Below are 68,901 nucleotides of genomic sequence, written 5' to 3'. Positions count from 1 at the left end.
CATGTCGCTAAGTGTCCATGGGCAGCGCTGTGCTGAACACGTGCATGCACGCCCGAGCCTAGGAACCTGCCACGTGGAGGGATGGAGGAACCCAAAAATCCCAACTTCACCATAAAAATATCAATCATCTCTAAACATCCGTGCGATGCTGATCCTTCTCTCTCTGCCTGGTATTTTCTCACGCTCTGAAGCTGGCAGCAGGCACTGGGAAGCAGTGTTGGAACTTGTCCTGCCGTCCCATCAAGGCCGTTTATCTCCACCATCGAGCCCTAGAGCTGGAAGAGCTGCAAGTAGGGGCAAGGCACGCTCCTGCTTGCCGCTTTCCATTGCGTCACTTCGACACGGGCTGAGCGAACGCCGGAGGGCCAGATCCCACACACACCACCTTGCCTGGTCCTGCAAAGCACAGCGTCGTCCTGGCAGCCCGGTGCTACCCCGCTGATTGACGGGACACAGGGACGCTGATGATACCCCTGAGCATCACTGGGAATTCCCCCCTTGCCCTCCCTTCCCAGGAGGAAGCGTGTGACTGCTGTGGGCCTCTCCCAGAAGTCATCATCTCCAAGGGCTGCACACCCAGCATGACCCCAGGTGTGACCCTTGCTGTCTGATGGGGACGGGGAAGCAGCTTGGGAGCCACCTTCGGAGCAGAGGATGCCCCAGGCCTGGCTGGATGCTCCTGCTGGGACGGTGGGGACAGGAGGGGATGGTGACACTGCCAGGGCACAGCTGCCTGGGTTAGGGGATGATGAGGCACCTGCCTTTGGTGCGGACGGCACAGCCCCAAACGTGGCGTGCTCAGTGTGGGATCCTGCTCGGAGCGAGCCTGGTTAATTAACACAATTACGAGGCAGGCTGCTCCCTTGCCCCTCCCTTGCTGGCTCCTCCGTGAACCAATGGGTTTGAAAACCCGGCCAGCCTGCTCCGCACCCTCCTGCCGCCCCAGCGCTCCTGGCCCCAGCCGCCCATGGCTTTGAACACAAACAGCTGAGATTCCTCCTCCAAGCCCCGGCGAGCGCCGGCCTGCAGAACCCTTTGCCTCCTCAGGGCTCCTTGCCTGCACCAGTGCTTGGCCACCACGGCACGGCATGGCTTGGCCAGCTGTGTGGCACAGCACGGCATGGCATTGCTTGATGTGGCACGGCTTGGCATGGCACAGCGTGGCACGGCATGGCATGGTACATCACGACATGGCACATCATGGCATGGCACCACCCAGCCTCTGGGGGGGGAAGGGGAAGTGCAGCCCTGGGAAGGGGACACCTTGGGCTCACCTTCCCCATCATGGGCCAGACTGAGGTGTTTGGTGGCCAGAGCTGGTTGCCTGCCCGGGCCATGTTGCCACCAGTCGTTTGTGGAGATCACAGCACGATGGTCATTGCCACCAGGACCACAAGTCCCATGAATCTGATCCTTCCCACCTCTCACTGTCCTCAAGCCAAGGTGATGTCCCATCCTGAAGTTCCCAGGAAGCTTGTGCCTCCGTCCTGGGGCCTGGAGCCTGGTAGCTTCATGCCAGGGGGTGCCTGTCGGAGGGATCCCCCTTTTCATGGCAAACCTGACCCTGGGCAGTGACCAAGAGCATGCTCCTATCGATAGGGGAAGAGTTCAGCGAAGCATCATGCGATGCCGTGGTGGTTCCTGACGAAGCTGCACAGCCACGGGCAGCACAGCAGGAGCAGCTGCCGGTGTGTCCCCCCGGCAGGGCAGAGCTGCCATGAGCCTCATGGGACTGCTGTGCCACGCTGCAAGGGAGCTGGCATGGAGAGAGCTGGGGCTCGGCTGGGGGTCCCGGCATGAAGCAGCACTGGGAGCAGCAGAGCCGAGACAGGAAACCAACCTGGTTTCCTACGCTCTTATCACTCGAAGGGTTTCTCGTGTGTGGGTGCTCTGCTGTCTAATAAGAAGGCTGAGGTCCCCGTACGGTCTCTTTCTCCAAGGTCACACCAGCAGCGACACCAATAGGGCCTCTTTGACCTCTTATTTCACCTCCTAGTGCATGAAACTTGCCGGCAGCAAACAGCTATGAGATTGTCACTCCCTGGTCAGAGGAAGGTGGATTTGGCCCCGCGGGATCCTGTGCAGACGGAGCTGCGCTGGGCATGAGATGAGGGAAGCTCGAGGGCTGGTGGCGTGGCCAGGGGGGTTATGCCCGCAAGCCAGGAGGGTAGGAGGAGGCTCGTTTGGCTTGTGCAAAACCCACGCGGACAGAGAAAGCTTCTCTTCACTAAGCCAAACCTTAAAATGTGTTCTTTTGGGACTGATGAAACCATTTTTGGTTTGATTTCAAGTTAATTCAAAAAACTAGCAACCCCACATTTAAGGAGCGTTGCAAGGTGAGAAGCTCTTGTTAAATTGAAAGGCACACATGGCTGATGCTGAAAGCGTTAAAAGCAAACACTCAAGATATTTGTCTTTGGCCAGCCAAGTACTTGTTTTTCTAACAGAAAAAATAGTTTTATTTCAAAATCACCAGAATCCTCTAGCACCCCTGGGGCTTGGCTATCCCAGCGGGTAAGCTCTGGGGCGTGCTTTCCCACCCGTGGAAACATCTGAGCCCTTTCAAAAAAAAACCCTCTAAGCAGTAAAAAAATAGGCAAAGCTGCAAAAGGTTGTTGACTCCATTAATTTCCCGTTTTGGTCATTTCCCGGCTCGCCCCGGGTGGGAGTCTGTGTGAGCGGCATCCCATCTGCGCAGGGCAGATCGCAGGGCTCTGCGGCGAAGCGGCAGCCAGCGGGGCTGGCTCAGGGCTGCCCGGACCCAACATCCACATGCCGCTTTGGCCACCTCACCTCGGGGCTGCTGGATATGGGGAGCTGGGATTTGATGGGCAGGAAGAAGGAAAAAAAAACCCAAACAACACCAAAACTGTGCTGTTTTGATGGCAAGAACCCAAATGTCCCTCTGCACCCTGACCTCCATTGTGTGGGGAAAAAGGGAGCTACTGAGAAAACGTGATAAGGATTGCCAGCAGCACCCGGGGTTGACACCGACAGCGGGTTTGAGCCGTGCGTGCCAGTGCGTGCAGCGAGCTTGCCCGTGCTCAGCAGCAGCGGAGCGGCGAGCGCTGGGTGCCGCGGCAGCAGGCGGCTGGGGACGGCAGCGCTGAAGCCAGCAGGACTGCGGTAGGGAGAGGGGCTGGAGGAGGAGGGCTCCCAGCTGGCTGGTGCCCCAGAAGAACGCAGTGCCCAAGGAAAAGAGACCTAGTTGGAGGAGTCCGGACCGGAGAGCTGTGGGGGGAAGATGCTGCTCTGGGGAGCTGCTCCGGGGGATGTCTGCAGCCGCTCTTCCCTGTCCCCAAACTGGGGGTTGCCTGGGCAGGACAGGGTGGGAAATTCCCCCACTGGTGCCCCCTCTCACATGGGACACTGCCTCATCCCCTGTCCATGGGGTGCAGTGCCAGTGCGGGGAGGGCAGACCCACTCACAGCACCGGGGCCGGGAACCCTTGCTCCCCCCCAGGGCTGGGGAGGGGGGGGGGAATGGCATGCTGTGCTGCCGCCTGCTCCAGCATGACAAACGGCGCAATTAGGGCCGAGGCTTAACTGAGTGTGCTAATTTGACATCTGGCGATTTGATCGGGCTAAAGAAACTGTTTACATTCACCTTCCACTATGTTTGGTTTGCGATAGGAGCAGAACAGAAGGCGATGCTGCGGGTGTCCTGTTCTCAGCGGTTTTATGGGGGTTTCCTATGAGAAAAGCAGTGATAGAGCTGAGCCCTGGCAGCCGCCCATCCAGACCTTCTTTCCCTGATTTTTTTTTTCCTATGTTTAGCCTTTACCTCATCTCAAATAAAAAGAGTGATTTAAAACTCTTCGCAATAAAACAATTCAAACAGAAGTCAGTCTACAGCACTGTATAATGGGGGAGAGGGCTCGTGTTATTTGCTTAATTACAGGTTTTTGTTTGTCGAGTACTTGTGGGTGAATTGTTTGCAAATAACAGGTGAGTTTATTCATGCTCAGAGCCCTCAGCCCTGAGACTAGAGCTGGGCTGGGAGATAGGAGCCTGGAGGGTGCCCAGGGCTGTGGGTGACCTCTGGAAAGTCCCTGCTGTCTGGTCCTGGAGGGCTTGAGGGACCTGGGATCAGGGTGCTGGTTCCTTGGGGGAGCAGAGGGCTGCAGGGATGCGAGGCTGTTTTGTTGGAGCTGGGTGCCTTGTGCAGTACAGTCTTAATCACGTGCAGTCTATCCTTTTACAAATTGCAGATAAGGATTAACTACTTTATGGAGTTACCGTGTAAAATGTAGTCCATCAATGGGGGTGGATGGAGGCTGCCTTGGCTTTGGGAAGACTGGATTCAGCGCATCAATCTGGGCCACTCACTGCCAGGTGGTTCCTGACCTTCTGCCTATCTACAGGAGATAACACCTCTCTTTAGGACTTCTTACCCACTTCATGATACAGATAAGGGCATTTTGGGGTGTTGGAAGGAGAAATGGCTGCCAGGTGCTCTGCTGATGCAATGGTGACAGTGTGTGGATTCAAGCTTAGAGTGGTGTCAGATGTTCACAGAGTTGGGATGGACATGGGATCTGTGCGACCACAGCTGGTCTCAGCCCTTTTTGGGCCACCCTGCTGATAGCGATGTTCCGCTGCTGGGGCACGAGTATCTCCCTAGTGTGTCCACCTGCCCTGCATGTGTGGAGCAGGGAAGTGACACCAGGCAGGGGGACGTGTCCCCAGCCAGGAAAAACAACGTGCAGGGGCAAACACATCCCTGCAGCCACCCACCTCCCTCTCCAAGGGCTGCAGAGAGCAGAAGTCGAGGTGTCCAGATGGAATACTGCTCCCAAAGCTTCACCGGCAAGCAAAGAAATCCCAACGTTTGCAGCCTCAATACCAGGGAAAAGGCACACCTAAAGTTGTGACCGTGCTTCCAGGGCTGTGTCAGGACTCTGAAATGGAGATTGAGGCCGAAGGGATGAGGAATATGTGAAAGGGCAGCAGTCACATCTCCACCTACGCCCTGCTCATCCAGCATCTGCCCAGACCCCGTTTGGTCAAGCCCATGTGAGCCCCGCAGCGGCGTCCGATGTGGGGGCGAAGGGGTAAGAGGCAGCCGCCCGCCTGCCGTGTGCACGGCGCAGGTGTTGAACCGGGATCAGAGGGGAGGCTGAGCTGGCGCGGCGTGACTCAGGGCCAAGTCATGCAGCACCCACTTCACCCCACCGGCTCTCTTCAATTGCCGCTTCGCCTAAGTCTCTGCTTGCACATTGTGCTGGGGGTGATACGGAGCCGGCACGGAGCCACGGGTGATTCCTAGCCATGATCTGGAGTGTGGGAAAAGCGCAATCGCTGCAAACAATCAGAGGCAAAGCCGGCAGCAGCACGAAGCAAGCCAGTGAGGAATTCGAAGGCACATTCCAGCGGGGATGACAGAGGAGGGGCCGGGAGCTGGGCCGGGAGTGCAAAAAAAAACATGCTCCGATTTGTTTTGTTTTTTCTCCCTCTCTGCAGAGCTGTCACGCCCCGCTTGGCTTTCGAGTAAAGCTGCTGGGTGCTGCAAGCGGGTGGCAGGGCAGGGAGCTGGGATGCGGTGAGCCCCGGCTGGGCACAGCACTGCCCTGCTGCCACCGCGGACCCGCTGGCACCGGCGCCAAGGGCAGCTCTGCCTTCCCCTCCCACGATTCAGCCGTGCTCCCCGCGACCAGGATCAGGGCCACAAGGACCCAGCTCCACCGACCGCGTGTGGCCGTAGTCTTCTGGCACCATGGTGCTAAGGGCCATGGCCAATAACCCATGTACCAGGAGCCACCCGTGTGGCTCAGCACCCACCCACCAGCAGGTGTGGCAGCGCTGGCATGTTCTCCTCCTACCATGGCTGCTGACTTTAGGCAAGCTCCTTCCCCGCTCTGTGCCTCAGTTTCTCCCTCAATGCAATGAAAAAGCACATCTCACTGCACCTCAGAGACTGACGAGGCTTTGCTTTGGAAAGAATCAGCTCTGGGCACAGGGACACGTCCATGTGCATCCCGTGTCCACTGCAGGCAGGACTGCTGGCATGCAGGAGCCACGGTGGCCACCAGCCTGGTGTCACCACTGGCCGGGGCAGCACGTCCCCTGCACATGCTGCAAAGGGGCTGCAGCACAGACTGCCACCTTGCAGCTCCCTCCGTCCCCTCCTGCGGCTCCTCCCAGCTCTTCCTGACCCACTTTCTACATTGCACAGTTAAAGCAAAGCAAAATGGAACAGGGGGAGGGGACGCTGGCATGGTCACTGGCCCATTGTGTGGTGACCGGCAGCACAGCCCGCCGGCGGCTGCTGCGTGGCGTGGGGCAGAGCATGGTCACGGGGCAGGAGAGCAGGTGGTGCTGGGTGCTGCTCGAGCTCAGAGAGAGGACCTCAGGGTGCATGGTTTTCTCTTACCCACTGCCCTGCGTGGGACACCTTCAAAGCTGTGGCTGCCCCAGAGAGCCCTGCACGCCGGTGGTCACCAACAGCCCTGCTCATGTTGCCGGTGTCCACTTGATGTACCTCAGAAAATGGAATCTTTCACACTCACCTGGGGAGGGAAGGTATGGAGCAGAGCCAGAGGGCCAAGAGGGGACAGGAGTTTGGAGGGAGCTGTCAGCCCCTCGAACTCACAAATTCACAGCCACCTCCACATCCTTGGTGCCCATCTTCATCCCACCCCGCCAGCGTCCTGTTCCCTCACGTGTGTGTGTCTGGTGGGCAGAGGCTCCTTCAGAGGCACAAGTGAGGGATAATTGCCAGAGTGTGCGGGGTGCCCTGTGCCGTATTTGACTCATTGCTTCAGGCAGAGCAGCCATCCGGGAGCTAAAAGCATTCAATTGTTCACTGATGCTTTTCTTTGAAGCCCTCATTCATCCTCCAAGGTCTGTATTGATTGGGGACTCCAGGAAAGCATCTGCCCTTCTCTGCCTTCATCAATGACTTTCCCACATTAATCCACCTCTTCCCTTGATAACCACACTAATTACTCTCAGCTCAGTTGACTCTGGCAGGTCACTGGAGGCTGGGAAGAGCAACCTGCTCTGCGGCCTGGCTGTGCCTTAAAGCTGCAGATCTGTCCGGTCTGGGCCCCAGTGCTGGAGGGAACTGGCCATACTGGGAACATGGGTCTGACCGTGGAGCAGCACAGGAGTTTGGCAGGGGCCGTGCTGGGCATGTCTGCTGCTGAGAGAGGTGTTTGCTTGCCATTTTTGAGGCTTCTGTACCTCCCAAGGAATCATGGATGATTTTGCATGGATGGGGACCCTGGACCCTGCCCTGGTGTGGTGCACATCCACACTGCCCACCTGCATCTGCCCGGGCTTGGGGGTTCAGCGCTGTGAAAGCCTTTCCTCTGTTTTGCTGCAGGCTGATTTGGACCACAGTGGGAGGTCACACCCTTCAACCTGGGGTGGTCTAGGCGTGAAATGAGATCTTTTCCACTTTTTCACCTGGGTTTCCTTAAGCGGAAGGGAATGGGGGGCATACAGTGTTCTGACCTCCTCTCTGCTCTCAGCCATGGTCAGGCTGTGCTGTGGCTCAGGAGCAGCCCTGCAGGAAGGAGCTGTGCAGGGGGAAGCCTGCACCGGCTTTGAGAGGCTGATGGCTGCAGGGCACATGCCGAATATCTGCTGGAGGGCTTCCTTGCTCATGCTGCTCCCAGTAGGGTGAGAGCTGTCTCACTGTCGCTGCTGCATTGCAGTAGGCAGCTCCCAAAGGCTTCCAGAAGACATGGGAGGTGCAGAGGGAAATGCATGGATGATCCTGGTTAAGCGATGTGGAGCCTCCTCTCGTCGCAAATTAATGCAGGAGGGAATGGCTCATCCAGTGAACTCAGAGCAGCAGAGGTCAGAAACGTGCCAAAGTGACCTGTTTAAGGAGGTGTGAAAGCTTGAGGACAGGAATTGGCTCAACAGTTGGTAAAAGGGGAAGGACTGGGACAAACAAAACTTAGACACCTCAGGGGAGAGACAGGTTTAGCCCTGACTCATCAGGGATCAGCTTGGCAGCTGTGGGACAACCCCATACCGCTCTTCAGGGTTATGTCACATACCCACTGGCTTTCTAAGGCAGGTTGATTTCACTTTCCACAACATTTTGCTTGTTTAAAATGTAGTGAATTAAAAAATATCTCAGTCTGGCAAGGGTAAGGAGGTGTTTTATTCTGCCACGGGAGTCTGCTCATGACCCAGAAGATACCGGCTTTCTGCTTTAGGGGTCCCACAGGAAAATCTTTCTTGCATCTTCTAACTCAAAGCCTGTCTTTCTGTCTCTCTCCAACTGAGTGTATTTTGCTCGCAACTTTAATGTACATCATGGGCAACTCAGTGGCTGGCAGATGAGCATGGCCTGTGCTGCTAAGCACGGTTAGATCAGTTCCCTGGGATTTGCTTAAAGGATTTGTGCTGCTGCTTACCTCGGAGCAAAATGAGCCCTTCAGGCTGCAATAGACTCAGATTTGAGGGTAGAAAAGAGAGACAGAAAGTAAAGCTTGCAGGAGGGAAGGTGTCTGTGTGCACACCCGAGGAGTGTCCTGAAGACAATGTGGCTGCAGAGGTCTTGACGGGCAGGAATGGTCCTGTCAGGTGAGGGTGCAGCAAGCAGACAAAAAGCCTCCAAGTTCAGTAGGTGAGGTATAGCACGTCTGTATTTACTCATGGGTGATTTCGACATGGGGTCCCCTTCCCGGTCCCTGTGTGCCACCTGCTGTCCTGGGTGATGGCGGTAGCACCCCATACCTGGGTAAATACCCACGGGCGGGCTCTCACACGGGCGGATGAGCGGTGCTGGACCACCGGGTCCCACAAACACCCCACTGATCCGCTTCATTCCCCGTGGGGCTGCGGCAGCCAAGGGAGCCATGCCAGCTCGGCCTGCCCCAGCCCTTCCCAGTGAGGACAATGGCGGCTGACGGGGCCCCAGCCCAGCCACAATCGCCCCTTTGTCTCCCCGGCAAGATGGTGGTGGGGAGACCCCCTCACTCCCGGCTCTCTCTGGGCGGCTGTGGGGCTGGGAGGTGGCAGCAGGGCCTGGGGAGGGTGAGCGCTCCCCTCCACACCATCGCCTGCCATGGCGCTGCTGGCCCGTGTGCCTCCCGCCATGGCCTCGCGCGAAGCCCTCTGTCTCTGGCGCCGCTTGTGCACCCAGGCTGGGCTGGGAGCCCGGGGCCGGGCGGGCAGGATGGCCCCTGATACCCTCCTCCTCCTCGGGGCAGTGGGACGCACGTCCTTGGCCTGTTTTACCACAGGCTTCTTCCCCCATGGCAAGAGAGCGGCCTGGCCCTGCACAGCCTCCATGGAGGCCTCCACCGGCACCTGTGGGACACGGGGCAACAGGGGCACACGGGGGCTGCACTGGGGACCCTCCAGTAGCCCTGTGGGGCCGGGGGTCCCCCAGCCCACCCTGTGATTTCAGGGGTGCCGCAGGCTGAGCCCTGCCAGGCTCTGGCAGCCATTTCTGAGCCGGCGCCGCCATCTAGTGACATGCAGCCAGGCTGCCCCCGCTCCCCCAGCAGGTCCCCAGGGCGGGTGGTGGCCCCATCCCTGTCCCTGTCCCCACCAGCCCCTCAGGAGGGACACGAAAGACTGAGGGGGGCAAAGCCAGAGCCGGGTGCGGGCGTGCAGGAGCAGGTTTCCCTCCACGCTGAGTGCCTTTTGGGGTGAGGCATTGCAGAAACACCAAAGAGCAAAACCGGTGTTGGTTTATTTATTTATTTATTTATTTATTTATTGCAGAAAGCTCAATTCCTGACAGCCATTGCTCTCCCTGAGGCAAACCGGGGTGTCTCCAGACCCTGCCTGTCTCCTGTTCCCCGGGGTGCCTGGCAGCCCCATGCCCCACGCCTGGGGACCCGGCTGGGCACCCCGTCTCCCCCTGGAATACCATCTCCAAGCACGGCAGGACAAGCCCGGAGGAAGACCCCTACCCTACAGATGCCCAAAGTGAAGGTCTCGGCACCATCCACCCAGAGCCACCGTCAGCGACCACCAAACCTTGCCTGTCCTCAGCCTTGGCAGCCCGAAGCCTTCCCACCCCGCACGGCTCCTTCAACGCATTCAGGGCCATCATTATATCTTTAACCCCTCTATATTGTCCTCTTTCTGCCTCCATCTCTGAAAACTGAACAAAGGCGTTGGCCGTCCCGCTGGCTGCAGAAGGGGGCACGGGCCAGCCCATCTCTTGTTCCCCCCTCCATTTTCCTCCCGCTGGCTGCTGAGAAAAGGGATTCAGCCGTGCCCACCGCATGTGAAAAGCCCCCGCCTGCCTTGTGTTTTATGAAGGAAAATCTCCTTGGGAGAGCAGCCAAACGTTCCCAGCCTCCTGCTGGGTGTTTCAGACGGGCACGCTGGAGGATGCAAGGGCATGGCGGTCCTGCGGGTTCCGGGGGAGAGCGGGGGGGGGACAGGGACGGGAGCTGCTGGGGTCCATGAAAGCTGCTGTCAGACCATGCTGGAGGACGAGACCAGGAGGTCACTGCCTTGCTCGGGTGGCCAGAGCCTGCTCTGTCTCTGCTGCCTCGGGGGAGGGAGTTTCACCATCAGGATGGGCATGCTGAGATCCGGGTACATCGCTTGGTAAAGGATGTGGAAAGACAGGGTCTGGCTGTGTCTGCTGTAACCTGGGCATTTGCTGTGCCACCACCCGCTGGGCAGGGTCCTGTGTCCCCACCATGAGATGAGCTCAGTGGTGCACCATGCTAGGGGCAGCCCTGAGGAGGTTGGCTCTGCAAGTCCCTTTCCTGGCTGGATTATCCTCACACTTTTCCTCTCCTTTTCCTCTCTCTTTCCTCCTGGTCTTCTCCCCACACACTCCCCCAGCACCTCTCCCAGACCACACAGCCCCATGCATTAGAGACCTTTCAGACCCAGCGACTATTTCAAAGGCAGCAAAGAGGCCCCCAGGGCTCCAACCCACCAAATCAAACTCAAATTTGCAGCTTATATGCAAACATAATGTATCTGGAGGCGGGGGCTCTGCTGGCACGCAGAGCAAATAAACAGAAACACATGGCTGAGCCTGGAAGAGCAATAACCTCAGCTACAGCTGGGAGCTGGGGGTGGTGGAAGTCTCTGAACCGGCAGCACCCAAAGCGAATTAATGATACCGGACTGCAGGTCCAGTGGGCGCTGCTGGGCTGTGAGGTCCTTGGCCAGTGTCAGCAGCAGGGGGAGAAATGGGGGGGGAAATGGATATTCCTGCTCTGTAGCTGAACTGAAAACCGTAAGGACAAGGTCAGTCGGGCTGAGACCCAGAGAGTCTCTGCCATGTTTCCTTTTCTGGTTCATTCTGCAAATGTTGTGCTCCCCATGAAATTAAATCCTTCCTGTCTTTCTTGGGGGCCATTTAATATCCTTTAAAGGCTTTTTCTCTTTCTTTTTAGGCTGGGACCAATTTCTCAGGGAAAATACTGCTTCCCAAAAGCATGTTTCATATCTGAAAATGACGAAACAAAACATTTAGCATCTCCAGAATTCAACCTTTCATTGTCAAACCCTGGTGCAGAGTGTTTCAATGTTTTTATTGCATCCATCCCCCTTCCTCTTTCTGTGTGAAGCTGCTGCCTCAGTTGACCCATGGAAGCAGACAGCTTCACTCATTTTCAAACTTTTAATCTCTTATTTGTAAAATCAAGGAAACCTCTGCTCTTAAACCGTTCAGCTCCTGCTAGCGTGGCTCTCCCACTCCACCTTCCTGTTGCCTGGAGATGCTGCTCCTCTTTGCTTTATGCATTTTCTCCTCTCAAGTTTCCTGAAATGTGTTTCTGAGGTTTAAAAAAATGGTGAAAAAAGCCTCTGGACCCCCAGCATTCTCCCTGCTGCCTTTTGCTGCCCAGATGCCGTGGTGTGTGATGCCAAGGTGGGGACCCAGCTGTGCAGTGCTGGCAGGGGCCGAGCAGCTCAGAACATCCCCTGGAGAGTCCTGTCCTGCCTGCACTGTCCAGAGGGGCAATGGGAGCTGCTGATTTTTCCGCACACCCCGTTTCCAGACTCTTTTGCCCGTCCAAAGCAGACAGGGTGAAGAAGGGAAAACCTCCTCCCAGCAGTTATCTCCTTTCCTCCTTGCTGCCTCTCCTTCTCCCTCTGGAGAGCGGCGGCATGTGAAGGGCAGCTCCCAGCCCCTATGCTCTCTCACTCCGGGGTTTTCCTGCTGGAAAGTGCCAGTGTCCCCTTGGTGGATAGCATGGAGAGTTGAGATGGGTGCTTTTCCGTCAGGGAGATCTTTGACACAAACAGCCCTAACAAGCGTGCGAGCAGCCACGGTGGGGTGTGCTTTTCCTTCCTAAGCGTGCCGGGAGAGAGCAGCGCAGGCAGACACAGGCAGCTCCTCTCTGCCCAAGGAACTGCACGTGTGTCTCCTTCACGACTCTTGGTCTTGCTTCCTCCTCCTCATCACATCATGGTCTATATTTAGTCCCAGACGCTGCAAACACTTTTGCACGACTCCCGCAGAGCGCCTGGCAGCATCAGGGCTGGGATTACTTATGGTAATTCTTTGGGCTGGGAACACCCCCTCCAATATTAATAACAAATAATGAGGGCAGTTCCTGGAGCACAGGACAATTATCCCTACCACGCTGGGGGCTTCATTAAAGGTCTGCCTCCACATGAACAAGCAGGCTTTAGCCGGCGCAGCCGATGAGAACGATCCAAGGAAAACCTCCCACGGCCACCGGAGGAGGGCAGAAGGAGGCAGGGGGATCGGGGGCCCACCGAGACGCTTGGCGTCTCCTCTGATCAGCCTGTGTGTTCCAGCTTTGTGCCGGAGCTCCTGCGTGGCGCTGGGGACGTGGCTGGCCTGGCGTGGCAGGCGGGTGGCTCTCAGCTGTCACGTAGTGTATCCCCACGCACGGCTCGCAGAGGGCTTGGGCTGCAACCACTGCCCCCTCGTCCCCTGGCTCTTGGGGTACTCGGCCCTCAGCCCAGTCCTTCCTTTCCAGGGATGCCTTTTGGAAAGCGCATTTTCCCACACCACTCATTCACACCAGGGGTAGAAAAAGAGAGAGATAAGGGGTTGCACGGGAGGGCTCCCTTTCCCCTCCACATCAAAGCCCCGCGTTTATCGCCGGGTCCTGGCTGGGTGCGGGGCTGCTCGCCAGCTCCTTTTAGATAGGTTGGGAGGGGAAGGGGTCAGGGTCTGTCTCGCTCGGTGACTTGGCCGAGGTCTGCGGTTTAACCACTGAGCAGCACTGCCTGCAGCCCTGCCATAACCGCTCTGCCCCCCAGGTCCCCTTAAGTGACCAAACCTCGCCAGGCGGATGGCCAGGGACCTGCTGCTGGGGTCCCATTGCCCTGCAGTGACAAGACAGGGTGAGGAGGGTACTGTGAGTCCAGACAAGGCTGGGGTTGTAAGCAAAACTCTTTCCTCCTCATTGTTACATGGGCTTGTGGGAGGATCTGGGGGCCTCCAGCTCCAGCGGCCCCTCCATCAGCAGGGAGATGGATGGGTTTGGTGTAGAGAGGAGGCAGCAGGGGAGAGTTCAGCACATTTAGGAGGAGGATGAAGCACAGCAGGGGGTTAAAAGTCGACCTTTTTCCCCCACCCAGGTCCTCCAGGTCAGAGAGAGCTTTCCGAGGTTATCAGCTGGGGTCAGCTGCTGGGAGGAAGGCGGTGAGAGGCTGGGCATGCCTGGGGCACCAGGGGGGCCTTGCTGGTGGGCATGGGGGGTCAGCCCGGCTCAGCGAGAGCCACCCCTCCCACCTGGCTGCTGCCTGCAACGGTGCACGGGGAGACAACGGGGTGACCTTGGGATACTGTTACCATAATAGACATCCTTATGCTGCTCCCCAACAGCTGCCTGGGAAAGGGCACACACACATTCATGGATATAGAAATACCGAGGGGGGACCAAACCTCCCGGGTGGAGGAAGCAGGGCAGCAAAGGAAACGCAGGGCACTGGGCAGTCTGTGGTGCCAGTGGGTTCCCAGTGTTGTTGGTGGGGACCTGCGCCCCTTGTCCATGATGCCATACAAATGCCATAGAGGCACAACTTGCGCCTTGAGCCCTTTGCATCCTGCCCAAGTTGTTGCACCGCAGCCGATGAGCCCAGCTCCAGGGGAAGCTCTGTGGAGCCCTCTTGGCTCGGTGGGTGTGAGATGAGGCCCAGACTCTGCAGCAGTTGCCCTGTTTTGATGTTGTTAATGGGACAAGTTGAATTAATTAAGTGTGTTTGGAGAAGGCTCTGGCGTTCCTCCCCTTCCAAGGGTTTTTACTTCAAAGGAAGGCAATGGGAGCATCTCCCTCCCTCAAGCGCCTTGGTGTATCGTGTCAAGACAGCCCATCTCAGCTGACCCCAGGCCTGGGACGTGTCCTACCCTCCCACAGCCAGAGATGAACAGCCACAGTGGAGCCATGAGCTCTCCCGATGGTGTGCAGGGGGCTGGCTCGGGCCCCGTGCAGCTCACAGCCCAGGGGAAACACTCTGGAATTTTTAGGAGCATCAAAACTGTTTCTATGCAGGTGGCTACTGAATCTGAGGTCTGTCCCACAACAGGCATGTCGGAAATATGTCTGGAGATTGTCGCTTCTGCTGTGGGTGCTCCTTATCACCCACTGGACCTGCTGCCCCCCAGCTCTGCCCCAACACAGCCAACGAAACGCAGACCGTGACAGTGAGCAGCTTCTGACTCACTTTCTCCGAAGAGCTCAACCCGCTGGCTGGGACATGCGGGTCTGGAAACTTCAGGAGAACAAACTGGCTTTTTTTAAAGCCCCCAAGAGGCTGAGGAGATGTTTCACACTCCTGCTGGGTTTGTCCTCACAATGTTTTAGAGTGTTTGGTAACAAAATAAGGCTGTTAAAGTGCTCCCTTTGCATCTGTTTCCTTTGCCTGTATATCTTTCAGAGTCTCTTGCCCCAGTTTGCTGATTTTGTGACGATGGCCTTCAAAGCCCCTCCGGAGAGGACAGCAGCTGTGAGAGGAGCACTCACCTGTATTGGCAAAGAGAAAAAGGGTTTCAGAGCTGGGGGAAGCACTACTCTCTATATCAAAATAGCACTTGGGAGCATTGCCCCATGGCTATGGAGACAGCCCTGCCCCAAGGAGCCTCCAGTCTCTCTAGGCAAAGGCAGATCGTGGCTCATGCGGAGAGGCAGAGGCGTACAGCAGGGATGAGTGCCCTCAGTGTCCCCTCATGCAGCCTCCTGCACATCGGGGACGATGTGTTACCAACTCACTGCCCTCCTTGCTGCCCCAGGATGGACAAGAAGTGGCTTATCTGTGACATTCAACAGCAGCCGGTTGATGTGTGTTGGCAGGTCACTTAAAACTGCGTACAGGCAGAGATGGCTATCGGTGGATGCAGCATCCCTTTACTGGGGTCTGCACGCTGGCAGCATTGCGTAGGAGATTTGATACTAAAGGTACAGAAAAGTAAAAAGCAAAAGTAGGAACAGCGAGTGAAAGCTCTCCCCTCCCTTCCCCAGGGAGTTTGCTCCTTATCTAGCCCCACTCCCGTTTCCTTCTGGGATAAACCAGAAATGGGTGGATTTAGTTTCCTTCACTTTGCAATTGATGTGGCCAACCCAGACCTCCCCGCAGCGCTGCTGCCATGGGCAGATGGGGAAGAGCCTCCACCAAATCTTCTGTTTGGGGTGTTTTGAGAATCAGCTGTGCTCCGGGGCCATGGCTGCCACGCCGGCATGGGAACGGTCTGGAAAATTCACTTACCGGGGCCTCTTCATCTAAAGAAAAGTGGAGGCACCGGGGGTCCAATTACAATGTATTTAACATTTCTGAGCTCAGTGGGGCCTCGCTGTCTCACAACTGGGTCATGCAATCAGCCCGAAGCTGCAATGTCAAACTGGCTCAAGGATTAAGTGTGTTGTAACTGGAGCCGTGAGCCGGGTGTGCTGGGAGGGGGAGACTTTTATCCGGCTGTGATTGCAAAGTGGGAGCAGGGGTGATCTCCGCCGACCTGTGCTTTGCAAAGCACTCAGCCATGTGTGGTCGGAAGGCGTCTTGGAGAGTTGGCCGGAGAATCTGTGCGACAGCATGTCCTCACATCTACTTTGTGGGAGCTGAGCCCTTTTGCAGAGCTTTTGGTGATGTCTCTGAAGGACGGTCCAGTGCTGCCGGGTGGTCTGCCTGAGCACCAGTGGGTTAAAAGGAGATCTGTGCTTGCCAAGCCGCCCTTCAGCCCCCAAATAAATGAGTGTCACAGTCCTCCTTTGCAAGAATAGGCACAAGCACCAGGTCTGCTCAATATGGGTAAAGACTGGTACCCACTGCCCTCATACGTCCCCCTTCCCAGATCCCTGCTCACGTTTCGGGGTCTCTGGCTTCTCCTCATTGTGGTAATGTGTGTGTGGGGAGTTTCCTGCTCTGAAGCTGGCTGGGGGTGAATTGTCTGAATTGTCTGTGTAGGGATTTCTGACGTTTGACACTCCTGTAGTAGATGGAAAAAGAAACAAAACAAGCACTGAAATGTCACGTCAACCCGAGAAAAAGAGAGTGAAAAAAACCATCCCTTTGAGCTGATCAACATTTATTTTACACTTTGAAATCTTGAAAAGCTACAATAGCATCATTTCCTAGCAGGGATGGGAGGTGGTGCCTCTCCGAAGGAGGTGAAAGGCGGTGACCTGCCCTGACTGAGACGTTTCCTTAAACACGTGTGTCCCTGAAGGTCTGCACAGCCCAGGGCAGGAGCTGGGGAGAACTGCGTTCCTCTGCTGTCACAGAAATCCCACTTTCCTCTGCTCGATGTTTTGGGAAGCCAAGTCTCTTTGCCTGTGCAATGGAGGATTATGCGTTAGAAAGGGAGTTGGGAGAAAGCCCTTCCATGTGTGCAGGGAAAGCAGCAAGCCCTGAGCTTTGGTCAACCTGGCTCCATCTGCTAGAGCCGAGCAGGAGATGTAGCTGCAATGATAGGGAAGTTGCAAGTGAGAAGGCAACACACGTTGCCTTGCTTGGAGAGGGGAAAAAAAAAGGGTTTAAATCAAAGACTCAGCTTTGCTTTTCCGTGCTGGCCTGTGCTTTGTCCTGTGGCTCTGCTTTTCCCCCTCGGCTATCAGATCCTCTCCCCAGAGGAAGCTGGCAGCCGTGCCTGCTCTGGAGGCATCGCGCTGCTATTGTGTCTGCACAGATGGACAAATAAACAGGCTGCGGGCTCGGGGCGCACGGGGCAGCCCCCAGCCCAGCCCAGCCCTGCACGCCTTGGGCCGGGGGGGCCGTTTGTCGCATCCTTTCTAGCACCGGGGACCGGGGTCAAGGACTGCGGGGAAGCGTGATCCGTTGTAGCAGGAAAACAGGAAACGGCGCCGGTGGCAGGAATTTGTTTCATTGAGTGTTTCACGTCCCGGGGAGGTGTGGGGCTAAGGCTCGTTGCATCACGCTGCTGGAGGCTGGGTCTCGAGCAGCCACGCGCTGGGCAGCCCTTGTCCTCCTTCATTAGCTGAGGTGTCTTTGTGGAGAGTCCTCACGCCCCACATGGTGCCACCCACATGGGTGCCACGGGTCTGCCGTCACCCCGACACGCCTGGCTCCATCTCCCATGGGGTTGGGGCACTGTGGGTGCCACAGAGGAATGGGTTAAGATGTGTCCAAGTGGGGAGCAATGCCCGTTGCACATATTGCTCCTCCAGCTTCAAAATAAACATGTCCTGGTGATGTCGGTACCCCAGAGTGGGTGCACGATGTGGGTCCTTGCCCCATGCTGTGCCCCCCATCTGCCTGGGGGGCCCTGGGCACCTGAGCTAACCACAGGGATGGGGGGTTGCAAACCAGACCTTTGCTAGCCTGGACACCCCATGCAGTGCAGAGCAGCTCCCTGCAGCGCGTGCCGGCGGAGAAAGGGCCAGGGATCATTCACGTGGCCAGTGGCCACAGTGCTGCGATGGGGAGCAGCACATGGCTGGGTCCAGTGGGACGCCCTGTGTTATCTGTACTCAAACATCTGTGCTGCGCCGTTACACCAGTGTTTACTCTGTAAAGACGCTGCAGCAGCCGCGGGGTTTGCTCCAGGATGCCTTCCTGCATGGTGGGCGCTTGAAATCCCTGCTGCTGCTGTGGTGGGAAGTGCCAGGGCTGGATTCCTGATTCCCGGCTCTGAATTGCTACCTGCAGATGCGTCAGGCTGTCCCGTGGCTGCTCGGGTCCCAGCAAGCTGCATCTGGGGGACCGGAGTTTGTTTGGGTACGGCCCTGCTCAGCCTCTCAGCCCCAAGCACTGGCCCCGCTGCTGGCACAGAGCGGCCTCAGCCTCACTGGGGCTACCAGGTAGCCACCGCCCTGAGGCCCAGAAAGCCCTGCCTCTGCCACCTGGTAATCTGCCAAACTGCCGAGCGGCCCTTGTATAAACCGTATTTATGTTCCCGGAGAAACAATGCTGCTCGCATTGTTTAGGGCTGGAATAGTGTCCTGGAGAGCCTCGGAGCCCTTGGAAAACTCTGGCTTTCTATAAATGTAGAGAGGCAGTCAGGAAGGGGGAATGGAACTTGCAACAATTGGTAGAAGGAGGATCTCTGCCCATCCCCAGGTTGTGTTACACGTGCTTGAGGTCTTGGGTCTTCTGGACCACAGGCAGCCATGCTCAGGCTGCTGTCTTAGCATCCTTCGCATGCAGCCAGACCTGGGCGAGCTGAGAAAGGGCTGTGTTTGCCCAGGAGGACCTTTGTGGGGCTCCCGGTTGTGAGCTGCACACCTCCCCGTGCACACACAACCACGGGCACACGGACGCGCACCCCGCTCCTGGCCCCGCTCACACCGGCTCCCGTTTCCTCTTCGAGGCGGCCGCAGCAGGCGGGATTAATGATTTATTAATGAAGCAGAGTGACTGTGCCGCTGGGGCGTGCCAGGCGGAAATGTCTGCTCGGAGAGATTGGATAACCCTCTGGCCTGTTTCCCTTTGCAGCTTTCAAACGGCCACAGCTCCCAGAAGCACCATATCCTTTTCCTCCGGCTGCAGGCTCCCTCCCTCCCTGGGGCAGGCCGGCTGCCACCGTAGGCAGAGGGGGGATGCAGGGACATCCTCGCTCAACCGAGAGGGGCAAAACCCCGTGGCGGGAGCTGCCTAGAGAAAGGACAGGTCCATGAGCTGATTTTGGAAGTGACGTGCAGGGTGATGTGAGCCCTCCCTCCTGCACTCACGGGGTATGGGGGTCCCACCACCTCCACCAGCCTTTCTCTGGGTCCCGTGTCTGCACCCGAGTCGTCTGGACTGGGGTTACTTTAGGCTTTGCTCTTGGGCTGGGGTGGGTGGCAGCTAATTCAGGCTCACAGGTAGGGTTTCAAAAGGAAAGATGCAAACTGCAGTACTTTTGATAGAGTTTCTTGGGAGAATAATTTAATTTAGTGTGTCCTGTGTAGTGTGCGTCTGCTTTGGGCTCATAGCCTTTGCACAAACATCCCAAAGCCACTCGAAACCAATCTGTAGACAGGTTTTGCAGCCTTCCAACCTGGGAGACCTGAGCTTTGCTTTGCACCCACAAACCTCAGACCCCAGACTCTGCACAAGGTATTTGGAAGGCAGATAAATTCTCCCTGAAGCCCTTGTCCGAGTGTATGGCCTCGGCCCATACAGGGCAAGGCAGGACCTCTGCTCTCTTGAGTTTAGTGTCTGATCAGTGGCACCAGTTACAGGATGATTTTTTGTCATTTGGTTGCCACAAGGTCCATAATTGGTTTATTTTTAATAACTGGTGTTAATAGATATTGCCATTCCAGTTGCTGTAGGAATAAAGCTGTGTTTAACTCTGGGGAACTCTAAAAGTAAACAACCAGGGAAGAAGTAGCTCGGTGAGCAATCGCTTTTGGGCTGAAATCTTGCCTGGGAAAACTGCAACCTGGAGCAAATATTTATGGCTGAACTGTAAACGCCTGTGAGGAAGGCTTTTATAGCGGGAGCCGCTGGCTGTCCCTGCCGTGCCAGTGCACGCTCTGCTCTGACGCTGGGTGGGCTCTGGGTTAGGTACGCCAGGACCTGTCTGCAAGGTGCTTGGGCCTTCACTTTAGGCTAAACGTTAACAAAAGTCCTGTTCCAACAAAGATCCGTCACTTGGGTTTTCCAGGCATGGAAAGCCGGTGGCCAGCAGCGATGCAGCGTGTCCCCGGGGTGGCTGTAGCTCCGGGCCATCGAGCGTGGAAGGAATGCGTGTGCACCCGCCCGCCCGCCCACGGCCCGTGCATCCCGCAGCAGCCACGCTGCAGCCCGCCGCCGGCTCCTGCCCACCTCTGTCAGCACAAACTCCTTCCAGGAAATGATCTGGGAGAGGAAACAAGCACTAATGAAGAATCCCTTGGTGAAAAATATGTTTCTACAACCATTAGATTATTTTGTCCTTGAGAGGCGGGGGAGGGAGATAATAAAACAGCCTCGTCGCATTCCAGCCTTGGCTCTGGGGACGCTGATGCTGTGCTAACCCAAGGGCCCTGTCTGGGGGTGCCCCATGACCCCCTTGTTCCTATCGACCTCCCCCTTGCCCCACTGTGGGAGCAAAAGCATCTGCTGAGGGGCTGCTCCTCTGCAACTGGGTGCTGCTCCCGCATCTGCCCTGCCTGCTCCTGCCTTTGGGGACCAGCGCTCCCACCTCGTCCCCATCATGCAGCATCCCTGGCAGGGTCATCCCACCCCGGTCCTCAGCTCATCACAAATGCAGGAGCGGCTCTACGACCAGCAGTGGCCCTGGTGGGGGTGGACAGAGCTGAGTGACCAGCTGGTTGTTGTTCTCCTGCAGCGGGGAGGAAGGGGCATTGATTTAGGTCTTTACTGAACAGAAACAGAGGTGGTCGAAGGGTGAACTGCATCCGAAGAGCCAAACCCAGAGCCCTTTTTGAGAAGGAGCCCCGGGGAAAAATATAGCCTAATTTAAAGGGGCGGAAGTGCTCCCTCCTTTCAGATCAGAAGGGCCCCTCTGGGGTTTCTGCAGGGGGATGCGTGTCCCCTGCCAGGGACGACAGTCCCTGGGGGTTATCTTGGGCTGGCTCACTGGGTGCCAGACCAGGGACAGGCAAGTAGCAGGGACTCTCACAACCATGAAATGCTCTGTGAGCACCCTCCGGCCATAGACTGGGGCATTTGCTGAGGCTGGCAGGGACCAGTGCTGTCCCAGGAGCTGAAGGCACTGGTGGGACAGTAGTCAGTACTGGGGCTGCTTGCTGGGGCTCTGGGGCTGCTTGCTGGGGCTCTGGGGCTGCCTCAGGTTCCTGAGCCCCCGACTGCCAACTGCTGTTCATCTGCACTCAGGAGTGACTCGCGCCAGGAAACCCAGGGACGTGGTGTCCTGTTTCCACCGTGCCGGGATGCCTCGCACATCCTCCTCGGGGATGCTGGCTGTTCCGCGCACCAGGGTGCCCGGGGTACCCATGTCCCAGCTGAGCCGGCAGCACGCCACGGGCAGCGTGGCCACTCGGCATTTCGTGGGCGGACAGCAGCAACGACATTCCTTCGGAGATGGGACGTTTCTACTCAGGAAGGCCTGAAAAAAGCCAGGGACAAAGGGGGGAAGTGATGGCGGCTGTGTCTGGAGTTATCTTGCCGCTGCACTTGCGAGGGCCGCTGAGTGACAGAGCTTTTCTGTTTCGCTCCTGAGAGTCAGGAAACACTCATCTCCGCCGGCTCCCTTCCTGCCCTGCCTCGCCCCACGCTGCGGTTCGGCGGGCCCCGGGCAGGGAGACGGAGCCCGGCCGCCTCTCCTGGTGGTACCCGGCGTTGGTGGGCACCGCTGAGGAAGCCCTGTGGGTCCCTGTGCCAGCGCATCCTAAATCTCCTAAGCTACAACATCCCAAAGCCAAGCGGGCTTCTCATACACTGAGCAGCCCATCGGCCAGGGTGGCAATGGAGCATAAATGGCTTTTACCCAAACCAGCTTGCTCCAGTGGGTGGGAAATCGGTCAAAAAGCTCTAGTCGGCTTGAAAAACCCCAAACCAGCTGCTTTTTACTGCTTCCTCGCTGTTAGTTTGTGTAAATCAGATCATTTCTCTGATTCGGCTTCTCAGCAGAGCCCTGAGCGAGGAAAGCCGGTAGCGGCACCGCTGGCAGCTCGCTGGCTCCTGGCCCCGATCCGGCCCCCCGGGGTGGCAGGGAGGGTAGGAAAGGGCAGGGCTTTGCGCGTGGTCCCCTGGCTGGTGGGCACACGAGCCTGGGAAGGGGGACGAACCAGCCCAGCCATACCACCGAGCTGCGGGAAACCGGCACATCGCAGGGCTGTGGGAGAGAAATGCAGCCCCGCTCCTGCAGCCGAAATGGCCCTGGGGAGACCCGGGGATGACCACGCAGGTAGGGGATCCCCCCAGCACAGCGTTAGCGCAGGATGCGGGACCATTGTATCATCCTCCCTGAAATGGGAAGTGAAAAAGTAGCAGTAAAAGGATGTTTAGCTTAACCCTGTCTGCTTTGGAGTATCCTGTGCTGAAATGTTGCTTTAGAGCTTCTTCCAGAGCCCGCCCCACTCTGGATGCCAGCGATGCACCTGGGACTTCAACAGAAACAAAGGAATCTGTTTTCTCTCCCTTTCACAGTGGAAGAATTGCAATAATATTTTCAGTTGGAAAGACTGTTTTTTCCACCACGAAAAAAGTGTTTCATTTTTGCTAATAATACTTAGCATTTCTCTAACCAAAACCAGCCCCAAAGCTGTTGGCTGGACTGAGCTGTGGCTTCTCCTGCTCTCCTGCTGCCTGTTTCACCAAGGTGTGATCTGCCTGGCCTGGCGTCGTGGGACCCTTGGTGCCAGCGGTGGGACGGGAACGAGGATTTCTCCTTCCCGTGCGCGCAGAGCCAGCGCGCAAAGCCCAGGTCCTGCTGCAGAGACCTCAAGGAAGGAGTTTACACAGTATAGCAAAACGCGATGGGAATCAGGTTTATGACTAGAGCGGGTTTTAACACTCACCCAGGCTGTCCTGATGTTTAAAGTGTATTTCAGCATCTTTCAAACAATTTTTTTTTGTAGCTCACTTGTCAGCCAGGTTCTTTGCCAGTGCTGCCCCGGCCCGGAGCCCCCGCACAGCCCCGGTGTGGTTTCAGCCCCACTTTGATTACTTTTACAATCCCGTTTGGTCTTAATTGCTTTGCTGTTGCAAACAGCAGGTTTGACAAGACACCATTTGCAGCAGCTTCTCCAACACGTGGGACTGATAAGGAGCAGCGGCGATAGCCTCAGCCCTGCGAGAGCTGAGCCGCCAGCCCTGAGCGAAGGGGAAGGGCGGCAATTAAGAAGCCAGCGGGAAAGCGAGTGATTTCTGTCACTGCCGCTCCGTGTCTTGGCTCAGCGTGAAATTGCTGAGGCCACAGAGGTCGGGGAGCCCCGGGAAGCTGCGGCAGCGTGTCCCCCGGTTGGGGAGGGCAGGGTGCGCTGCACCGCGAGGATCTGCTCGTCCTGGAGTGATTTTTAGGGGTCTCCATTTCTGGGACAAGTTCAACCACGCTGTAGCCAGGCCCTGCTCTCAGGTGGTGACAATACCATTGCTGGAGAATCTGGTTTCCTTTTCAGGCTTTTTAAAATTATTTGAACACAGAGGTTTCCACAATGACTTACAGATTCGGCAACGTGGGTGTTGTGTTTTCAGCAACACTATGGCCTTCAGAGGGTTGCCACGTTTCACATCTGAAGCGGAGACTGGGGTGCACAGAGCACCACTAACCCCACCACGTCCAGAGATGGGGTTTGGGCTTTTCCGCCGCTCCCACGTCCCGGACGGGGCCACCTCGCTGTGAGCTCCCTGGGATGGAAATGTCACAGCAATGGGCTGCAAGCCTGCCACAGTCTCCGGGCTGAGCAGTTCTACGCTAGTAACAGATTTTTCTAGGGCCAAGTTCCTAAAGCCCCGCAAAAAACAGGGCTTTGTCATGGAAATGCTGAGACGACATTAATGGCAGTGTCCTGGACGCAACTCTAATTAAAGAGAGGAAGGAGAACTGAAGCAGGATGTCCTGTTTGGCTGCCCAGGATGGAAAGCTTGTCACAAATAAAGTGCATTCTCGTACTTTGTCTCCGTCCCTCTGCACAAGGCTTTCCCAGATTCTGCAAACATTCATTTTCTTATCTCTCCTGGATTCTTGTTTCTTTTCTTTTGAAATAGCTCCTCACAAGAATGTTTTTTTTCTCTGCTGTATTCCCTACCAAGCTCTCAAACGCACCAGTCAAACAAATGTCATCTCCTCTAACACAAAGCGAATGTGCTTTTTATTCCTTGAACAAAATCACTTGGGCACAATAGCTGGTTGGCTCTGTGCAAAGAAACTTTCCTATTAACGTCTCAGAATAAGCTCTGGCAAGCAAGCAGGGACAGGCAAATCAAAGCTGGGAGCAAGATGGCAAATGTTTCCTTCTGAAAACAGGCTTTCCACTGAATTAGCCCAGGGTATGTCACAACCAATCTTGGAGCTGCTTCCTATGATAGCAGAAAAATAAATCAAAACAAAGTAAAAAAAAAAAAAAAGAAAAAAAGGAATTCAGAAGTAACAGTAACATACAAGGAATTCAGCTCATTGTGTGCCTAGGAATTACTGATCCGAACGATTTTTGTGCTTATATAGAACCTACTGAGTGTTGGTGGCTCTGTACCTGGGACTAGTCTCAGTACAGCTCAGATTTAATGCTGATACTTGAGCTCAAAGCACTGTGCCAGCAGCGCTCTCCTGCAAATCCGGGATGCAAAATCTGGTATGTTTATGGAAAATAAGATGCACGACCCAAACTGAAGTGTTCATTTGTGCAGCAGGAGGAACGGGAGCACGTGACGATGTCCTGCTCCAATGACTTGATTCCTCCACTACCAACTGCCCGATCTAGATGTTATCGCTCCCGCTGTGACATTGACCCCGGTGCCTTTGCGGACCTGCTCGCGTGCTCGGAGTGCAGACCCTCTCTGGGCAGGCGCCAGGGAGGCAGCAGCTCCAGGGCTGGTGTGCAGGGTGGATTTCTATGACTAAAGCAGCTGAGGGCTCCCCGCAGTGTGCTGGGCTGGCACAGCCTCCAGCAGCCTCACCGGAGTCCTCCAGGAGTAGAGGGAAAGTGCCCCATCGCTGCTCAGTGAAAGCTGGGTCATTCCCAGCATTTCTGCTAGACGAGTTGTCTCCGCTCCGTTGGGGCACTTGGGTGACACTGGTGTGCCCAGAGTGGCATAGAAATCCTGATGTCTGCACGCAGCTCTGGTTGGGATTCACTTCTGCTGCCTTCTGATGGGCAAAGCAAGGAGTGGGGAGGGATTGAGCTTACTCCAACCCCACGGGGGACCTTGCAGCCCTGCGGGTGGTGTGGAGCTCAGGGGTCCTCTCATTGTGCCTCCGGCTCTGCCACTATCCCTAACCTTGCACAGGCATTCACGACCCTGTCGCGATCTGCCCTGCCTTGGCGTCCCCACAGGGTACAGCCTTCCTGGTCCCATCACAGTAGCGCTTGTCCTCCCAGTCTGGTCTGGAGTCCCAAACCCGGTGCCATGACTTTGCTAAACCCATCCTTCCTGTGAGAGGAACAAAATACCTCCTGGTACCCGGCCTCACACACCCAACTCCACCGACACCAGCTCCCTGCCCTTCAAATAACCCGCTGTGGGCTCTTACGTTGCAAACCAGTGGTGCCTCTGGGTCATCAGCCTGAGCGTTACGCAGCACTTTCTCTTGGCTGATGGGGATTGCCCCACCAGGGAAAGCCAGAGGGTATGAGCGGGGTGAACTGGGATTTGTGTTCTCCTTTCCCTGACCGTGCCCTGGCGGTGCCCTCTGGGCTCTCCTGGACTTTGCGCCTTTGCCTTGTCCCTCCGCAGCCCTCCCTCTCCCTGAGCCCCTGCTCGGAGGGTGCATTCCTGCGGAGCTATGTACACATTCCCAGCATTGCTGGCACTGCTCCGGGAGCCCGTCCCCGACACACCGGCATGACTGTGAGCTGCTGCAGTGACTAGGGGAAAGTTTAGGCCTCCTCATTCTCGCAGGTTAATGAATTACCTTTATGCACCAAGGTGCCGGCTGGGAGTTCAAGGGGAACAGAAATAAGAAGAGAAAACCACGGGGCTGGCAAAACTCCTACCCACACGTTGCACTGTAATCCTCGCCTGCTCCATACGCCATTCACACCGCTCTCTGGATGTAGGGATGGGCTCGCCCAGCTTGGCGCCCTCGATGCCAACACCTATGCAGGACCTGACTTACACTCAGGCTTCAGCTGGGGGGCACTTGGTCTGAAATTTTTGGTAGTAAAAGGTAAAAATACGTGTTGGTGCTGGCAGCGGTGGTGGAGGCACAGGAGCAGACCTGCTGCAGAGAGCTGGAGGGTGACACCATTTCCTCACGCAGTGAGTCATCGCAGCTACGGCATTTCCAGATGCACCTTTGCCTAGCGCCAGGCTCTGCAGGCGTATGACCTTAGCAGAGAAGATGTCCCTCTGGCTCTCTTTCGGCTCCAGTTTTGTCCCTCCGAGTGCTGGCGGGGGCATCCCTCCAGCTGCACGCGTTGAGGCCGGACAACTTCGGAGAAGAAAAGTGGAAGCCTGCCAAGCCAAGATATATTTGGAGAACCACAGCTTTAGTATCGAGAGGTGATTTCATCTGAGCTCAGCTGTGAGGTGTCCGTGATGTGCTGTCAGGGGGCTCCGTGCCCGGGTTGCTTTGCCCCGGGATAAGTCACCGGAGCCAGGTGAGACGCTGGGCAGGCAGGCTGGCTCCGGCCAAAATCGGTGAGGCTGCCTGCCTGGATAAAACATGGATGGAGGCAACAAGAGAGCACAAAATAATCTATTTAACCACTAGGCCACATTAATCCTTCCTGCACTGATCGCAGAGGAGCTCCCCCCGGGAGAAATTTGGCCCATTTTGTCTAATTAGTTTCTTTCCTGCTGACACTTGCTGACATTTGCTGCTGACATTGCCCAGCCGCAGCTTCACGTTCTGAGCAAATATTTTGCTTGGATGGAGGAAAATCAGCTCCGAGGAGCTTGTGTGCGTATGTGGGAACCCAAACTGGAGCTGGATCCCCTGTTTATTACCTGCATCCCTGGAGGAAAGCAGGCCTGGGAAAGTGATGCTGCAGCACGCACGATGCGAGCTGTCAGCCTGAGCTCTGGTTTTGGGGCAGAAACCCCTCCACTGGCTCATGCGGGGCTGTGCCGGGGGTTCAGCACAGGTCTGACCGACGCTGTGAAGAGCGGTGAGAAGGAGGGAAGGGTGATGAGTCCCTTTGGCCGCAGCAGAGCTGATGCTCTTTACCCAGGATTGCTCTGGCAAAGCGCTGGGTACCTCGGGGAGGTCCCAGGCTGCGGCACTCGCCTTGACCAGCTCTGGGGCTGGTTGCTTCGAACATCCTGAAGTGCTTAGTGCCCTTGGAGATAGGATGCTTAAGGATCTTTTAAGGTCTCAAATCCTATATTGTCCATCTCTGGAGTTTCCTTGGGAATTTGGCTTGCATGGCTGGGAGAAAGAAATCCAGAGAAAAATGCAGATGTTCAAGGCCCACTAAAACGGAGACTAGTGGTGAGGGATGGTTAGGACTCACAGATGAGACCACACAGATAATGTTTTGACACTTAGTCAAGCCCCTGAGGCTTCGGTTCACATCCTCTTCCCAGGGAAGCTGGGAGAAAGTTTTGTGGTTGACTGAAAAGGGATCAAAAATGGTGGGGCCAGTGTGAGGTCTTGACCACGTACCAGGTTGAGTTGATGCCCTGCCTGCTTGTACGGACAGTTATAAATAGGACTTTTGGGGAGAAAGGCAAGGGGATCCTCTAAATCCCATCCACCAAATCTCATCCAACCCACTAGATTGGCAGCGTTGGGGAGGCACAAAGGGAGAAATGGTAAATATTTTGAAAAAAAAAAAGCGGGATTGTCCCTCCTAGCCAGGAACTATTGACAGGTTTCGGTGACGCCCTTCACCTAGGGTAACTAAGAGGGGAGCACGCAGTGCAGCGTTCGCAGTCGGGCCCCGCTGCTGAAGGACAGCGCAAGCGGCTGCGGGAGCCCTTTGTCATGAAAAAGCCTTTATGACTATATTTGTGCAGGCAGCTCTAAACGCTCAGACCTTTATTCTTTCAGGCTTTTAAACTAAAGGTCATTTTCTTTTCCCTTCCAGAAAAAAAGAAAAAAAAAGAAAAAAAAAAAGAAAAAAAAAGGCAAATTCCTCTTGACGCAGATCCCCTTCCCCTCTGGATGGGAGTTCAATTGTTCTTGCAAGCAAACTCCAAATCTGCCCCTCGCATTCACTTCCTTTTTCCTGCCCGAAAGGAAACAGAGATTTCTGACTGTGTGAACTAGTCCTTTATTTAAGGATACAAGAAAATAGCTAAATGCTAATTCAGTGTAGGGCTATGTGCTTTAGCATGCTGCATGGCAAAACAAAAGAAAGAGAAACATATCCCCGCCCTTCCCAGTTGAATTGTAAACTGCACACTGATTTGAGTATAATGGGTATTTATGAAAGTTATACTAAAACATTTACTGAAGTCCAGCACAAACCAAAATCCTTCAGTCAGGAAGTTTTTAGCTACCAAAAATAATCACCAGGACCTGGCTAATATTTTTAACGATCATGCGTTCTTGGGAATTTCCTCTTCCCTCCGTGGAGATAAGTGATTAAACAAAATAAAGGCAATGGCCATTTTGATACACTGCAACGTGTCAGAGAAGAGACATATCAACAGTTCTTTTTTTGTATCTTTTTCCTAAGTCTTGACTTCTGCATTCACTGTCTGACTTTTCGGCTGAGTTCCACTTCTCTGTTATGTTACTGAAATCCAGTGAAGTCAGCAGAAAAGCCCTCAGAGTTTCCCGGGCAGGACTTTTAAGCCAAGGTATTAGATCCACTAATGGGAACGCAGTTATCTATTACATGCCTTATTAATTTTATAAAAAAGACATGGAGCTCTATTAAGCTGCATGTTATTTAGCTTAATCATTTCTGTGGAATGCCATTATTGTAACATCCTGTCCATTCTTCAAGTCTTCTCCATGGAGACCTCCTCTAGACTTGGACCCACACAATGAGATCAGAACCGGCCTTTTCCAATACACCGACTATTTTTGACGTAGAAAACTTTTAATCAGTTGCAAGCGTTTTGTTCTGCAACTGGGCAGTTTTAAAATTTCAATTCTTGTTGTCTGTAATGACCAGTAAGAGTTGCTGGGAAAGGGAGTGTCTGCTGCAGGCAGGGTGGAGGAGGGCTCTCAGCCCTCAGCACTTTGGTAGAGGATGGAGCAGCCCAGAAGAAGTTGCCTCCCCAGGACCTAACACCATTTTGTGCTGTGCAAATAGCTTTGTGGAGGTGAGAGGGAAACGTTTGCCTTTTCGGTGCCTTCCCCCAGAAGCCAACGAAGGTGCCGCTCCAGCCCCCAGCTTTAGGCACCAGGAGGTTGGTGCTTCTGCACCACCCAAATCACACAATGGCTCCGGTGTGGTGTACAGCATTTTTGTCAGACCCTGCAAAGGGATGGTTTTTATTCCTCATCCTCTATTTTTATGATACACCTTTTCCTCCCAGTCACTCCTCATGGTGCTGCGTAAGGATTTCATAGAAATAAATGATCACTGAAGGTCTTCCAAACCATATCCCTTGTACGGGAGGGCAGAGCACAAAGAGAAGAGCTGAACTCCCAGATGGTGAAGAATCATCCTGGAGCAATCCAGCTCATCCTTTTCAAATACACACGTATGTCCGGAACAATAAAGTACGCGGCTTGTTGCAATAAGATGCAGTTCTCACTGACTCATTAAAACAAAAGTTAATCTTTATCAGCTCTCAAGATGTGCGTGTATCCCCAAAGCAACCCATGAAACTTTGGGGCAGGGAGAGAACGTTTTCTTTTTACATCCTCAGAATGAAGGCAGGTCTGGGGTGGTCCTTACTCGTTTGATCATTTGGTGTTAATTTGTGGGGAGAATTCAAAATGTGTATTTTGGACCTTTGCTGAATGAAAAGTTCTGCATTTAGGATTTGAACTCCGTTGTCAAAGGATAGTAAAAATAAGAGACTGATTGTAAATCTATCCATCTCTATAGAAGCCCCTGGTGCAAGAAAGGGGCAGCTGGATTAACTGAGTAAAATTTTGGCAGTGGAAAATGTTTTCCCATCTTTCTGTGCTGATGGGAGCTGGCTCCAAGGCAGGCACTGGAGACTTGCAGGGACCGCATCTCCTCGTACCTCGGGGAATCGGGGCAAATCATGCCGATTTCCCAGCCCAGTATGGAGCCCAGGCACTCAGGTCCCTATTCCGTCTGGGATAATCCTTCTCTGTAGGGACTTGCAACGAGAGAGGCCCTCGCAGCCCAGTCCTACAAGCTGAGGAAACGTGCTTTGTCCTTGCGTGGACAAGGAGACACTGAAACCCCCGCAGTGTAGATCTAACCCACCCTGTGTGTCTTTCCATTGCACACAGGTTTCAAAAAGATACGGTCTTGCTCAAATATTTTCTGAATGCCTGATACCTTTCTGCAGCAAGGGGAGGTATCTGTGAGCAATACAAAGCTGCTCCGGCAGGACAACACTGAAATCTTATCTCACACCAACGGGCAGATAAAGGAGCCTTTTACCAAGCTGGCTGAGCAAAAGAGAGGCTCTGGGCTTTTTCCCATCTCTGTCCTCGATGCTATCACAACAGCAGCAGCAAGGCACGGCCACGTCCCCAACCGTGGGTACGCCGGGCTCCCAGTGGTACCCCAGCCTGCACCGCTGTAGAGCAGGGGAGTTTCTCCCCCAGCCCGGGGTTTGCCGCCTGTGTGCGAAACACCACCTTGCACAGTATTTAGCCTCTGCTCCCTGTCTCCCTCACTTTCTCCCCCTCCCTCATCAGGCTTTCTTTGAACTCTTTGTCAAGAGCAAGAGGGAGAGGGGAGGCTGAGCCCGCAGGGTCACTCAGATGAAGCACACCGAGGGCTGGCGTGCCGCTCAGCCCGCCTGCGCAGGAGCTGCCCACCACTGCTCTTACAGGAATGTGTTTTTCATGGGAAATCACACGCAAGCTCTCTTGGTAACTAGTACACAGTCCTTGGCAGCTACGTGTGTGGGAGTGCTTCAGTCGCTTCTCGGGGCGGCTCTGATTCAGGAAAGCACAGATGTACGAGGTGCTTTTACGGTAAGGTCTGGCTGATCTTTCGATGCCAGTCTAAATTTTGCTGGAGTTGATTTATGGGCCTGGACAAGCTGACCTTGATGACACCAGCTCGCTGGCGCTGAGGTTCCCTCGCGCCTCTGACACAGCACAGCAGCACATGCAGGACTTTAAGCTTGCACTCAGGCATTGCCCACAATAGAAACACTTCTCTGGCCGGGGGCTGTGTCCCGAGCCCCGGGGCGGTTGCTCACACACGTAACCTTTGCTTTGGCTTATTTCCGTGTTAGAGACATCCTGGAAGAACCCACCGATCTTCCGTAGGAAGCACTACTTAAAGTCAGCATTATAGAGGTCAACCTCCAGCTTTCTGTCATCATAACCCCAACTCCTTGTGCAATGTGATGTTGAGTATCTAATTAACAAATTGGTAGCAATTAGCCTTTGGTGTTAATGAGCAGCTATTAGTGCCAATGGGAGGGAGAGGAGGCATTATGAGTCTCAGGACACCTTGAAAAATGGCTTCATTGCACAAGTGGAGACTTTTATGAGGAATGAGAGAGCTGCACAAAGAGGAGGTCTTTGCCCACGGCGGGCCCAGGCTGACTCCTCAGGGGGAGGAGACCCAACCGCTCTCCGGTAGCATCGGCAGCCTCTGGTCCTGGCAGTGTCGGCAGCAGGTCCAGCCACCCCTGGATGATGTTGCATGGTGCTTTCCAAGTGTTGAAAACCAGGAATCTTTCTGACTGTCACTGTCAGAGATAAAATAAGCATTTACCTTGAGATAAAAAAATCTAGAGACACAAAAAGCCTTGGGCAAGCTGAAACAACAGGGAAAGACCTTGGAAGGGGCAGCTATCCCAGAGCATCTTTTCTTTACCTGGCATTCCCCAAACAGCTCTGCCAAAAGAGCCTTTCCCTGTACTGTTTCTCCGTGCCTGGCGGGAGTGTCCTGCTGGACACGGGGCTGCACAGTGACCCAACCCCCCCCTACAAACCCTCTGCCTGTCGGCCATCTCAGCTCGTCACCCCGCAGCACGCTGCATGGCGCCATCCCAAACCAGCCATCGTGTGCACCGGCTCACGGCCTCCTCAGATACTTCACTGGCGAGATTTTGTTTTAACAGTAATGCTTTTTTTAACCCTTAGGGAAATTTGCGTGGAAAAATACAATTTCAGTTAACCATTCAAACTTCGAGGCTCTAAAGTTGAAAACTCAATTTTTGAACTGGGAGACTGATAGTTTCAGAAGAACTTTTTTCTTTACTTCCGATTTCTCATGGATGCTAGTTGAGCAAGCAGCACAGCATCCCTGTGATGGGACAGGCGCATCTATTGTCTGCCGATGAAAAAGCAGGCAAGGGATGGTAAAATAGTTTTTCCGTGGAGAATACTGGAAGTGGGTGGAAACAGGACCCGGGCAGCCTGGGTCCCATGCCCGCACCCAATGGCTGGGTACCATTCCCAGATGCAGTGTGCTCCCCAAGAAGCAGTTGTCACTCAAGGATTTGGAGTGTCCCAAGCCTGGAAACATTTGACACAGTGCTCCTAAATCCAACAGAGGTCTGGGCTAGCTCCGTGGGGGTGCAGCAGCGCTTTATGCTGGCTTGAGGCTCTGAGCCCGTCCCTCTGCAAGCAGCCTGTGCACCCCTGCCAGACGCGGCTGGGCTGCCCTCGCCTCGCTGCGCTGGCAAAAGCTGCACAAACTGACTGTGGAGTTTTTGCCATCTGATTTTGATTGCTGCTTGGTAATTCGCTTTATTATTTAAAGTATCAAATGTTGCTGTGGGACAGCATTTTCCCCGATACTTGCTCGTATGCTGATTAAACCCTGACTGACTGCAGCATCACAGCAAATGAGCATGCCAGCAGAGAGCAACCCAAAAGGGCCAATAAAACAAACCAGGCAGGACTTAGTTTCTCAGGAGCCGCTGAGACTCGGAGGGAAAAGACACACTTAAAAGTTCCTGCAGCAAAACTGTGGAGGAAAACCAATCATAAACCAAACACGGCCTCAAACTTAAAGGGATCAGCATGGGCAGGGGGTATTCAATGGCAGCCACATCAGCTGACAGGAGAGCAGCATGCCACACTAATTGGCTAGTGCTAATGAGGAGCTAAAGCCCCCTCCATCCCCCTACTCAATTCATGCCTGACAGGCTCTGAATGCGGCTGAGCCGGGGCAGAGTAGCGGAGCGGGCTGCACGGCCTTCGGAAAAGCACGTGTCCCGGCTCAGGGCTGCCTGCCCATCTGCGTGTCCTGCTTTTGATGGGTCCCACTGCCACCTGCCACCATGGGCTACCGAAAAGGTCACCTCGTGACGGGCTGGGGAGGCTGCCAGGGAGCCTGCGCCTCGGCGAGCACCGGTGGAGATGCCAGCAGGAGTTTTGGGGATGACGGGGAGGTGGCAGGCAGAGGCAGGGCTGTGGGCATGGCCACGCGTGGCCGGCTGTGCGGCACCAACACCCCGCGGCTCCCTCCCTCTCACACACCATAACTGAGCCTTGGCGGACGCCCAGGTTTTCCCCAACACCGACTTCCACGGGAGGATCGCGGTGGCTCCGCAAGATGAAGCGTCATGATTTCAAATTTAAAAATACCCATTCATATGGCCCCTGCTGACTGCTCCCCACTCCAGCAGCTACTACTAAAGATACTAGAGACTGGGTAAACAGGAAGCTTTTTCCACATATCCCGTTTCACTCCTGCGGTTCCGCTGCCGCGGCCACAGCAGTCCTGCTCCGTGCTCGGCTCTGCGTGCGTGTGGAGGTGTGGATGGCCGATGTCCCAGCCATGCACTGTGACCTGCGCCCATCCCGGGGCAGAGGACACGGGACAGACGGCATAGGGCCAAGCAGCGGTTGCTGCAAGTGATAAAGCTTGGGTCTAGGGTTTTCCCTAAAGGTTATGGGCTTAAGTTTTGGAGTAGGTGGGGAGAAGTGTGAGGATGTCGGGAGCCTTTGTGAAGGCTCTGCACGTTGCAGGATTGAGCCTGTCAGTCTTGCTGACGGTGGAGAAAGCTGTCAGCTCTGGACCTGAGTTTCCAGTGTCCAGCATCGCTGACCTGAAGGGAGCATCCTGCGGTACCTCTTCTCGCTGGCAGCGTGTGCTGTCCGTGCAAGCCCTGTAACTTTCCACAGGGAGCTGCTGCTTAAGACTCAGCTCAGCACTGAGCACAAAAACATTCACCCTACAGGTTAATGTAGCATGCACACACAAACACACACAGTATTTCATGCACAACTGAGCACAAACACGCGCTTGTGCCTAGAAGAGACTCCCTGGGACAGACGCAGTCCCAGGGCATCCATCAGCCGGCAGCGCTCGCAGCAAGCAGCGCGCCGTATGAAATCACCTATTGCTGGAGAGAATGATGGGCGGCAGAAAACAGCCTTTAAAAACCTGTCTGCCAAGGAAAACAAGTGGGGTCTTTCTTTAGCCATGCATTTATGTAAATAAACACAGGAATATTTTGCAACTCCCAGGGGACTTGCCCAGTGTAATATTTTGCTGAATAAGGGTGGGAGTAAGCCTGCGCTCACTGTAAGCCTGCGCACAAGCGCTCTGCACTGCCCACACCGGGAGGACCCATGCTTGTGCGGCGCGAGCTGGGGACGTGAATAGCGTCCATGTCCCTGGGACATGGGCTCCGGGGGAGCCCCCAGCAACACGCGTCCCCAGACCCGTGCCATGCGCTCTGCCGGGACAGGAGGAAAGCGTATGGACTGCCGTGGGGGTCTCACTGCCCACAGCAGCAGCAGCAGGTAGCGACAGCCTGGCAGCCATGGGGCCGCTCGCTTGGTGGCCTGGTCGTGTCCTCTGAGAGAATCAGGACAGAATTACCACCTCCATGGACCTTGTGTTCCAAAATGTCTCCTTTTAGCATAAAGTCTGGATCAAAGTTTCAAGTTCCAATTAAAAAGTGTACTATACCTCCTTTGGCTACCCAGAACCAAGGTGGTCACACATACACATATATTAAATTTGAAATCACAATCAGCTTTGCACCAGAATGGCCTTGAAAATTACAGAGCCAGGGCAGTCCTTTCCATGCCTCTCTCTGCTGCCCAATGCTGAAGATGCCATCTTTGCTGGGTGATGTCCTGCAGGTTTAGTGGCCCAAACTGCCCATACCTCACTCTTTCCCGACACAGGGACAGTGTGACAAGGGTGACAAGGCATCCAACAAACTGACTGACGCCTTTATTGTAACCCAAATTTCGTGGGGTCGCAAATACCCCAGGACATGCTCCACTGGCGCCTAACGCCAACATGGTCCCCTCTTGAGAAGATGGCTGCCCCCGCCGTGCTTAGCACAGACTGTGAGGGAGGCCCCGGTGCTGCAGGGACCCTCACAGCCCCCCACTCACCCCTCTGTGGTGGAATGAGGGGTGGCTGTGGTGGGGGCTGCCGAAATGTGCCCCATGCCAGTGAGGCGGGAGAGCAGCAGGCAGCAGCCATCTTAGGCCTGGTGTGAGGTGCAGGCGGGGAGCGTGGCCGGGCGGCCCTCTCCCTCCCCGTGTCCCCGGGGACGCATGGCTGCCACCTCTCCCTGTCAGCACCTCGTGGCTGTCCCCGGTGGGCACGGAGTGGGGGTGCGGCCCCTCTCCTCCTCCGGGAGCGGGGCGGCCGTGTTTGTTCTCCTCGTGGCGCCCGTTATCAGCGCACAACACACACAGGAAGTCCTGTCTGGGATTGTCCATCCTCGGCCTGATTTATACAGGAAGAAAAGCATAAAAAGCCGCCCTTCCACCTCAGCAGCCACCTCCTGCCTGTGCGCGGCCGGCTGCTGGCCATGCCGGGGGCGCCAGGCGGGTGTCCAGGCCCGCCAGACCCGGGGTGGCCAGGCGGGGATGGCCACCGGGAGCCATCGGGGAGCACAGTGGCGGGGCTGCTCCCGGCGCGGCGGGGGACAGCAGGGCGCCGCAGGTACCGTATGAGCCCATGGCTGTCGCCATGGCAGGGATGAGGTGGATGGGACGGGACGGGATGGGGAGCTGGCGCTGGGGGCAGCGGGAGTGTGTCCTCGCCAGGCCAGACTCCACGGGGTCCAGGTGGGCTTTTGCTCCAGCTCAGACAGAGACGATGGCGGGAGCCTCCGTGGCTGGTTGAACACACAGTGCTGGCAAAGGGTCACCTGAGCAAATGATATTTTTAAAGCATCCTTCGGCTGCGCCCGGCGAGGCTGGCTCCGCTGTCAGCCACGCACGTGCTGAGCTGAGGAGTGTCTCCAGCGCCGGTTTGCTCAGAGCAGAGCCCAACCTGCAGCACTATTATTTTTAATTCACCCCACTGGCACTCAGACTGTTTTCCAAGAGCGGGGAACTCGGAGGGTAAATTTTACCTCTTGTGCATGTAGAGGAAGGCTGCAAACACTTGCACAAATACCTGCAAGATATCTGGAAATTCTTAGCAAATCTCTTTTCTTTTCTTTCCATAAGTCATTCTCTTTTTCCACCGGCCTGTTCTCTGAACACCTCCGACACAACGCCACACTGTCCATCCTTCCACCCACACTCCCCCCGTCCACTCTCTCTCCCCTCTGCACAGCCTGCAGCATCGCCGAGAGCGAGCGGCACCGCTGCGATTGTTGGTGAATCTGCTCTCCGCCTGTGCTGCCGCAGAGTTCGGTCCCCAGACAGGGGCAGGACGAGGGGCTGGATGGGGCTGCAGGCAGGGACTGTCCCTGCTCTCACCCAGACCCGGGGCTTGCACTGGCTACCGGCCGAGCCTGGAGCGTGCCGGTGTTTGCATGCCGGGAGCTCAGCAAAGCCTCTCGGATTTATAACCGTGGAGCTGGGTGATTTGCACGCTATCCGTTTTCAGCTACCGGCAGACCTGTGGGTCCTGCCGTCCTAATCTGTGGCATTCCAGAGTGCAGGCGGGAGGCTTTCAGTGAGGCAGCTGGGGTGTTTTGGGGTAAAAGGCTGGCTGTGGGTAGGAGAAGCTGGGATACCCAGGCAGTGGCTGGCTGTGTGGGAATATGGAGCAGGACCATGCCAGTGAATGGCTCTCGGTTGAAATAACCCGGCATACTTCTTCCCAAGGTCTAACATTTACGGAAGCAATTCACCGGGCAGAGAATCAAACATAAAAAGAAATAACAAGGCTTCATCAAAGATAAAATTAATTTAAAAGCAGATCGGGATGCTCTGCCACCACTTGGGAAGCTGTGCAAGACAGAAGCCCAGGTGCGGTGGCTGGACCCTGACCCTCCTCAAAAATCCGCCTCTCCTCCGGGTAGCAGCAGCAAACACCGACTCTGCTCTGGCAGATTTTGAATGTTATTCCCTGTGATCCAGCATTCATTCTGTCGATTGAGTTAGTCCCCCTCTATGCTGTTAAACTACCAGCTCTGCACAAGTTTCCCTAGAGGTAAGGAAGAGAAATTGAATCTGGGCTGTAGGCTCATTTGAGCCATTTCCCAGACTGCTGCTGCAGATGGGGCTGGCTCTGGGGAGACAGATTTACAAACTGCAACAAATTAGAGTAAACGAACCTGACTCACACTCACACCAGCAGCAGAAGGGCACGATGAAACAAGGGAAGATTTAACTTGAGGTTTCAGATGAGGCAGAGAAAGAAAAAGACGGGGTCTCTGCAAACAGAAGAGGATGATCAGGAATGTAATTTCACTCTCTGTCCTCTCTCCCAAAGTGAATCCTTGGATTCCCCTCCTGCCCGTAGCCTGGGAGGTGACTGCAGAGGAGCTCCGCTTAGTGCAGGGTTCTGGAGCTGGAGACTTTCTCCTGATAGAGAAGGATAATCAGAGCAAAAAACAATCTTGTGCGAAATGCTGTGTCCTGAGCTGCTCGCTGGGATGGCCGTGACGAAGGGACTGAACCATGCACGCAACTCACAGCTATTCCCACCACACTTCCCGCGCGCTTCTCAGGGACTCATTCACTGGGAAAACGCAGAGGGGAACGGCAGGGAGTTGGGGGGAGGGGGGCATTCCCTGCTGACTAATGCCACTTTTTGCCAGGGAAATGTCACAGAAAGCCGCGAAATTCAGTTTATTCCTGGGTGAGATGAATCATTTCCCCGCTTTTACGCAGCAGCCATTACTGCCTCCTCTAAATGTAAATAAGAACTCATCTGTGTGCACATAAGAGAAAATAAACGTGGCTACAGGATGGCGCCCTGTTCACGTGTTTGCTTTTGCACAGCTACAGCTGCATGTCTCTATGGTTGCCTTAAGTCATACCAATCCTGAGACACTTAATGCTTGCAAAGTCTTTACTCGGGCAAAAAAAAAAATCACTTTGTGGGAATCAGATCTCAGTCATAATATGCATAGCACTGGGCAACTGGTGACGACAGACTAAGAGCTATGGGCCAAGGACTTTTCTTGGTCTGACCTGCTTTGATCCCACTGACATCAATGGACTCCTCTAGATTTCCACTGAGATAACTGGTCTGCAGCTGACGCAACTGAGAACAATATGGGACATAATAGAATAGTGGGAGGTCGTTTTCCTTACAGAGCTCTGCAGAAGAGGGACTGCTCCAACGCCTAAACTTAAGTGTGAAGTTTACAAACAGCCTTATGAAAAGCCTGAGCGGAAGAGTTTGTCCTAAAACAGGAGAAGCTGTTCCCCCTTTTTCAGAAGCACCAAAACCTCCTATTGCTTTAGCAAGTGCTTCCAGTTCTGTGCAAGACCCCTGCGGAGGCCAGCGAGAGCCCATTGTACACAGCAGGTATGGGGTCAGCCATGGCTTGTAGTAGCTAAAAAGTTTTGCATCTGTATGTGTGTCACTCTTCTGTCTGTCTCCCCATCCATCTATCTCCATCTGCCACTTCAGCACCTCTGGCCCCAATCTGGGGAAGCGCTCGTGTCCTCAGGCATGTCCCATTTACTGTGATGGGCTGTAACCACTCCTCTCTTAAGAGAGGGTCCCTGGTGTGAGACCTTAGTGCTCATCTACAGTTAATTCTCCTCTTTTAATCATTCCTTTTTCATGCCTGCAGAGCCACAGCAAAGTTGAGTTCCCCCACCCCAGCCCCAGACACCCTCACACCCTCCGAGCTCGCCCACCGCGCAGGGGTCCGGCTGGAAGCCCAGCCCACACCTCCAGCCCTCAATCCACCACGGAGGCTCCCAGGGAAATGTTGGATCTGGTGCTGCTGCCCGGGCGAGTGCGGTGTGCCTGGCAGGTCAGCGGGACATGCTGTAGGAAAGGGGGAGGTGGGTGAAAATCTCACCTTCGCAGCCAGCCCGGTGCTTGGCCTGAGACCTGCTCTGGGCCAGCGCTCAGCGTGCCTCGTAGCTCACACTGGTGGTAAAACCAGTGGGAGACAAGGAGATTTCGACATTGTTAAATCTAAGAGGGAGGTTGGGCAGAAACATTTCTTTCTTGGCCTGGAGACAAGCATTAATATTAGATGTCGTGGGAGTACGCTTCTAGTGTGCAAGGGAGAAAGCTTTGGAGGAAACATGTAAAACGCCAGTCCAGGGAGGACTTCAAATTCAGAGAGACCTGCAGTCAGGAGCCAAAATCCCTTAGTGCCTTTGTCAGGAGCTCATCACGATGATATTAACAGAGCCAACAGATCTGATCTTCCCCCACTCTGCACTGGCATCACTCCTCTGCTTTCAAGGGAACTTTGCCAGGCAGTGTCCTGGGGGATTTCCTCCCAGCATAATGAGTATTAGCATATAAGACACCGAACCCTCCCTAAGAGTGGAGGATTAAATGCTCTTTTAATGTGTTATATGCAGTTCTTAAGCAGCTGACATGGGTACTTGCTTGAGCAAAGATTTGACTCAGTAAATGGAACTGAAAAGCAAACATTTTTCAATTAAAATACTCACAGAATTTTAAAATGCTGCAAAGCACTTAGGGAATAATTGTCTAATGGCTGAGAAGGCTCTAATGGAGACCCTGAACGGCGGCGGTGTGCTTAGTCCGGCACTGGGTGTCATTGTCTCGCAAGGAGCTGAGTGCCCTGTGGGACGCTGGGTGTCAACAAGTCCATCCCCTTTTACACCATCAAATTTACACGTTGGACCCGGGCACTTGTGCAGAGGTTGCCTGAGCAGTTAGGTGTCTTTGCCCTTAAATAAGCGTGTGTAGGTACTGAAGGTGGTAAAATATAGTGGTGGGGTACAGCAGATGGGATCACACATCAGTGTAAGGGAACTTGGATGCACCCAGGAGAGTGTCAGCAGGAACAGGGCACCCTGTTCTCTCAGGTTCTTGGAAAATCCCATCCTTGGGCTCCGGGGAGACTGCTGGAGGGGACAGCTCGGTGTTCAGTGAAGCCCCAGTGCTGCATTAGGTGGAACCAGGGCTTCTGCTCTGCTCAGCCCTTGCTCATATCCCTGCCTGCTCAAACCCCAAAGGGTGCAAAGGCACCGTGGGTCTGCCTGGCCTTTCCCACCAGGGTCACAGCAAGGTGAGCTATTATACTGCAAGCTCGTGTGAGAGAGGGGAGGACTGGGACCCATAGGATGCTCCTGAAACAGCTCCCAGGAGAGAAGGGATGGGGCTCCCATGCCCTATCACTGCCATCACGGTGTCCAGCGAGCCTTTGCGGTGTGAGTTCAGTGCCAATGCCAGACACAGGTACTCTGTGGCCAAGATCCTGCGTTCATCCTCCACCCCACTCCGCAGGGACTTTTGGGAGCATCCAGGGAAGCCCCCACCGGGGTCTGTCCTGGGCACGGGCTGCATCACTGACCTCTGCCTGCATGACAAGGGGAGTGTAACAGTGGGCTTTTTTGATTTTGACAGTAAGAAACCAAGATGGTCTATAAGGAAAGGATCCCCGCCCAGGACAAATGACAGAGCACCACGGATAAGGTGAGCATCTCGGCCGCGAAATTAGATCCTGTGCTTTCAGTATGGCCAGATGGAGAAGCTTTCCATTGGCTTCCAAATGCATTTTGCAATTATTAGAGAAGTTGAGTATCAGGCTCTGTTCATCTCCCCCATACACCAGAAAAAACAGTAACACTCTCTGCATAATAAGATAATTACCGTCCCTTTGAGGCTCTTGGGAAAAGTTGCCTGTGCTTCGCGCTTATGAGATTAAGTGAGCTGAAATCATTCCCCAGAGGTAGGCTGGATCCAGGCAGAGCGAGCAAACCTGTTTGTGCCATGTGAGATGCTGTGTAACGCGGAGCTGTGCTTCCACCAGCATCAGCTAGCCTTTCCCTTGCTGCTGGGAGGGATCCTGTCTCCCGTGGGCTCCGTCCACCCTGGCAACAGAGCTCCCATCTTCACCAGCACATCCCAGAGCTGATTCCCCGCTGCTCTGCTCCCTTCCCCAGGGAGGATCTCGACAAAGCGGTTTATGCTCCTTTTACACGGGTTCACCTGAGAGCCCCACGCCAGCTGATCTAGCACCCATCAGCTTCCCCGGAGGGTGCAGGATGACCTGAGAGAGCTCCAGGTTCTGTCAGCAGCCTCAGCGTACCCATGAGGAAATAGAGGGGACAGGATCTCAGTTGCTCTTTTGGAGCCATTGTTGTTTAACTGGTAAATATTTCCTTTCAATGCCTACATGCTTTCAGAAAAAAATTGCAAAGCTTAATGGGAACAAATATTCCCAGGGGGTTGTATCCTGCCTTTCATTTGCACATCAGACCCCTGCTATCTTTAAGGCTGGTTCTGTGCACGGGCAGGCGCCTAAGTCATTTGAAAAACAATAAGACTCTGTGCTCTAATTTCCCAGAGAAAAATGTAGACAAAACAAGCGGCAGTTTGGCACAAAGTGAACTGCAGAATTTTCTTTGATAAATAACCGGGCATTTAACCCAAGAAGCCTGCAGGCAGCTGGGGGATCGGCCTGCCTGATCCGTCCCGGGGCAGGTGTCGGAAAGCCGGCGGAGCTGCGCCCTGCGTGGGTCTGCGTGTGGAATTTGGGCATCTCTTTGGGTCAATCCTCACGCCGCTGCTCCACGGCTGGGGGGGTGTCCAAGGGATCCCGTAAGCATCCTTTAGGGCTTGCTGGGAACCAGCCTCCCTGTCCCGGCAGTTCATCGCCTGCTTCTGGAGGGCTTCGCTGTTTTAATAAGCTCAGGGGGATTAACGGGGCACGGTGGGAGGCCATGGATCTGTGTTAGGTCTCTAACCTAAGGGAAGGTGAAGTCTCATTTTATAATTACATGTCCTCTTGGGGACTGTAGAACCAGCTATAGTAATTTAAATATTTTTTTTGGCCAATTTCTATGAAATTTTATTTTTGGCAAAGAGAAATAAATTTGGTGATGGACCATTTCACCTGCGAGTCTGAATACCCCCTGGCGTGGGGCTGGGGGCTGGGCTGGGATCTCCCTCTCCTGCCATTCCTCCCCTGGTCTGGGGGGGGGCCGGGGACCTTGTGTCGTAGTGCGGGGCGTGCAGAAACGGGCTCGGCCTGCCCTAGGGAGCCTGCAGGTACGGCTCCACATCAACGCCGGGGCAGGGATCCCCCGCAATCCCGTCTCCATCGGGGTCAGTGTGGCAGCGACAACATATGGGGCACAACAGCCGCATATTCCCCCACTCTGGACTGGGCTTCTCCGGGGGGTCCTGCCCTGTCCCTGCGTGTCCTCCTGGGGCCGTGCATCTCTGGAGGGTCCTGCCTTGTCCTTGCACGTCCCCCCAGTACCAGGCTTCTTGGGGGGGTCCTACCCTGTCCCTGCACATCCCCCCCCGACCAGGCTTCTCCGGGGGTCCTACCCTGTCCCTGCACGTCCCCCCAGTACCAGGCTTCTTGGGGGCGTCCTACCCTGTCCCTGCACGTCCCCCCAGTACCAGGCTTCTTGGGGGGGGTCCTACCCTGTCCCTGCACATCCCCCGCCGACCAGGCTTCTCCGGGGGTCCTACCCTGTCCCTGCACGTCCCCCCAGTACCAGGCTTCTTGGGGGGTCCTACCCTGTCCCTGCATGTCCACCCAGGACCAGGCTTCTCCGGGGGTCCTACCCCGTCCCTGCATGTCCCCCCAGGACCAGGTTTCTCTGGGGGGGTCCTGCCCTGTTCCCTGCACGTCCCCCGGGGAACCGGGACGCCTCGGCGGGGGCGCGGGGGCGCGGGGGCAGGTGGCGGCCGGCGGGGGCCGGCGGGGCGGGGGCAGGCGGAGGCTCCCCGGGCCCCGGCGCTTCCCCCCCGGCCGGGAGGCTCCGCTTTCCTCCCCGCCGGGAGCTCATTGGGCCGGGGCGGAGGGACCGGCTCGGGCCGGGGGAGGAAATGCGCGGGGGGCCGCGGCGCGGCGGCGACTCCGCGGCTCCGGCACCGCCACCGGTGAGTCCCGGCGGGCGCCGCCCGGGGGCTCGGTACGGCCGGGGGGGGGGGGGGGCGGCCGCATCCTCCGGCGGGGAGGGACGGGGGGAGCCGGGCGGGAAGGGGGGGTGGGGGGGTGGCGTTTCGCGGAGCGGAACACGCTGCCGCAGCGGGGGCGCCCGGGGGTCCCGGCAAGGCCGGTGGGGGGGGTGGGGTGAGCGGCCCGGGAGGTGCCCCCGGGGTTTCTCCGTCTGCCCCGGGGGGTGCAGCGCCCGGGGGAGCGGGGCTCGGCCTGCTGCGGGCCGGGGTGAGCATCCCTGCGCCCGGTGCCGCGGTACCCGTGTCCCTGCGCCCCGCTGCACGCTGCCATCCGTACCCCGCCGCTGGCTCCGCAGCGTCCCCGTCCCTGCGACCTACTTCCCGGTGTCCCCATCCCCATCCCCGTGCCCTGCTCCGCAGTGTCCCCATCCCTGCGACCTGCTCGCCGGTATCCCCATCCCCGTGCCCTGCTCCGTGGTGTCCCCATCCCCGTGTCCAGCTCCGTCGTGCCCGCGTCCCCATGCCCTGCTCCATCGCGCCCGCATCCCTGTGCCTGCGCTCTGCCGTGCCTGCCCGCCAGCCTGCGCAGGGAACAGCTGGAGGTGGTTGTAAGGGAAAAATCCATCTCCCTGCTGCTGATGCTGACCCTCTCCGGGAAGGTTTGGCTCTAAGGGCACAGAGCAGGTCCAGCGCGCAGTTGGGAGCAGTGGTTTCACCTGCAGAACCAGGCCAGGCTGTTTGAAAAAGTGCAGCTGTTGCGTTCTCGTGAGGGTGATAGCATCCTCTTGAGGGACCAGATTCTCTCGCACCACTTTGCAGACAGCCCCCAATTCCTACTGCTGCCATCAGCTGGAGGTTTAGCCTGGGTTTCATGGGCAGAGCTGGCCAAAGCACTGCTCGCCCACACGGAGGGTTGTATATTCCAGTTCGTTGCCGTGGTGGGTTATGCAAGCGGAGACCGGAGGGTTACGGAAATGTTTCTGGCTGGCGGGAGAGGGACCCCCCAGACTCACAGGAGCACGTGGCCAGCCGAGGAGAATTTGCTGCCCCTTGAAACAGCAGAAGCTCAGATGCACCCACATAGTTTCACTTGCCAGACCATGGGGCTTCACCTCTTCATTTGAGAGGCTAGAAAGGCAGTGACAAAAAAAAAACGTATCTTTTTTTCTTAATCATGAAAAGATTTTCCTTAAGTTATGTGCTTTAAAAGAGCATTAGAATAGGTGGTGGCAACAGGTTGGAGGATCTTCAGTGGCTTTAAAGAGGCTGATTTTCATAAACTCATAGAAAAGACAAGTATGGACTATTATATTTTCCACTTTTGAAACTTTTTCTGGTATGAAGCAACCATAAATTTATGACCCAGAGGGATATTCTGGCCACTTGAGGCAGGGCAATGCTGCTCTATTTCAAAGTGAAAAAACAAGCCATCTATATTTTAGGCTTGTGCCCTGCGTTTCTTGCCTTCCCCATGGGGAAAGCTCCCATGGCAGTCACGGGAATCCTGTGGGAGGATGGAGATGGTTGGCAGAGTTTGACTTACAGACTTCTGGAGAAGCACTGCTAGTCTGGGGATCTGTGATTGTAAGGAAAATATGTGTCCCAGTATAGCCCTGGGAAAAGCTGGCTGGCTGAATGGTGGGGATTTAGTGTGTCTGTACACTAGTGTCCCTGGGATGTCTCTGGGAGGACTGAGGAGAAAGAAGGTTTCTTCACTGTTTTTTTAAAACTTCCCTGTGGGTCAACCAAGATTTGGTTTCCTGATGGTGGAGATACCGTATATAAATCATCAGAAAATGAAATGTATTGCTATATTTGGAGGAGAATGGAGGACTACAGGCTTTATATCACCAAAATCCTTCTTACACCCTCAAAGCTGGGCTTGTACAGAGGTTAAGATGTGCATGGGCATCTGCAGTTCCCTGCTGGGCTGCAGCTCCATGGGAATAGCTTGTATGCCTATAGGAGCAGGGTGGACACATTGCCATCCTGACCTTCAGCTTCAGCAGTACCACTCAATTCAGGGACTGAGTGAGGTCCCGATGGCGATTTATAGCGATACGGTCGATTTGCTGTGACACTAAACCTCCCTGTTGCTCAGCCAGGCAGAGCCGTGCGCCCCACGCGTGGACTGAGCCGAGTCCCCGGCTGGGGGAGGAGGGGAAGGGGCTGCTCAGCCGTCCGTCCGCCTCGCTGGGCGCTAGCACTGCATGGGAACACGCACAGGCCTTTGGTGTTAAGGGGCAGGAAGGCACCAGGCTGGTTTATCTCCAGGTAAGGGTCTGCATCTCTCCGTGCCTCAGTTTCTTCACCTGCTCAAAGGCAAAGATGATACTGAGTGCCTTGGAGAAGGGCTTTGAGACCTGCGGGGTCTATAGATCTGGGATGGTTGTGCCAGTTATCCCCAACAACTTGTTTCAGAGTTAGGAATTGTCCAGAAGGCGTTTGGGGATGAACCTGCAATCCCCAAACCCGCATCAACCCGTGATTTCAGAAAATTTGTTTGCAGCTTACCGTATTTGCAGTTTCAGAAGGTTTCATTTTGTTTTGCCTCCCCATAAAGCCATTCCTTTCTCAAGGTTTAATCAGAAAGATTGATTCTTTCTTTAATTGGCATATATTTAAGGTGGGTTTCTTTATGTCTTCCTCCTTTAACTGCTGCCATCCGGAGGCCAACTGTTTTGTTTAAATTAGATATTGTTATTGACCTTCTTCCGCCTTGTTTCATATTTGTCCTCTGATGGAAAATCAAAGCCTCTTTATTCATGACTTGGTTAGTACTGACTCCACAGATGGTACATATGGCCCTTACAGCACTTTTCTCTGGCGAGAACTTGTATTTTAAAGAGAAGAAGATCAGATTTCAGTGTGTTATGTGGTGGGAAAATGCAGCTTTACAATGCTGTATGGATTAAGAAATTACGGGCCATTGTTTTGCCCTCCTTCTCTGGAGCTGGCGGTGTGTTTCATGAGACACAGGTCCCTTCCCTGCCATTCAACAAGTGACAGTGTGGCCCCTGGTACCGTGAGACCGTCTTCTGCGTGCCAGGCCAGTCGTCCCCCCGGGGTAAAACACTGCCACACCAGTGACTTGAGTGGGGCAAAGCGGGTTTGCTCCCGGAGGAGCTCTCTCCTTGCGAGGGGTTCACGGGTCCCTCGTGTCCCCTCTTCCCCTGTGCTTTGGGTTGTCACACTGCTCTGTTACCAGCAAGTGTGCTTCTGCCCCAGCCCCTTGCGCTGCCCTCGGAGGGTCTGTGCACACCCGGTGCCATCCCCTTGACCCCCTGGGAACAGTGGCTGGCCCTGTCCCTATGGCTCCGTCAGATGTCACCAGCCGGGGACAGATGCCGTGTGTTCACACTGCTCTTCTCTCGGTTGCAGGGTTCCCGGCTGAAGGGTGAGACATGCGGTAGGAGCCAGCGCTTCCCACCAAAGAGCGAGACTCGGTTGTGCCGCACAGCCCAGGGCGCCGCAGGAGAGACAGGACATGCACCGCATCGGCTGCCTCCTCTCGGGACTCCTCTTCATCCTCAGTGTGACCAGCACGGGCGGCTTTGCCCGGGCAGGGTAAGCCCCTTTTTGCCTGCAAATCCCGGGTGTGCCTGTCTGCACGCCACGGCGAGGCCCGTCCTCTCTGGGTGATGTTCTCTCCCCGTTCTGCCAGCCGGCCGCACGTGCCTGGGCAGCTCGCCGGAGCGGCGAGGAGGTGGGAAAAGGCTCAGCTGAGTCCTCCTGGGGCAGCCGGGGCTCCGTAGCCCTTCGCTGGTGTTTGCTTTGTCACTGAAGTGAAAAAAACCTCTCAGAGAAAATGCCCTGGCTCCGTTTAGCTCCATGCAGGGGACACAAAGACACTCTGGGCTTTTTGTCTGGGAGAGTCAAAAGCTAAACGGGCCCTGAACTGTTTGTGAATTATTATTGTCTCTTTCAAGCACATCCTTGCACAAAAATACGCCCGCAATCTTGCTATCATGCCAATCGAGCTGGGCAAATGAGCCATCAAAGGAGGATGCAGCCTCCCAGCTCTGGGAGGTTGCACGGTCCAGGGAAAACAGGCATGGAAAGCCCCGGTGGGTTGTTGCCTGCCGTGCCCTGTGCTCCCTGGGCTGCTGCGGCGGCTGCAGTCGTGGTCCTGCAAGCCCAGTCCAGCAATTCCCCTTCCCTTTCCGGGAGACGGGTCCGACACGGCGCCCTGGATCCCAGCACAGCCTGGGCAGGTGCAGCTCGGCTCCCGCGGGGTCGGAGGAAGCCCGGAGCTCGCTGCCCCAGTTTCTTCCCCAGCCAAAAGGAGCTCGAGCTCAAGGCCCACCCCCCAGATAGAGCTCACATTTTCTACAAAGTTTGTTTTTACATTGAAATAGTCTCCTCTAGTGTGAAACCTTTTGCGTTCTGGTGATGACTAAAAGCACGGGCTGGATTCCTTGCTTGCACGCACAGGCTGCAGCTATAGCTTTATTCTAAATTTTGCAAAGCAAACAATTGCCGTTTCAAAATTGCATCTTCTATAGCATTAATCAGTGAGGCTGAGAGGAGTTTTCTGGAGTTAATGGAAGCCATCTGATGTCCGTGCTAATTCCCAGGCTTTTTATTCTAGTTTCTAATTGGGCTGGGAGGCTAAGACAAGTAGACGAGTTCCTCAGTGGGACTGACCTGCTTGGGCTGGAAAATGTTGGAAAGAAAAAAAAAAGAATCTTTAACCCGGACCGCTTTGGCTGTTAACCTTGGGAACGTTTTTGTCTGGATCGCAGTTATCTTGAGAAGACTGGAAGGTGACTTTCCTCTGGCCTCTACCTTTTTGTGGGGAGCCTGACCCTTCCCGTGAAATCATTAATTTCTTGGTGACCACAGGGGCATCCGTTTCAGGAGTGCGAAAGTCTCAGAAGGGAAAATTCCACCCAGAAAGTGAGTGATTTTAAGGGAAGGGAGGCGGTGAATGGAAGGAGAACTGCTTTGAGTAAATCCCCCCTAAATGTGGGCCCCGACCGCTCTCCCAGGGCGGAGGGACTGTGCCGGGGTGAGTGGACGAGGAGGTGTCAGTGCCTTCGCGCAGGGGCTGGGGAGGAAGCGCCTGGGCAGCCCGCAGTGCTCCAGCTTTGTGTCGCTGCCCCAAAACAGCTTGAAGTACCCTGCCGGGTCACTCGGGCAATTAGCCACTGCCATTTAAATAGCCCTCTGTAGAGGGGGACTGTCAGGCCGTGGCCTGAGCTGGTGTAAATCGGTGGAGCCCCTTTGCCCCGAAGGGAGAAGCGGCGGGTTGGTTTTTAGGCGGTGGCTGACCTGCTCCCCTCTCCGCAGCCGCAGAGTCTGTGCCACGGCACCGGAGAGCCGGGCGGCCGCCTACACCGAGTCCCACGTCCAGCCCGTCTACCAGCCCTACCTCACCACCTGCCGGGGCCACCGCCTCTGCAGCACCTACAGGTGAGGGCACCCGCCCGCACCACGGCCCTGGTCCCTCCGAGGGAGCCGGACCCGTCCCAGCGAGGCAGCGACCCGTGGGGGCTGCAAAAGGGGGGAGTCCTGCCTCGATCCGTGGGGAAGGAGCTCCCAGGTCTGACCCACTGGCATGGGAGCGGGATGAGGGGTTTGGGGTGGATTCTCAGTCACCCAGCTCAGCCCCATCTTTGTGTTGCAGGACTATCTACAGGGTTGCCTACCGGCAGGCGTACAGGCAGCTGCCCCAGCCCGTGGCCTCGTGCTGTCCCGGCTGGAGCAGAGCTAACAGCCACGCGCTCAGCTGCAACAGAGGTAAGAGGCTGCTGTGCCCCCTGGGGCCAGCGCTCGCCCTTCCTCCGGTCCCCATGGGCCGGGTAGCTCGGGCCCCTGGATGAGGCCCCGGCAGCCAGCTCGCTCATTTACCGGCACTCTGTCTGTCAGGCGGATTCTCCCTGTAGGAAAGCACGTAAATTTTCAGCGTTGCAACAAAATGCGGTTCAATTTCTGATTAATTCCCAGCCTTTCTCTGCTGTCTCGCAGGCCTTTTTCCTCTGGGATCGCTTATTAACTTTATAGTTACCAGAGGATAAATAAAACAAGTAAGTCCTTTCCATATAAATCAGCAGTAATGGAAGAGAAATGCTTTCAAGAGGCAATCGTGATGTACAGCACAAAACAAATGCAAAACATCAGCAGCTTCTCCGTCCCCAGATGAGCTCAGAGCGCAGCGCTGGGGGTCTCCCAGGGCCTGCGCTGCCCCTCGGCCCTCCTCCCTGCCGGCTGTGCCGGCTACAGGCGCCTCCACCTCTTTCCGGGCTGCAAAACCATGGTCCTGGTCATCCCACCCGTCCTGTGCCCTCTGCACCCCAGTCAGCTCAACTCCACCACTCTGGGGCTGGGGCAGAGCATCCCAGCCCCGGGCTGGTGCTGGCGTTTGTTTTGTGGGGTGTGTGTGTGTGTGCACTGTGTGTGCGCACGCAATGCCGGTGGCAGGGGGAGGGAGCTCAGGACCCCCAGAGCTGCCCGGTGATGCTGTGCTTGTGTTTGGTCCCGCAGCTCTCTGCTGGGTGCCGTGCCAGAACGGTGGGAGCTGCGCCTTCCCCGACAGATGCGCCTGCCCGCCCGGCTGGATGGGGCGAACCTGCCAGACAGGTACCGGCCACGCTGCTCCCCTCCGGGCTCCCTGAGCTTCTCTGGGGAGTAGCGGGACTGCCATGGGGCTCAGGAAGTCCTTTGCCCACAGACCAACCCCTTGGTAGGTGACAGGGACCGGCTCCATGGCTCCTCACCAAGCCTTGGCACATGCCTGGTGCTACTCAGACCACAGAAGGGAACCAGAGTGTTACCCCTCCACACGGACACACGCGTTCATAGTGACATGTGTTGCTCCAGGGCAGCGATGCCTGATGGTCTGGCCAGGAAAGGACTGGAAGCTCAGCTCCCAGGGGAGCTCTGATCTCCCTTTGGCTGCCCTGGTGCTCCCAGCCCTCACGTACAACCTTGGCATCCCCATTTTCTCTCCGCTGCTGCTCCGTGCTGGGTCAGCGTGAGCAGAGGCTGTACTCTGCCATGTCTGAAGGCTAAAGGCTTTCTGCAGAGCAGCCGTTACACTTGTGGAGTCAGCCAGAGATTGTGTATCTCCAAACCTTTGTAAACTCTTGCTGTAAACCAAGACGCCCATTTACTGCAGAGACACAATCTGTAAACCAAAAATATCCGGGGGTGGAGGGAAAGCCTGGCGATCTCCAGGCACTGAGCTCCTCTCCAGCATGAGAGCAGCCTGATGCTTCTTGCCAGAGCGCAGGGAGATCAGCCAGCGTGGAGAGCAGCAGTGCTCTGCAGACCCCAGCACACCAGCGTGGTGCAAACCCCTGCCATGGCGTTCCCCAACTTTCCACCCTCCTGTAAAGCAGAGGAGGAGCGTGTGGCATTGACCCACGCTGGGCCAGGCAGGGCTGAGCACATCGCTGACAGCTCTGGCTCCAGCACAGAGGGGGAAAAGGATTTTCCCACTGCCTAAAACAGATTCGCCCGGGCGTGGGAAGCGGTTCAGCTCATTTTGCTTTGTGGGAACAGCTTTAATAACTCCCCCGTGTGAGGAGAGGTTACTGAGTTTTGTACACACTTGAAAGGCTGATAGCTCCTCGCCACGGCTGGCTGGAACCAAAACCCCGGCCGTAAATCCAGGATGAGAGCCGAGCGCTGCCTGCGCCCGCCTGGCCAGAGCAGGGACATTTCTGCCCACAGCTTTTGTTTCTGGTGGCTTTGTGGAGGGGGAGCGGGCGGAGGGGAGGACGCCAGGTCCCCCTCGGTGTTTGCCCAGGTTGACTCCAGCCGGGTGCAGGAGGAAAGGCTGTCTGAGGCGCTGGTGTGTCTTGTGCGCGCACCCTGCAGTGCTGAGAGCACCCAGAGCTGTGCCCTGCACAAACGCCAGCTCCATCTGGGGTCCCATCGCATCCCGCCCCGTGTGAGCCCGCACGGCTCTAGCAGGGGGAGCAGGACCCCGGCTTGCGGGGCTGAGCGGTCCATGCCCCAGTAAGCACCTCCTCAGCACCGCTGTCCTCACTGAGCCCTACCTGTGGTTTCAGACGTGGATGAGTGTGCCGGCCAGAGCCACGGGTGCCATCAGCTCTGCATCAACGTGGCCGGGAGCTACCGCTGCGCCTGCCGGGACGGCTTCAGCCTCGCTGCCGATGACAAGGCCTGCCAGCCCTTGGTGACAGCCCCCGAGCCAGAAACCTTCAGCCAAGCAGGTAACCTGTCCCCTGTTGCAGGACAGCCCCGGCTGCTCGTGGCCTTCGAGGAAAGCTGGGATTTACACTCAGCATCACAGGGCGGCTGGAGGCAGAGTGGCAAGAGACAGGAGAGGGGAAGACAGCCAGAACTCCTCACCTTTATTCCCAGTGACCCAGGAGTCCCTCTACCACCCAAACAACCTCCCCGCGCACAAATCCAGCCACTTCTCCATCTGCAAGGGTGACAGAGGCCATCTGTGGCGTGCGGTGGTCGGGATGCAGCTCTTCTCTCCATCATTGTCATCATCCTTCCCTCAGGGCAAGTCCAGAGCCACGAGGAATGGTGGGCGCCGCTGGTGACGGTCCATTATTACTTTTGGTACGCGCTGTGACACTTCAAACTCGTACCGTGAGTAATAATGCGCTGTGGCCGGCACGGGCATCATGCGGGAAACGCCTGGAAGAGCCTTTATCCCCTGTCCAGGGCCCTAAGCATGGACAAGGCTTTGTGCCCACCATGGGACGGGGCAGACTCAGGTGCTAACTAATCTGACAACACGGGCACGAAAGGCCAGGCTTCACCAGATGTCTTATCCTTTAAGCATCACCCCACTGCCTGAAAAATTCCCCGCTTTGTTGCAGGTACTCCAGCAGCAAGGAGAGACTTGTGCGCGTTAGCAACAGGATTAGATGCCAGTGCTTGCAGCAGGCGTTGGATCCAATCGATGCTCTGGGGGCTGGTCCCAGCGGCGCAGACCCTGGGGGCTCACCGGGAGGGGAGCGAAAAGCAGCAGAGCTTGGCCTGAGCCCTGCAGCAATGTCTCTCCCCACCTCGGGCAATAGGCTTTTACTAACTGACTTTTTCTCGGTTGCTTTTTCAGGTCCCCCCAGTGAAATGAAGGAAGAAATGAACGACCTGAAGAGCAGAGTGGAAGCGCTGGAGCAGGTGAGCTTTCAGCACACACCTCTGCCCTGTCCTGCCCTCACTGCCCCGTCATGGCTCGAGGCCACGCTCAGCCAGCTCCCACCCCGGGCTGTTCGCAGCCAGGGTTTCCCTCTGCCCCGGCTCTATTTTTAACATCCTGCTGGCCTCCCGCCGCAGCAATCCCAGCTGTGCTCCACGCTGCCGGCAGTGCCCACGCAGCAGTTCTTACAGCCCGGCGGCTCTTTGAACATTACCAAAGTCCCGCGAGCCGGCCAGCGTGCCGCCCCGGTGGGGTGTACCCTGGCAGGCAGCGTGCTACGTCCCACCGGGTGGTCCTCGTGGCTCGGGAGGACATGCTCACCGTTCCCCTTCTCCCTGTAGAAACTCCAGTTGGTGCTCGCCCCCTTCCACAACCTTATGCCATCTGCGCCAGAGGACGTCGGCACAGACCCCATCAGCCGGCTGTCCCACTCCCTCCAGCAACTGGACAGAATCGACTCCCTGAGCGAACAGATCTCCTTCCTTGAGGAGCGGCTGGAGACATGTAAGTGCCTGGAAAAAGCAGGGTTGAAGTACTTCGCTCCATTCACACTGGCCATGGTGAGCAGATGCGGCCAGCGGGATCAGTAACACATATGCCACTATTAATCTATATCTCCCTCAAGCTCAGCAGCCTGTAATTAATAAAAGATGAACACAAACAGCCCATTAGCTTCATTTCAAAGCTGTTTCTATGGCTGCGCCATCTGACTGTCCTTGTAGCAGCCAAAAATCATAAGATTGGCACGTGGAAATGCAGCTCTGGGACAGAAGCAGAGGGGGCCCACTATGAGTGGTGGGTCGTCTCGCAATCAGCGCCCTCACCAGCTGTGTTCCCTTCCGGTACCATTATAACTTAGAAAAGAAACCTCAACTCTTAGGAAATTAACAGTCCAAAGAGTCAATCAGGAAAGTTTAGGGAGCGTGCAGAAGTTGGCAGATTTACGAGCCTGGGAAGTTTTAGGCATTTCTTTTTGAAGTCTACAGACCAGTCCTTTGCCAAGCACTGGACCAGAGAGGGTCTCCTGAGTAGCGAACTCTGAAGAAGAGACACTGGCAAGAGCTGTCGTGTGTGAAACGGCCGTAGGCGGGGGGTCCTGCCTGGTGTGCTCCCCCACGGCACCGCTGAGCAGGGCAGCGTCCCCTCGGGTCCCTGAGGTGTGTGCAGCGCTCTCCCCGGAGCTCTGCGGCTCGATTGAGTACAGCACAAACCACGTGAACGCTATTTTGATAGGCAGCTCTTTGCAGCTCGTTTTCCCATTAAATCAGTCAAACACACCCAGAAACTAGGCATGGCCCGGCTGGCTCAGGAGCTGGTGCGCAGCAGCAGCCCAGTGCTCAGGGCAGAGGGTGCTTGGAAAGACTTAAGGGGAAACCGTTTCAGGGCAAAGCGGGTCCCAGTTCACTGCCTGCAGTAATGGCTTAGATATAAAAGACTTCAAAGGACTTGTCTGAAGACTAAGTAGCTGCAAATAGACACTTAAAAAACATCTCAGAAAGGGGTACTCATCAGAACCACGGAGTGTTCCACTCCAGCAGACAGTTTCCTAGTATTGCCCTGCACGTATTATTAGTGACAGCACGGAGGAATGTGAGCAGTATCACAAGGTAGCATGGATTTATTCCAAGGGTTGACTCCGAAGTCCTGAAACTAACTTCTGCCAAGCCTGTTCTGGCAAGCAAAACTTGTTTTTGTTCCTCTCATCGTCTTGAAAGTCCCTGGAGGACAGAAGACCGTCTTTTTGTGCCCCAGGAAGCACAGGGGCTTGCAGGGCATCCCATGCAGAGTTTAGTAGCCATCCACTTTCTGTGCCTTGCAAAGCATTCCACAACTGAGTACAAAGATACAACTGCACCCTCCAGTTGTCTGCCCCATGGGTATGTGTGCAAGGACTAAAAATCATTTTCTTTTCCTTAAACCACCAGCGAAGGCACAAGCTCACATCTCTTTAAGCCATAACCATCTGAGCCCCTGTAAGTCTGAATTACCCCAGCTCAGCACAGGACGTGTCCGTGCTGGGCTGTGACACTTACAGCCAGTCAGTGGCACAACAGACTCGCAACAGCACGTAGCTGTGCCACAGACACCCGACGCAGTCCCCTCCCCAGGCACTGGGGACTTTGGTGACCAGCAGTGCCTGCTTCCAATTACTGTCACACAGAGCCACTGGCTGCATGTCACAGCCTCCTGTCCTGGAGCAGCCACTGCTATTGTCACTGCCTTTCCCGCCTCCTGGGGACGCTTTGCACAGGACTGCCCGTGCTCAGCTGAGGCTGTCGAGGACTGCGGCATGCCAGGGAGGAGAGGGTGACGGTCCCAAATGCATCGGGACAGAGCCAGCCTGGGGGTGTTTGGCAAAGGGAAAGTAGCAAGTGTGGGTGACAGTCACAGATGTTGAAGTCAACATTATCCTTCTTGGGGAAAAGAGACAAACCAAACCCAAGCTAACAACATTGCTGGATTGGTTTTTTTGTTTGTTTTTCATCTTCTCAGGTTCCTGCAAGAATGAACTCTAGCCGAGCACCCGAGGAATTGGAGCAAGCAGAGTGCATCCGTAGCTCTAATCTCATTCTCCAGCCTCAGGGTGAGGATGAAGCCACATCAGCTACAGGAAGGCACAGGGCAGCAGAAGGCTGGTTTCCCATCAGTGTCTCCATTTTCTTTTCCAACTCACCTTATCAAAGGTCATGCAGTTGCTACTAAACTGGACTCTGAGCGCTCAGCATCTCACCCCCTTCCTTCTGGAGTGGCAGAAAATAAATGCCTTACCTCATGCCGTTAGTGCCTGTCAGGCTGTGCCAGAGACTGGCGGTATGTGAAGCTGTGTGGTGCTCAGCTTTGCCTGGCTTTTCCTTGGCATTACCCTGGGAAATCACCTCCCAGAGGAGCACAGCCCCAGCCCAGGCGGGACGGCTGCCCTCCATGCTCCCACCCAAAGAAGGTGCAGGCAAGTCCTGCATTTGCAGGACTATGGTCAAAAAGGACTTGTGGCTGCGGGGACAGCCCCAAGCCAGGTGTCACAGCAGGGGATGGGCACAACTGGTCCCTGCAAAGGTACTGCGCTGGTTGGGTACAGGAAGTGGGTCCCCATCCCTGCAGCTTCTGTTCTGCTCTCTAGGACCAGCCTCCCTCCTCAGGTGCTGGAGGTGGGCTGGTGCTTCACCGCTTCTGAACATGGCAACTACAGCAGCTTGCTCTGAAATGACCTGCTCCTGCTCACAGTCCTCTGCACCATCCCTGGGCCCTACAGAGCAGTAACAAGGATGAGGCTTTTACGTGGGCCTGAAGGTGCAGGGTCTGGTTTTTTTACTTGCTTTAATAGAAAACCTTTCCCCGCAACACTCCCATCAATAGCACCGAGCAGACAGGCACAAACCTGTGCCATTTAGTAGTGCCAACAGGGTGAGGCCAAGGAGGGAGGGACAGTCCTCTCTCTCCATGCCTGGACTGGGGACCGAGGCCTGGCACACCCACGTGTTGACACTGGCAGGAGCACCGGCTGTCACCATGGCCAGTCTCTCCTGGACTTGACAGCCGCTGCACTGTCAGCCCACAGCACATGTCCCTACCTCCCCCCAACACTGTTTACTCAAGCCCAAGGACAGCGGTACAGCAGAGCAGACGTGACCGACCTGGTACAACACTTGCCTAGAGTGTCGCTGCAGGAGGAGCAGCTTGACATATGGGCAACAGGGTGCTGCAGGGGTTGTGCCAAAATAAACCCTCCTGCTGCACACACCGAGGCTGTGGTATGGTTACTGGCTGGGAAGGTGCTTGCTCCAGTGCTCTGCTTTGACACAGGCTCCCATCCACACAGGTGCCACCTTCTTCTTCCCTGTGACAGGCCCCTGCAGGCATTTGTCCTCCTAGTTCAGGCTGTGGCTCAGCGTGAGGCTGGGGCGCAGAAGCACAGCCCTTCTGCCTGTGGGACACAGGGTGAGGAAAAGGACATTGCCATTCCCTTCAGTCACCAGACCCACCCCCCTGCAAGAGCTGAAGGGTCAGAGCCCTTCTTCCCACAGCAGCCCTCTTCCCCCTGCTCCCACACAAGACCAGGAGTCACTTTTATTTAAATAACCAAAGGTGTAATTTTTTTTTTTTTTTTAAGCACAATACATTATTCTCAACCCGATTAAAAGTGAACAGCAGACAACTGCACAAAGAGGCACCGCTCCCTCCTCTTAGGGAAGGACACTGCAAGAGTCACTTCGAGGATGTGACTATCCCCCACCAGGAACCCTCCCGGGACCCTCCTGGGTTTAACCTCCATGACAGCTCTTTATCTGCTGCTCTTACAAAGTGCTGGTTCAGTCCCCATCCTCCCACCCTGACCCGTCCCACAGCGGGTCTGACCCCTGAGTCTGTACTGTAAGGCCCCCTCTGATAAAGCCCCTCCGGCTGCTGCCAGCACCAGCTCAGCCCAAGGGCTCCCTCCCTTGGGGACCACTGGTTCTATAGGACCCCCCCATAGGCTTTAACCCCCAAATGCTGTATAACTGCAATTCCATCAATGCAGCCCAGGACAGGCTGCAAGAGCCAGCTGTGTCAGCTAGCCGAGCAGCCCCAGGCAGTTTATCTCAAGGTTATACACCCTGCGCCATAAACAGGAGAGCTAAAGCCTCCCTGAACCTGAGTTACAGGTGAAGGTCACCCCCTGGAACCATGGACGTGACCCAGCCCTGCTCTTCACAGAGGTCATCAGCATTTCTGCAGCTCCCAGCAAGGGATCCAGGAGCCCTGCTGGTCTGTCACACCAAAGCACAGGGGAAATCCCTTTATCTGAACGGGGGAAGGAGCCCATTTCCTCCAAAGGGAGAGCTGAAGCCTTCCAAGCCCTGTTACAGCCACAGCTTGCCCACCCTGCAGCTCTGCAGGAGTTTTACAAGCCCTGCAGAGCAGCAGCTCCACCAAGATCTGCACAAAAGACACACGGGACAGGCACCATCTTTCGGCCACTGCTGACCATGACAAGTGGCAAAACAAACATGACAGAGCCCTTGGTATCTGCGACAAGTACTGCAGGCACTACTGTGACATGGTCGAACCACGGCAGGGAGTTGGAAGCACCGTTTCCCAACACCAAGGAAGCTCTGAGCCAACCCAGGTGCACGTCACCCACAGGTGTGCCGCAAACAAGTCACATGTGAGGATACATTTGCCCAGGACTCCGACAGATCTGTGCGATTTTTAAAATCGAGCTGGTGGCTCCGAATGGTAGAAACAAGCGTGGGGCTTCATTCAGAAGATGACTAAACTGGCAAGGCTGGACAGCATTCAGCTAAACTCTGCCCAGACCATATACGCTGTGGCTTGGTCAGACTGCAGTTTCCCTCAGTGAGTGAGGGCACTTGTTCAGACACAGCAATCAAGCCCAAAAGAAACACTATAAGGCTGACTGACTCCACGCATTCCCCTTTGCGGCCCAGCTGAGGTTATTCGCCCTAGGTGCTTCCTTCAGAAGTGAAAGAATTGGCTCAGGAGTGCCTGGGCAGCACAAAGCCCCAGCACAAGATGCTGCTGTGACCCAAAGGCACCTCTGAAGGAGGCAGGTCCTGCCCCAGAGACCGCCCGTGAGCTCCACCATGCCGGATGGCAGTGCTCCGGGCTGCCCAGGGAGGATGCCACACTCCCTGCACTGCTGAAGAGCTAGAGTCTGGATTTTCACCCGATTCTCAGCCCTGTTTGAACAACATCAACGTTATGCAGATACAAACTATTGCCTGGTGGTTTCCATCTGGGACAGCACAGGGCCAGGACAGCACTAGCTGAACCTGCAGGAACACGGGTGCAGGGACACTCGGTTGAGGCAGAGCCCAGCCTCCAGCCAGGTTTTTGTCGTCGCCCCACGCCAGCTGCCTGAGCTGGGGGAACTCACCTCTCTGGTCATTGAGGCCTTTGGTAGCACAAGTTTGATGCCTGAGAAATTCAGAAAAAGGAGACGTTTCATTGTGAGATAATGAACCCATAAGAGAAATCCACTCAACAGGGAATCTCAATGTTGGCTGGACACCCTGTGTGTGCCAGTCTGTGGCGTTCCCAGAATTAGAAGTCACTGCAGAGGAAGAGAAGTTCCTTCGGTATTTGGCAACAGACAGGTCCCTTCAGTCACCACCACATGGTGATGCCACTGGAGAAGCATCTATGATGATTTCTTTGTTTCGCTTGGACTGCCCGACAGCCTGAAGAGGGTCTCCCTCATGGTGTGGAAGCATCTGTCAGTGAGGTCAGAGACATCATCTGATGTCAGGCCTTTGGTCTCTATTGGAGGCAGAACCTCAACCTTAATTTTCCCTGGGAAAAAGAGAAGAGCCTATGAGAAACCCACACACCACAGGAGCACTACTCTGCCCTCCCAGGACCCCTGCACCACCCGTCCTGGACAGCCTCAGCACAGCCCTCATCCCCTCACAGGGCTTCAGATATCCATGCCTGGAGTGCCAGTGGAGGCTGCACTGGTCTCAGGGGTAAGAGATTGCTGTGGGGATTAGACGCTGCCCTCAAACAGCTGTGCCAAGCAGTGGAGTATTTCCTCTGTGCCCCAAACTGACACCCCAGCCAGAGCTTCCCCCTTTCCAAGGCTGGTGTCACCACTCTGCCCTCACCTGCCAGCCAAGAGAGTAGGGGAAGCTGAGGGCTATGGACCCACTCCGCTCCAGGACCATGCCAGGCACTGCCTGCACCAGGTGCTCCCACCCAACCCAGGCAGGGAGCACAGCAGGCATGGCTTCCTCCTAAATGTGAGAGTTATGCTCCAAGTTGGCTTTCAGTCAATTTTCTGCCCAGCACTTGTACTGACAGACTTCTAAGCTTTGATATGACCGCCTTCCTTGGTTTGCCTGCAGAGGGGTCCCTGCTTTCAAAGGTCAGGAGGCAGAGCACACCTGCTTCTTTCCCCAAACCCTCACCAAATGACAGGCTGTGCCAGTTATGAGAGGGAGAGGTAGTGTTCAATTTTTAATGAAAACATCCTTCACTGTATTTAATTAGATTCTTTCCTGAGTTGCCCAGCCCAGGCTCTGGTGCCAAGTGCTTTGAACTTACTCCACACATCTCCCAGAACTCCTCCTTGTCACCCCAGCTCTGCTTCCCTCCCACACCCTTGTGAACCAGATCTCCACATGGGTATGGCATCAACCCTGTCACCGAGTGACTGTAGAGACCCTCGTGCTCTTTCGTACCTGATGTAAATAATTTCGTCTTTGGGTTATAGAAGGTGGTAAAGGAGGAATATACCACAGGGATCACTGGGACCTTTGGGAAGAAGAGGAAAAAGAGGAGTTACTTTAACCGCAGCAACTCAGAGCAGGCCAGAAATAAGCAGCAAATCCCATGCAGCAGAGCTGACCTGGCCCAGCTCAGCTCTCACACACACAGGGCACACACAGCCTCACAAGCAAGACCCACTTCCAAAGGCTGGCACAGTCCAGAGTCAAAGGGGATCAAAACCACTCCTCAGCAACTCAAGGCACAGGGACATTCAAGGCACTAGGGCTAAGTTACACTTCAGCCTCAGGTCAGCACTGGCTCTTGGGGCTCCTTGTCCCAAGCCAGACTTCAAATCCCAGGTATATTTTCTGACGTGCAAACATTGGAGGATGCCTATTTTGATAGCCCCTGCCATGCTGTACAAGGACATGTTTGAGGCAGGCCAGCTGTCATGCCTTCGGCTTCTAAGAAAAGGAGTTACCAGCTGCAATCAATTGCTCTCAGGGAAGCTTCAGACAGGTAGAGACACAGCCAGGAGGGCAGGAACAGAGTCCTTATTTCAATGCTGATAACACAGACACAATCTACAGCTAGTGACTCAGGGGGAATGTTAGCAAAGGTGGGTACCATTTCTACTGTCATCCTTTCCTTCCAGCAGCCACCAGCCCCTGCCTTGGTTGCATCACCCCGGCAGGAATGGGGATGGTACAATGCAGGCTACACCCTGGGCTTGGCCAATCAAACCCAGCAAGAGATCTGGCACCTACTACTCCAGTCTCCAGGATCCCTGCTATAACACCTCTTTTAGGGAAAGCAGTTTTCCCTCAGGCCTGGAGTCATCCCAGTCCTGAGAAGCAAGGCAGAGCATGCATGGGAAGGCAAGGCACCCATCTCCTCCCAGCCGCCTCTCTAGCATCTAGTCCCCAGCCGAGCAGGGTGGCCCAGCTTCCAGCAGCCACCTGGGCCCAGGCAGCACAGCCAGGTCTTCAGTACTGCCCCAGAGCTCTGCCCAGGCAAGCACCACCGCTCCTTCAGAAGCCCTAACAGCTCTAGCTGTTTGAAACCAAGGAGCTGTTTGTCTGCTCTCCCACTAACTGCTCATGGATTTTTGTCATTTTGGAGAGAGGAGGCATTTAAGACATACCAAGAAGTGCCATATGGCTGTCTGGGAGGGAACAGCTATTTCCACACAGAGCAAGCCCAGATGTTGCTCTAAAGCACTAGCATTAACAATCCTGAATCAACACTACACTATTGCAACCTGGGGGATTGAGAAATGCATCAACAGCTTTGGGATTCCCCATGCAAGCTCATAAAGCACAGCACCCGCTGAGCTCCCAGCCAGAAGCAAGCTCTGTGCTGCAGCCGTGTCCCCAGGAGCAGTACACAGACACTGCCTGCAAAGACTAGAGCTAGGGGGTCAAGTGTCCCAGTCCCTATGCTCTGCCCTCCACATGGGATACCAGGAATGCAGTGCTGGAGCAGTCAGGAGAGAGGATAAGGCAGCTTCTCCACTGTCTGCAGCCCCTCATCCACAGGGGTCAAGTCATTCCTGCAGGGGATGGAAAAGGCTCTTGGCTCCTGCTGGGTAGCTCTTATGACACCTAATGGTGGTTTAGCAGAGGAGCTCAGCTGTGACCTGGGAACACAGCTCACTGGAGAGCAAATAAACCATACCACTGCATGACCAGTCTGCAATGTCACTGCAAAAGCATTCAGGGTTCCCGTGCAGGAGCAAAGCCTCGTTACCTGTGCTTGGACGGCAAGGTGAAATGCTCCTTTCTTGAATGGCAGCAAATCCCCTGTGCAGTTCCTTGTGCCCTCTGGGTACACCCACACCTTCACCTGTACAAGGGGAGATAAGGCTGTGCTCCAGCAATCCACTTGCAGTGCTCCCTTCCTACTGGCCAAGCCACCAGCCAGCGTTGCCAAGAGCTGCAGGTGGCTCTAACTTCAGGAGAGCCAGCACCAGGAGTGCCACAGCCCCCCGTGCCTCCCCAGGATACCCAGACACACGCTACAGTCACACTCACATTGTCAGCTGTCATACTCTTGGCCACCTCTGCCATCACCATCTTGGCGCTGGTGGTGCTCTTCCTGTTGATGAAGATGACACCGCCGAGGTAGATGATGAGCCCCACAGTGCCGGCGTACATCAGCTCCTTCTTGCCCACCTGGACACAGTCATCAGGCAGGACCTCCATCAGCCCTAATGTGATGGTAGAGGGTGAGACCTAGCAGCCACCAGCCCCCCATCCTGCATTCAGATGGGACAAGAGACACAATCTGAGGTGGGGAGTCCCAGGGACAGACCAGCACCTCATTTCTCTGCTGGTTTCTGCTGCCATCAACAGAGCAGAAAGACTCGGCACAGAGCAGAATTACAGGGTCAGGGTGGATGCAGGTCATAGCAAGACTCCTCAGGAGGCAGCTCACTCCTCACCCCCGGGGTGCCTAGTGGGGCCACCCCTCAGGCCTGGCTGCTTGGCACACTGACACAAGTGCGAGGCCAGCCAGGCTATCAGGGAGGCAGGGATGTAAGGCAGAGAGCTGAGAGGCACCTGAAGCTGAGCAGTAACTGGGGTGCTGCACGTGGTGCGATTGCTCAGAGGAGAGACCCTTCCTGCAACCAGCACTGCTAGAGAAAGCTGGACCAGCTGGCTCGGTAGCACAGACCAGCCAGGGCAGGGGGCTGCTTGGCCAGGAGATGCAAACAGCATTTCTCTGATGGTGAGCAAGAGAACCGCTCCCTCCCTCCCACCAACTCCTCACCCATCATGTCGAGGATGCTCTGGTGGTTGGACACAATGATAGCAGGGCCCTCCACCTTGAAGTTCTCCAGTCCCTTCACCTCAAACCTCAGGCCGAAGAAATACTTGAAGGTCTTGACCACAGTTCTGATGATTCTGCAGAAGAGAAGAGTAGTCAGCAGCAGGGCAGGGAGGTGACAGGGTCTGCTATACCCAGCATAGGTGGAAGGAGACAAGGCATCTGTGACAGAGAGCCTCCACTCTCATTTGCCCTGTGGTCCATCCAAATGTCTGTCCTGCACGGTCCCATGTGGTCAAGGTGCTTCAGTTGAATGCTAAGCCTTGTCCACTCCCAGTGTAGGAATTTTACTAGAAGCCTGGGGGAAGCTGATTGTAACTTTGAGGCCAGTACAGCTAGACTCGATGGTTCATGCTTACTTCAAGCTGACAGCATCAGCTCACAACCAGGCTTACTATGAGCTCTTTGGAAGAGACGAGTCCAGCCCAGTGCAACTGCAAGAGCCCTGCAAACAAAGGGCAAACTAGAAGACCTCTGAAGTCCAGGAAGGACAGACACTTGTTTCAACACTGAATCAAGGACTCCTCCTGCTGCCAGTCCTATCCACTTAGTGCTCCTGTTTTTCCCTGTGCCACAGCCATTGTCTGCTCTGATGCTTCCAATGTTTTCCTCCTGCAATCAGCAGAGCCCCGCAAGTTGTTCAAACAGTTCTCCTAGGAGCTGCCACTCCCCAGCACATGGGTATTAGCCTGCTGTAACCCAAAGAAGGCTCTGTCAATTCTGCTCCTTGCAGCGCTGAAAGATGCTGTTTAACGATACAAACAAACATGGGGCGTCGCTACCCCAGGGGAGTCCAAGAAAGGAGAAGAACAGAGGTGAGAAACACTTCCCTGTAAAACACAAGGATGAAAACAGCAAATGGGATGCTCCCCACACAGCTTGGCAGAGGCTAGGTGCCCCCAGCAAACCCACCTTCAAGCAAACAGCTTTTGCCTGTCAGTTCAAATCCCCAGCAGATCTGCAAGTCCGTCCACAAAGCTCCCTGCTTTCCTCCCCTCTGCCCGAGGGCTGGGACCCCACCTGGCAGAAGCTCCACTCAGCTCTGCCAACGCATGGAGCAGGCTGCCATGCCCTTGCTGAGCACACCCAGCCCAGGCTCGCCAGCCGAGATCCTGCCAGCCCATGGGAGCAGGGCCCGCCTATGCCACCCCCAGACAGGTGGGAGCTGGGGACCCTCCAACTGGGCCAAAGGACACAGCCAGAAGCTGGCAGCACATGGGGGCTATTTTGGGCAGGGGAGCAGCCATTCGCCAGGACAGGAGGCAGAGAAGCTCGCACATGAACAAAGGCCCCAGGAGCAGCCAACAGCTCTGCCTTGCTCTCCCTCCCCTAGAGCAGATTCAGGAGCTGACCTGCCCTCCAAAAAGCACCCGGATGCCCTGCCTCGGGGCCCACTATCTCCCTGGCAGACAGATGATGGATCTTGCCTCCCTGCAGGAGGAAACAGAGGGACAGTGTCAGCTTCTCCCCCGTAACAGGGTCCAGCCAGAGGGCTGCACAGCACCATCAGCCTGGGAAGCATCCCTGTCCCCTGGGGTGGGAGTGGAGCATCCAGACAACATCTTATCCTAACTTGGCAGCAGCTCCCAGCATCTGTTCTCCAGAAGTCTCCCCATCCCTGCCATCAACTCTTCAAACACTTGCCTCTGTCAAGGCAACTTTCCCTGGCTTGCTCCTACCCACTCTGGGGTTCATATCTCCGTGGGGTGCCCCACCATGCAGACTGCCCAGGCCCTGGCTTTGACACTGGAGCTCAGGCCAGGCCAGGCCAACGCCCGCAGGTGACACATCTGAGTGACGCTGCAGCTATCAGTCCTGGGTCATTCAAACTTGCTGCAAAGGTTAGAGCCGCACCCAGGGAAAGGACATGAGGAGGTGCACAGACTGCAGAGCTCCCGAGCACCATGGGCCTGCACTGAAGTTACAGGAGGGCAGTCCAGGTGAAGAGACAAAAGGGCAGGTGAGTAGAGGCAGGGTGACATGAATCAGTGAGGTCATGATGGATGCCATGCCACCAGACTGACCTAAATCCCACTTCTCCTCCCTTCTGACTGCCAACCAAAAAAGAGGTCACTGCTCTGGAAGTCACGCTGCTCCATAGCTGCTGGGAGAGGCTGGTTACACATTACTCAAGAGCAACCATCGAACTTCCTCCTGCCAGTAAGGAGCCAGGGTTTCCTTGCACAAGATGTGGCCTGAGCCACTGAAAGAGGCAAAGGGGCAGAGCTCAGAGCAAGCGAAGAGCCACCAGGTGACTGGCAGCCCTGCGGAATTGGCCATGTCATCCACAGGGTTAAGCAGGTGGGTCCTACTCCCCTTCAACCCTGCAAACAGCTTCTCTGCTGGTCTGAATGATCCAGTCACAGCTGCAGAGAGCTGTAAGTCTGATGCGCTTATTGCCAGACACAAGGAGAGAGCAGAAAAATGAGAGGCAGTGTGCTTTTTCAGTGCATCCGTAACAGCGTGAGTCTGAAATCCAGCAGCCCCACCTTCATGTGCTCTGCTCTGCAGCCTGTGACAGAGGCCTTTTTAGGATACTCTGATTTTCAAGGATTAATGAAGCGTGCTTACCAGATTGGAAGCTCTTGCAAGAGGTTTCGCCACTAGATAAACAGTGCTATCTCTATCAGACAGAGAGGGCAACCTCTTCCAAGTCACACCAGCTTGGCACTGGAGCCAGGAGCACAACAAGGACGGGGTGTTCTGCGCCGGGCAGCGATGCTGTTATCGCTGTCTGTCCACCAGCATGTGCCTTGCTTCAACTCCCTTCCCCAAGCAGGAATAAGGAGACTGGGATGATGCAGAACTAAGGAACTCACTGGATCACCTCAGCCACAGACCTCCCAGGGGCTGGGATACATAACCAGGGCCATCAGCCAGTACCAGCACATGGAAACGATGAGCTTAAGTTACAGGAAAAGGGCAGTTCTGGCCAAAATTCAGCACCAAGTTTCAACATGAGGAGATGTTCAGTGCAAGGAGTTCTTGTTCCCAAGGAGTTCCTTTAAGTTTACAGGAGATTTACAAAGTTTTAGGGGTGGGGAAGAAAAAGAGAGTGTCTCCATAATTAACATCATAAATTCTCCAAGCTGCAAAGCTGGTCGCGCAATGGAAAGCTGCTCCTGAGCCAGCCAAGGCAACCAAAGCTGGAAACAGAGCTATGCTGGAGATCCCAGAGCAGATGGCTCTTTCCAGTGCCTGGGGCCACAGCAACTGAGCTGATGATGGCAACCCATTGGCTGGGGCAGGCAGGGCAGAGCCCGCGAGGCAGCACCGTGGTGCCCTGTGCCCTCTCGCTCCACCCTGAGCCCCACCTGCAAGAGCCACACCACAAAGCAAAGTCCAGCTCCACCAGCTGAGACACCGCCACACCTTTGGTCCAAAAGGATGTATTAAGGCAACAGGGCTCCCCTTTGCCCTGCAGCCACATAACGTGGCCTGGACACGGGTGGCTTGAGTAGGTAAAAAGCGGCAAAGCAAGGACAGCAAAGCAAGGAGCCCAAGTTCTCTTGTGCTGACAGGGGGAAGTGCCACCTACTGCCCTTAAAATATACCTTCGTGTGTAGAGGAGCTGCTCTTCTCAGCAGCAGCTCAGCCACCCTCAGAGGGCCACGGGCAGCCAGGCCTGACAGCAACGAGCGAGCCCCGGGCAGCTGCGTGGCCACCATGCTCCTTGCAGACAGCCCTCCTGGCACAGCCTCCACTAATGGAGGGGGGGGAACCCCCCCCCCTCAAAACACTGCTGTCACATAGCTTTCCCCCAAACCCGTGTGGCCCCCAGAGCACGGCCACTGGCCACCATCCTCACACCTTCTGGGCCGCTCAGCCCCAAAGGGGGCTCACCACGGGAACGGCTGGGGGGTGGCGCTGCCCCTCACCGCAGCCCCCAGCGCCCTCCATGAGCCAAGAGACCACCCCGCTGCCGCCAGGGCAGGTCCGCTCTCACAGACCTGAGGTAAAGGAGGCCACCACCATCCCGCCCCGAGGCCCCCACGCAGAGGCTGGGCCGGAAACCGATCTCCCCAGTTTGTGTTTCACCATGGCCCTGCCACGTCCCCGTCCTCGTCGTGTCCCCCCGCGTCCCCCCGCCCCTCACCTCATGTTCTTGACGGTGCGGCCGCCGTTGACGAGGAGGCAGACGGGCGCCGTCAGGGCCGAGGCGACGAGGCAGAGGAGGGAGTAGAAACCGATGCGCAGGGCGAAGTTGACGGCGGGGCTGAACTCCATCAGGACGTGGAGCAACAGCAGCACCGCCGCCCCCCACAGCAGCCACCCCAGCTCCATGTCCCCCGCCTCCGGCACCGCGCAGCCCGACCGAAGAGGAGACAACGGAGACTCCGACTCCGCCGCCGCGCCGAGCGGCGTGGAGCTGCCCCCGCCTTATGTGGGCGGTGCGGACGGCCCGGCCCGGCCCGGCCCACCCCCCCCGCCGCTCCCCTCCGCCGGAGCGGGACGGGCCCCGCGGGGCGCGGCGGGAGCGGAGTGGGGGATCTCACGGGCCCCCTGAGGGTTTGGGGGTCCCCTCATGGTGCTGTGTGGGTCTGGGTCCCCTCAGGGCATGGTGAGAGGACCATGGGGTCCCTCATGGGGACCCTGAGGGCTTTGGGTCCCTTATGATGCTGTGTGGGTCTGGGTCCCCTGAGGGCATGGTGGGAGGACCGTGGGATCCCTTATGGGGACCCTGAGGGCTTTTGGTCCCCTCATGGTGCCATGTGGGGTCTTTGGGTCCCTCATGGTGCCATGTGGGGATTTTCACTCCTTTCATGGTGCCATTTGGGGTCTTTAGAGTCCCCTCATGGTGCCATGTGGGGGCTTTGGGTCCCTCAAAGTGCTATATGGGGTCTCTGGGTGTCCCTGGTGGTGCCATGTGGGGTCTTTGGGTCTCTCCTGGTATGGTGTAGGGTCTTCGTGTCATGAAAATTCGCAACTGACCAAGGGGAGCATCGGTCAGTTGTGAATTTTAGTGAGAGGTCTCCCTGCCCCTCATGTCACCCACGTTCTCCGCTGGTGCTTGACGCTGATTTTTCACCAGCATGAACGAGCTGAGTGGGATGGAGCCTTCCCCGCTGGCGCTGGGGTTAGGTCAGGATCAGGCTCAATGGCTTTGTGGGCACGAAGCTGGCAAGGGAGATGAAACTGACACAAACGGTTTCACTGGCCTCAGCAGGTTTTGCAACACTTTTTATAGCAAAACCCCAGTCCCGGGGGTGGTGGTGGCTTTAGTGGGGTAAGATGTGACCCTGGTGCTGCAGTCCCAAGCATCATCTTGGCATCCACAGCTTTGCAGCTCCATGGAGCACACAAGGAAAAGTGATGATCCCTTTCCAAGTAACCCTTGTTCCCTCATCTCTCCCTAGACTCAACAACTGCGGTAGCGGCTATTCCCAAACGAGCTGTCACCAAATCGGAGGGGGCTCACTGCATTTCCATGGCCCCTCAGCAGCTCTAACGCCTGAAGCAGGAGACAAGCTCCTTCTCTCTGCTGGAGAGCTCAAAGCCAGCACTCCCTACAGCTGCCAGGCAATGACATCTCAGAGCTGGTCTCATGATTCCCGCTAATGCCACAAAGGACCTTTATTGTATTAGCATCTCGACGCAGCATCAGACTAATCCCTCCGGCCTGCATCGTACAGGCTGTTCGGAGAGCCTTGCCCCAGCACCGTGCCAGCCAGCATATGCCTGGGAAGTCACCGAGACCTTTTCAGCTGAACATAAGCTGGCCCGGAGCAATTCTGCGTTATCCTCGTGACTTTCGCTTTTGTTGACGCGGGAAGAAAGTCACTGGTGATCTGTCACTGGGGCATCGTGCGAGCTGACCCGCTCGACTCGCAAACGCTGGCTGATGTTGGGAAACTGAAATGCGGATTCCAGCACGGCCGCGGTGCCGATGGCAAACAGCAGTAGCAGATATGGTGCAGTGGGGATGGCAGTTGCGCGTTTGCTTCATGTGTGGGCTCCTAAAGGAGCTCGGCTATAATTCCCTTCTCCCCACGCTCTCCAACAGATTATCTGGAGTAATGCAAATGAAACGTTGAATATTAGTCTGTAGCTCAAGGAAGCGGAGTGATTTCTGATGCCAGACTAGAAGCCAGACATGGGCCTGCCTGCTAGCAAGCGGAGCTGTCACGCTGAGTTATTTCACAAGGCAAGCGGTTATGCTGCCAGATGACGACAGCCTGTGCATTAACATTACCATAACAAACTGCCGGATGGAAGAGGGCCCATGAGCCTCTGCGCACTGCAGAACGCAACAGGGATAGCGTCATCACCCCCGAAGTGTGGCCAGTTTTGGGCAGAGGCAAAGGCAACCCTCTCCTTGCCCTCCCAAGCTTCAGAAGCCAGAATGAAGCAGATCCAAATTCTTTAAAAAAAACCCCACACAACAGCTTACTAGATTGTGCTGCATGTTTTGCATATTTAAACTACTGACTGAATTATTTAGATGCGTTGCAAGTGTGGCCTGCAGGTAGTGTAGCTGAGCGGGGTCCAGGAACGGTGGCAGGAGTGAGCCCCCAGCCAGCGCCAAGCAGGCAATAGATCCTCTGCAGCAGGCACT

The 68,901-nt window shown here is 55.7% G+C and overlaps 2 protein-coding genes across 4 annotated transcripts; one reads left to right on the top strand and one right to left on the bottom strand.

The window, feature by feature from the left end:
* Positions 1-35,691: 35,691 nt before the first annotated feature.
* On the top strand, positions 35,692-55,084 carry EGFL7 (EGF like domain multiple 7). Of its 3 annotated transcripts, XM_082492487.1 has the most exons (10): positions 35,692-35,860; positions 40,670-40,738; positions 46,562-46,747; positions 48,473-48,595; positions 48,810-48,922; positions 49,667-49,762; positions 51,199-51,363; positions 52,227-52,291; positions 52,652-52,814; positions 54,804-55,084. In XM_082492487.1, exons 3-10 carry the CDS (start codon positions 46,668-46,670, stop codon positions 54,824-54,826), a joined length of 828 nt encoding a protein of 275 aa, XP_082348613.1. In that variant the 5' UTR covers positions 35,692-35,860; positions 40,670-40,738; positions 46,562-46,667; the 3' UTR covers positions 54,827-55,084. The 3 variants fall into 3 exon arrangements, with proteins under 3 accessions (XP_082348613.1, XP_082348611.1, XP_082348612.1); XM_082492485.1 differs by lacking the exon at positions 54,804-55,084 and having other exon boundaries at positions 52,652-52,976; XM_082492486.1 differs by lacking the exons at positions 35,692-35,860; positions 54,804-55,084 and adding an exon at positions 38,446-38,632 and having other exon boundaries at positions 52,652-52,976.
* A 1,257-nt stretch (positions 55,085-56,341) lies between these two features.
* AGPAT2 (1-acylglycerol-3-phosphate O-acyltransferase 2) lies at positions 56,342-66,697 on the bottom strand. Its single transcript, XM_082492818.1, has 6 exons — positions 66,442-66,697; positions 62,289-62,422; positions 61,550-61,725; positions 61,266-61,361; positions 59,489-59,561; positions 56,342-58,601 (listed from the first exon to the last, which is right to left on the bottom strand). Exons 1-6 carry the CDS (start codon positions 66,627-66,629, stop codon positions 58,450-58,452), a joined length of 819 nt encoding a protein of 272 aa, XP_082348944.1. The 5' UTR covers positions 66,630-66,697; the 3' UTR covers positions 56,342-58,449.
* Between the last annotated feature and the right edge of the window lie 2,204 nt (positions 66,698-68,901).

The sequence above is a fragment of the Vanellus vanellus genome, assembly GCF_965231255.1.
Source record: "Vanellus vanellus genome assembly, chromosome: 18".
Taxonomy (NCBI): Eukaryota; Metazoa; Chordata; class Aves; order Charadriiformes; family Charadriidae; genus Vanellus; species Vanellus vanellus.
Note: the sequence above shows the minus strand (reverse complement) of the source record. Positions and strands in the feature narration are given on the sequence as shown.

Coding starts and splice junctions, on each gene's coding strand:
- EGFL7 (XM_082492485.1), top strand. CDS start 46,668: ATGCACCGCATCGGCTGCCTCCTCTCGGGACTCCTCTTCATCCTCAGT. Junction 48,923..49,666: donor CGCGCTCAGCTGCAACAGAG/GTAAGAGGCTGC, acceptor TTGGTCCCGCAG/CTCTCTGCTGGGTGCCGTGC. Junction 51,364..52,226: donor AGAAACCTTCAGCCAAGCAG/GTAACCTGTCCC, acceptor TTGCTTTTTCAG/GTCCCCCCAGTGAAATGAAG.
- AGPAT2 (XM_082492818.1), bottom strand. CDS start 66,629: ATGGAGCTGGGGTGGCTGCTGTGGGGGGCGGCGGTGCTGCTGTTGCTC. Junction 61,362..61,549: donor AGAGTATGACAGCTGACAAT/GTGAGTGTGACT, acceptor CCCCTTGTACAG/GTGAAGGTGTGGGTGTACCC. Junction 59,562..61,265: donor ACCTTGCCGTCCAAGCACAG/GTAACGAGGCTT, acceptor TTCTTCCCAAAG/GTCCCAGTGATCCCTGTGGT.